The sequence below is a fragment of the Mercenaria mercenaria genome, chromosome 1 (assembly GCF_021730395.1).
Source record: "Mercenaria mercenaria strain notata chromosome 1, MADL_Memer_1, whole genome shotgun sequence".
In the NCBI taxonomy this organism is placed as follows: domain Eukaryota; kingdom Metazoa; phylum Mollusca; class Bivalvia; order Venerida; family Veneridae; genus Mercenaria; species Mercenaria mercenaria.
The window spans coordinates 74,997,368-75,069,456 of record NC_069361.1 but is presented as its reverse complement, the minus strand read 5'-3'; the positions used below and the strand labels follow the sequence as shown (position 1 = coordinate 75,069,456).

The 72,089-nt window shown below is 35.3% G+C and overlaps 1 protein-coding gene and 1 long non-coding RNA gene across 2 annotated transcripts; both read right to left on the bottom strand.

Moving 5' to 3' along the window:
• Positions 1 to 17,594: 17,594 nt before the first annotated feature.
• Positions 17,595 to 24,632, bottom strand: LOC123551931 (uncharacterized). Its single transcript, XR_008372370.1, has 2 exons — positions 23,663 to 24,632; positions 17,595 to 22,044 (listed from the first exon to the last, which is right to left on the bottom strand). It is a non-coding gene; the product is annotated as an uncharacterized LOC123551931 (long non-coding RNA).
• Positions 24,633 to 35,465: 10,833 nt separating this feature from the next.
• On the bottom strand, positions 35,466 to 59,639 carry LOC123533749 (eukaryotic initiation factor 4A-III). Its single transcript, XM_045315581.2, has 11 exons — positions 59,455 to 59,639; positions 55,680 to 55,752; positions 54,960 to 55,089; positions 52,913 to 53,045; positions 49,706 to 49,786; positions 48,061 to 48,202; positions 42,525 to 42,663; positions 41,608 to 41,723; positions 41,263 to 41,370; positions 37,633 to 37,760; positions 35,466 to 37,125 (listed from the first exon to the last, which is right to left on the bottom strand). Exons 1-11 carry the CDS (start codon positions 59,585 to 59,587, stop codon positions 37,109 to 37,111), a joined length of 1,200 nt encoding a protein of 399 aa, XP_045171516.1. The 5' UTR covers positions 59,588 to 59,639; the 3' UTR covers positions 35,466 to 37,108.
• Between the last annotated feature and the right edge of the window lie 12,450 nt (positions 59,640 to 72,089).

The window sequence follows — 72,089 nt, the reverse complement described above, 5'->3', positions numbered from 1 at the left end:
CAGTAGAACAAATTCAGCAATCCAACAATTCCAAGTTTAAAATACATGTACTAAAGAAAGTATAAGTTAAACTTCGTCCCCGAGGGCAATCACAAATGCGAAATTAATGTTGTTACCGCTCTTGTTACCTGTACATGTATTTTTATTTGATGTCAAAAAAAAACTGAACCATTTGACCGAACATGTTATTGATGAGCAGTACTTCAGTCAAAATGTACATTCTTTTTATCGAATTCCATGATAATAAGTTTCAAATAATGTTACTGATTTCCTATGAAAAGTGTAACTAAAATAACTACTTGTCAATTTTATCAGTGTATAATTATATAGATGTTGGAAAGACAGACATTGACAGACTGTGGGAAATGAGCCAACGACCATTCCAGTTCTTCCAATAACAGCTTGGATGAAATGTTCAAGTCATTATACTCCAAAGCGCTTTTGTTATTGATGGATAAACGAAAGTATTATTGAATCGGCAAAAGTGACTGATTCTGTAAAGCAATCTGACTGTCAGTGAAAATGATGTGAATTTAAACAAGAAGTTCCATAAACGCTTTTTACATTCGAAAAAAGGTTCTACATGTATACATGTACAATTATTGTGTTATGTAAAACAACTGCGTTTAACAGCATTTTGGTGGTTTTTATAAGCCAAGATAAAACATTAAAAAGCTAATTATTTTGAAATATTAAACGAGTACTAATACAGATGCTAAGACTCAGGACAAAAAGATGTAATCAATTTATTGGAATGAAGCTTGGACTTGTTGCATTGTCATATGACTGGGCATAATTTGCAGTTCGGCGCTGTCGCAAGTTTCGCAAAGATCTTTTTTTAAGATGAATTTCATTTTCAAACAGATTCTTGATTTTCTTCACAGAAATGCTTATTTATTTATTTAGCAAAGTTGGTCTGGCGCTATTTCTATTTTCTGATGATCGCATCCATTTACGTCAGAGGGATCCGTAGCAGCACATTAACATCTCTGAAGCTGAACTGTTTTGGCTGTTATCAAAGGAATCCGAAAAAAAAACTTTAAAAAAAGGAAACAAAATTATAACTTAAAGTAAAATTATCGCATTTTCACCTGGAACGAATCTCTTTGGGTTCGAATGAAGAGTATCTAAAGGCATGTACTCTGATGACTTCTATCGCTGTTGCATTAAATATAATACTGGCAATGCAGGAAAAGAGTGATTGAATTCAAGTTTTTGAACCCTGAAAATTTCTTGGGAAGTCTGTGAAGTTGAATAAATAAATAAATAAAAAAAAAAATAAATAAATAAATAAATAAATAAATAAAATTAATTTGTATAAACCATTTGCCGCTGAATGTCTTTGCTGCTGTAACATTTTAAGGGAGTAAGATATACACTTCACTGGTCATATTGCACATTGTGTCCTGTAAATAAACTACTTTCATCGTATTTAATCATAATATTTAACAAATAGTCAAGGCCTTCGAGTGGTTTATCGTCTAATTAACCGCGGTTCAGAGGTTTAGAATTGAATTTTAAGTAAAGTGATGCTGATAAATATGATAGTTAAATTGTCACAATTTCATGTTTACACATCGACAAATTATATAATGCTGAAATACTTTGGAGCTGACTTTCTGTAATGAAAATCTTACGAGCTATGTTTCAATATTATGTTCACTAATAATATGAAATGCTTACAGTTGAATTAATTTTGGATAAAGGTATGCCTGAAAGAGGAGTTGTTAAAATTTTATGTTAAACACATAATATCATAATCTAAGCTGAACCTACACTAACTTAATTAAGAATTGAATAACATGGTAAAAACTCCTTTAATACTTGAATTTCTTATCTTTTTTACAAATTATATTTAGTTGAGACATATCTTTTTACAGATATTTAGTTGATACTTGTACTGAAATAATTTGGAGTAAAAACGGTATTTTTGTTAACATTCTTGTTCACAAACATTATAGATTGAATTTTCACAGAAAGCTTACAGCTGAAAAGACTATGATATAACTGAGCCACGCCATGAGAAAACCAACATAATGGGTTTGCGACCAGCATGGATCCAGACCAGCCTGCGCATCCGCGCAGACTGGTCAGGATCCATGCTGTTCGCTAATGGTTTCGCTAATTACAATAGTCTTTGAAAGCGAACAGCATGGATCCTGACCAGATTGCGCGGATGTCACGGCTCATATATTTTTTTTTTTAGTTTTTAGAAATGTGAATGCAGCCTTCTATATCCTATGTACATCAGTTCTCTGAGAAAATCTCTAAAATAGATTGCAATTGTCACTATCACATAGTGACAAAGTAAGGATAGAAAAAAAAAACATGTCCCTTTATATCCATAAATATGATTTAGATACTTTAGTATTTATATGTAATGTGGTATATCATTACTAGTATTGACAATTGTTCATGTTTTTTTGTACGTGCTCTTTGGTTATGTTATACTAATTGTGTGCTAATGATGTTTGTTCGGCTCAGTATATGCCCTTGAAAATACTGTTCTATGTATCAGTTTAGTTCCAATAAACAATTTGTATTTGTACAAAGTAGACAAACTGCTTATTATCAGTCTTGTGGCTAGTCTAACAGTTGATCATTAAGCTGACATACCTGGGGCTTGGATTGCAATAATTATTTTTATTTTAAACATAGATATAGTAACTTTTAGTTGTGTTGTATTTCGAAGAAAATTGTATGGAAAAAACTTAAAAACCTAACCAAAACCTGGTACATTGGATTTGATTTTTGACGCAAGGACAAACATTGATAAAAAATATTCATTTTCAAAATTGAAGTGGTTACTGTCACATTTTGGAGTTGAATTTCCACAAGAAGTTTACAGTTGTGTCATGCTTGAATATTGTTACCTGGGACTTGAATTTTAATGGAAATCTTAACACATCATTACATTATGTAAATAGTGTACACATCAAGTTTTATGTTATATCGCAATGTTCTGAACTTTTTTTTGAGCAAGCTTGCCATGGAAATCTGGATATAACACAATTTGGAGTTTAATTGTCTCAGGAAATGCAGGAATGTCCTTGAAGATATGCATTGCTTAATTCAGATATATTATGTAACATTATTTTTGATACCTGATAGTTTGGTATGTAGTTTATACCAGATGAAGGCTTATTTTTACATTTGTAAATAAACACTAAAAATGACCATTGGAACAAAATGACATAATTGACCATTTTCATTTGATTAAGTACTTTAAGTGCATGTATTTCATTAGGGTCTAGACCTATTTTATATTCAAAGTACGTATAAACTGTTGCAATGGTGTTTTCATTGTTTAGTACAGCCGACTTAACGAAACTTGCAATGGTGTTTTCATTGTTTAGTAAAGCCGACTTAACAAAACTTTCAATGGTGTTTTCTTTATTTAGTACAGCCAACTTTAACGAAGCTGCTGAATGTCTTCCAACAGTGGCAATAGGTAGACAATGTGTCCCAAGTTTCCTAATATTTCTGATTACTGTGAATGATACTTAAACTGAAGATCTAAATGACATTCTGTTTGCTGGCAGCCACCTTTATTGTGCAATGTCCTCAAAAAAATCGAACTTTGGAATTGACAGGTACAAGAGTGTGTTTATTAGGCACAAATAATTATTCTCTGGGCTTTTAAGTTAAAATCTGCTTGCAGATTGGCAAACTCATCATATTCTTGAAGGTGTTTTTAGCTCGACTATATGAAGTATGGAGAGCTGTTCTATTAGACCTGGCGTCGGCGTTCTTCTGCGTAAGCACCTTAGTTAAAGTTTTAGTGCACTTTCTTTTCATCTCCTTAATAACTAGATGGATTTGTTTCAAACTAAAAGTAGTTACTCCTCATCATCACCCACATCATATGGCACAAGGGCTATAACTTTCATACCAATATTTCATGCATTATCCCCCTTTATTTAGAATTTCAGGTTTAAGTTATGATGCACTTTCGCTCTATCTTAATTATTACCAAATGGATGTGATTCAAACTAAAAACAGTTGTTCCACATCATCTCTCACATCATATGACAAAGGTCCATAACTGTAGCAGCAATTTTTCGTGAATTATGCCCTTTTCAGCTAAAATGTAAGGACAATTTTGTTGCATTTTCACTATATCTCTGTTATTACAAAGACGATTTGATTCAAACTTAAAGTAGTTGTTCCACATCATCACTTACATCATATGACACAAGGGTCATAACTCTTGCAGTTGCACCAATGTTTCGTGAATTAGACCGTCTTTTTACATAGAAATTTCAGATTAAAGTTTTGGTGCAGTTTTACTCTATCTCAGTTATTACCAGATGGGTTTGATTCAAACTTAATATACTTGTTCCATCCAATACTTGTTCCAACTTATCACCCACATCATATGACACAAGGTTCATAACTCAGACACCAATTTTTCATGAATTATGTCACACACACATGTATGCATTTGATACATTTTCACTATATCTCTGTTACAACAGAGAGGATTTTATTAAAAATTAAAATAGTTATTCGACGTCATCACTTACATCATATGACACAAGGAACATAACTCTAGCACCAGTATTTCATGAACTATGTCCCCTTTTACTTAGAATTTCAGGTTAAAGTTTTGGTGCAATTTTCACTCTATCTCAGTTATTACGAAATGGATTTGATTCAGACTTAAAGCAGTTGTTCCGTATCATCACTCACATCATATGACACTAAGTGTATTACTTTTGCAGCAATATTTCATGAATTATGTCCCCTTTTTACTTAGACTTTATCTTTCTCAATACTTAATACATTTGACGCAGACTCAAGCTATTGTCCAATATCTTCATCAACATCTGAGTCATTAAACATTCCAGTGACAGCAGCTCCAGCTACCTCAGATGTGCCCAGTTTAACTATCCAGCATCGAAATAGTCTCCTCTGACAGCTCTTGTTAAAAGCATGTGCTGTTAAAAACGATTTCATTATAATAATGGTTAATGGTGTTTTAGCACGTATTACATATGATGGTGTCCAATTCTACATATTTGATAGCCATTCTCGTATTAGACGAGGCATGAGCTGTCCTGGTGGAAAGTGTGTTCTAGGTGTTGTTCCTACTCTACTTAAATTGTACACATTTTTTGAAGCTTGTCATCGTCTATTCTGAAGATATATAGTTTGCATTAATTCATATTTACAAAAAGGTTAAGATGTACTGAATTTGAAGTACAAATTCTTAGTGATAGAGAGGGATTCCTGGTTAACGAAAGTTTGCGTAAGGAAACCCTAGCAAAACCATCAATAAGTCAGCCAGAAGGGAAGGCCTTGAGATTTTTGTTTTGATGCTCTAGTTTTGTTAGCTGTCTTAACGGTCACTGCAAGTGAATTCTGCTATGTTATAAATACAGATGAAATGCCCCGCCCCATCAGTACTCTCAGTGCTTTGGTTATATGATACAAAGAAGGACCTTGAACTTTCGGGTTTACAGGTAGTGGTGCAAAGAGGTCCCTGTGCTATTTTCTGATAATTACACTCGGACTGAAGAATGTCAGTCGGCTTGATTCTATGACCGACGAGCAACTTCTTCGGGCAATTATATCGTGGTGACGCCAAATAACCAATAATTAACTTCTTTTGCGATTTATAAACACGCGAATTTGTTTACTTACAGGTATTTTTGTGTAATTCTACGAGAGTTGAACTTTTCTTTAAATCAGGTTCTTCGAGTTATGTTCTGCAATTTGAACTAATATATATCATTTTGGTTCAAATATGGTAACAGCAGACATAATTCTAGGCTCCTTGCGCGACCTCTCTTGAGAGTATTACCTTTCAATAATGATGTTGTTGTTTTTTTTTTTGTTGTTTTTTTTTTTGTTTTTTTATTTAAAATAAAATGCCTAAGGTGTGTCGCTAAGTCCGATCACACAAACGCTCCCGGCTAACTGTAAGGTCTTTAAGATATTATGTAATATGTGGTGTCAAGAACGTTTCTCCTTATCTGACGTTGGTGAATTTTGACATCTGTATGCATTCCAGCTAAATTTCGATGCAAAGACATACTATATGAACATTATCGCGCAGGCAAATGGTCTTAATGTGTGTGATACTTACATTTACACAGACAAACATTAGTATTAATAAATTCTCCCGTAAAAGAAATGCAGCAGCATTTTAAAAAGTGGTGGCGCTTTTGCTATACAGTAGTGGATGGTTAACGTTACAACGTCTGCCTACAAATAAGTAGTTTTATTCATAACAAATAAGATATAAATACAGGGATCGTCATTTACCTTTTTTAATTTAATGTCTTAAAGTTATTTCGAAGCATGTATGTGAATTATGATTGAACGACTAATTTTTTAATCACATTATAAAACTTTTATATATTCAAGTATCATACATACACTGTTATTCGATGAAAGTGGGAAGCCTCAAGCGAAAAGGGAAGAGTAGACCTCTCCTAAACACTTGAAAGAAGTACAAAATCTTGCCAAGCCTTTTTCTCCAAAGAGATTAATTCAAATGAACACACTTATCTCACTTAAGGCAAGTTCTACAACAAGAACACATACTCCTCCAAAATACTGTTATTCAAAAACTTTGGAAAAAGGACTTAATTTGTTCACCGATCAAAAACATAGGTCATAAAACTGAAATCACATTCCAAATAAAACAAAACTTTTGACAAGTGAGTCACTTTCAAATCAGGAAACGCTTTAAGATATGAAACGATTCTAATCATGACAATGAATATGGAGAGGTTCTTGAAAATACTAGCGAAATGGAGGAATGTGATACTTAATTGTATAAATTTAGTGCATGTGAAGACTCTGTCATTAATTAGGCAGATAAGTCGATTGATTCCTTTCTTTTTTTTTTACAAAGGGAAGCCCATTACAGAAGTATTAATAGATGTTCTGAAAACATTTGAAATCATGTAAACGTTGAGTTTCTGTCATCATTCACGAAAATTCCACATGCTCCGATTGTACATGTATACAGAGTACATCTAGAAACAACCGCCTCGGTAGCCTAGTGGTAGAGAGTCCGCTTCGGGTGCGGAAGGTCGTGGGTTCGATCCCCAGTTGTGTCATACCAAAGACGTAAAAAATGGTACTAGCAGCTTCCTCGCTTGGCGCTCAGCATTAAGGGGATAGTACTAGGACTGGTCAGTCCGGCGTCAGTATAATGTGACTGGGTGAGGTATCATGCCTCGTGTCTACGACGTGATATTCCAGTGAAGCAGCACTATAAAGTTGGGCATTGTGCTCACTGCTACAAGTAGACACCGTCGTTTATATGACTGGAAAATTGTTGAAAAAAGACGTTAAACCCGAACACACACACACATACATCTAGAAACGCAACATTTGGTCTACAATCAATAATTTTAACCTGATAATTGACAAGAAAACTGTACTAACTTGATTTTGTTTTTGACAGGGAACGGCAAATGGAAGCCCGAAGAGAAAAAGGGAAAGGCAGACAAGCCAAGTGAAATCAGTAGTGTCTTAAACTACATGAGCTACAGACAGCTGATAGACCAGATGGAGTCACAAATGAAATGCTGACCCATCTAGGCACTGCAGCAATTTGCAAAATTTACAACTACAGCTGGCCACAAGGACTGCTTCCACAAATATGGAAAGAGGCAGTCATGATCCCCATCCGCAAGAAAGGGATGGATCCAAAAAAGGCTGCAAGCTATTGACAAATCAGCCTAACCAACTGTGTTGGAAAGACCATGGAGAGGATTTTGTTAATGCACGCCTGAAGTGGTACATGGAGACAAACAACGTATTGCAATGAAACAAGCTGACTTCAGACAATTCCGCTCCACTGAGGACCAGATTTAACTTATCTATCGCAAGAGATAGAGGACGCCTTCCAAGAGCAGAAAGTGGTGCTTACAGCATGGATTGATCTGCAGCGAGCGTTTCACAAAGCCTGGACTGATGGACTCCTCGTCAAACTGATGAGGATTGGAGTAGGAGGTCACATGCTGAGGTGGATTAAGTCATACCTCTGCAACAGGAGACCAAGAGTCAGCTTAAAACATGCCAACAGTAGGAAGTTCCTGTTGCGTCATGGTGTCCCACAAGGCGAAGTCTTATCCCCAACTTTTCCTGCTTTTCATCAATGATTTGGTGTCTGAAACACCGAAAGGAGTTAAGGCTGCACTCTACGCTGACGATCTGGTGTTATGGTGTAAGGAAGAACATACCACAACAGCAACATACAGGATGCAAGAAGCCATCAACAAGCTTTCAGCTTGGGCTGAAGATTGGTGTGTCTCGATTAATAGGGAGAAATCGTCCACCACACAATTCACCTTGTCGTCAAAGCAGAGGGAGGGTAAAATCAAGATGGGAAATACTTCGCTCATTGAAGCAGACGAGGCAAAATACCTTGGAGTGACCTTTGACAAACGGCTAATCGGGAAGCCCCACATTAGTCAAGCAGAAGGGAAGGCCCATAGAAAGCTTGCCAGGACGCGAAAACTTGCTGGGACAACTTGGGTAGCCAATGAGCAAATACTCAAGACAGTATATATCAGGGAACAGTGATACCCCATTTAGAGTATAGTTCAACTGCCTGGTCCACTACTGCCAAAACTAAACAACAGGCTCTAGACATGGTTCAAAACCAAGCATTGAAGATCATGACAGGTGCTACAAAGTCTACACGAATCACCTTCAGCCGTTACAAGACAAAGGTCCTGCTTCAAGACCATCCCATGAAAGCCAAGTTGGTTGGATTGCTACACCAAAAATCGGCTCAAACGTAGCAGCTTCGTTCATGAGGCAAAGAAACTCGACCGAGAGTTCAAAACTGAGCTGAACATACAAAGGACTCCCCTAGGTATTGAAGACATTATAAACCCACTAACGAATGATCTGTCCTCAGTGACTGTGAGACATGCTGTTCCTCGTCTTGACCACGGGAAGCAAGAGGATGAAGGTATTTCGAAGAGCCTCACGCTTGCTATGATCAATGAATACTATCCTCCGGAAACATGGACTGGTGTCTATACAGACGGATCAGCCACATCCGCCGTCAAAGATGGAGGAGCAGGCGTTTTAATTCAATACCCATCTGGCAAGATAGAAACACTATAAGTAGCCACAGGAAAACACTGCAGCAATTACAAGGGAGAGACTGAAGCACTCATGAAGGCCGTCTCAATGGTTGAAGACTCGGCAGAAGAAAGCTCCTCAGTCGTCTTTCTCACAGATGCACTGTCTGTCATGGAAGCTGTGATCAACAATAAAGCTCCGTAGCTAGCCGGGAGAATGCAGAGTTTGAGCATAACCTACAAAGAAGCACTTCAGTGGATTCCACCCCATTGTGGACTTGCAGGCAATGAAGAGGAAGACAAACTGGCTAAGCTGGGAGCTTAGTCAGAACAACCAACAAAACCTTGAGTTACAAGGAGAAAGTCACCATCATCAAGGCACTAACGAGACTAACGATAGAGGAAGATGCTTTTCACCTACCTGATCGGTTCTGAACAAGTGATGCTGGTCAGGCTTCGCTCAGGGCACAACAAGCACAATGCTCACATGTACAAGAAATACAGACTGGCACCATCGCCAACTTGTTCATGTGGTGAGAAAGATCAGACTGCGGAGCATATACTTCAGAGATGTAAAAGGCATGACCAGGGGTGAGCTGCAACTTGGCCGATAGATACCTCAATGCACCAGGAACAGTACGGAGGTATTGAGTATCTGCGGCAAACCACAAGTTTCATCAAGGCTACTGGCCTGACAGTGTAGTTGCGAACAAAAAGAAGAAGAAGACTTGGTTATTTTTGTTGATTTTTGTTTTAGTTTTGGATGATGGTCATGTTTCTACACAATTTTACAATACTACTACACAGAATTCAAATATGCATGTACAAGGAAAGTATAAAAAAAATCGGGGGTTAAAATGTTGTATTTCTAGATGTAATGAGCATATGTTGTTTCTAGATGTAATAAAATGATTCAATGCAGATGGAGTTCAGCAGGTAAGATATGTATAACGATACATGTCGCGGGGGAAAATGGCCATAGGAATTGGATATAATTATTATGTGGTGGACACTTTTATTTCGTAAATGTTGTCTTTTCTGTGTGTTTTATTGATTGAAGTTTTGGAGTTTATATGAGAAATAAAATTGTTCAATTTGTTCAGATCTTAAACAAGATAGACGTGTAAGTTGGTAGCCGAAATTGAATAGAACACGCATGCAATAGCCACAGCGCCACCACTACTGTATAGCGCCACCACTTTAAAAACTACCGGCATATTTCTTTTAAGGGAGATCTCATTACTGCTATTGCTTGCCTGTGTAAGTATCGTACAAATTTAGACCATTTGCATGCGCGATAATGTTCTTGTTATGTGTCTATGCATCACATTACAGCTCGACTACAGACAGATATCAAAATATGCAATTGTGCGAATCTGGAGAAAAACTCTTGACACCAAATTTTTTATAATATTTTAATGAGATTACAGTCATCCTGTAGTAAAAGTGTTTTTACACAGCACTACATTCTCCGATTTTTAAAATAAGGTTTATCAATAAAGATAGGATAGAATGTTAACATTTACAGTTTGAAAGTGGTGGTAGCTGCACCACGGTAATGCCGATATCTCTTTTCCTTATCACCAGTTTTTGGTGGTAGCGCTAGGGTTTAGTAGCTGTATACTATATCTGAGTATTATCTAAATGTAACTTGGGCATTTTGGCATACCTTTTGGCATATTGTTTATTAGAATATTAACTGTCCATAAAGTTCTGTTTGGATCTATAAACGACTAAAACGAGAGTAGGTTTAAAGTTTCCTTTTGATAACACTTACGAGGCCGTAACCTACATCGTAGAACCAAAGTTAATGGTGTAGAATAATAATCACGTCCTGAAATACATATACGTATGCCTCATAAATATAATGTATGATAATAAGCACAATATAGCATATTCATTAAGAACTATAAATAAAACATTTAGACAGAAAAAGGAACAAAACAATACTTTACACAATACATAGCAAAAATATACATTATACCTGAAACTTACCATTTATGGAATGAACGTAATGTCTACACTTTCACTCATTCTCTCTGACTGGTGCAGGTTAGAAAACAGTCAAGCAGCTGTTACCACCTAATACCGAAGTTACTGCAAACAATGGTGAAACAGTGTAAAAGATGCTTTATGACAGTCATGAATGATATAGATAATTAAAGCATAATGCTGCCATATTGAACTTTAGCAATTCTTACTCAAAATTCCAGATTTCTAAAGTCGAGCAAATACATGTTTTACGAAGTCAAGTACACAACAGTTTACTGCAAACACAGATCAAGCAATTGCAAAACAAATGCAAATGATACTAACAAGACTTTATTCCAATAAAAACCTTAAATTAAACTTAATTTAAAACACAGAGCACAAAACTTTGCAACAAGCATGATTTCAACAAGCCTTCTGCGCAAAATGACTGAAAACGCCACCTACGGCGAGAGTTATTCCTGAAGTGGTGCCAGTGCTTCTGTATTGGAACAAAACTAAAGGGTACTAAAGACCGCAGTTCTCTAGAAAATATTCGCAGCTACGCTTGCAAGAGATATGTGTGCTCTTTTAGGAGACTATAGCCGTTTCTCATTGTTTCTAAAAAATGCAGCTGGCAAACGCTGCATAAAATATTAGTTGAAAAAGCTAAAAATGCAAAAGAGAGTATCCTTCATACGCATGTGATTTGGTTCAAAATGGTGGAAAAAAGAGCCAATCAACTTCTCTTCCTCTTCTCTTGCCATGATTACAGTCATGAATAAAAGTGCAAGGGCATCTGTACAATTTTGACTATATTATAAAATGCATTTATATACTTGTATACAACTTTATGATTTACAAATATATACACAAATAAGGCAAGTGGTGAATCCCTGGTATATGTTCTACTGGTATTACATTTTTAGTATGTTCTTTTTTTTCTATACAAATACTCACCTAAAATTATATTCTCTGATAACAAAATTTATCGGTATTATAATGTAACCATACGAAAGCCGTTCCTTTGTGCGAATACTTCGCCACGTTTTCAGACATGCCTCATTTTTTCTCCTTATAATTTGATACCTGTCTTGTAATTGTGACTTTCAGGATTAGAACTAATTCCGAGATAAGGACACAACTAATTGAGCATTGTGTTACAAAGAGAGCGAAATTTCACATTTTTCGTGGCCTCGTCACGGAATGAATCAGTGTGCATATTTAGAATTCTGGGCCCCGCATTGCAAGCTTTCATAGCCTAATCGCTGGCTTATCGGTGAAATTGTCTCCCTTGAAAATACGCTATCGGCGTTATCGATTTCTCGATCCGATTGATTTTGCTACTATAGAGATATATAGGAAACGATTGTTTTAAAATGTAATAACTTTTTACCATGTAATAGAAACTAATACAGCAATCAAATACAATTAGAAATATATAATACGGCAAAATGTAAATGAGGTTAGTAAATATAAGACAAACATGTTTTCGAATCCATTGAATACAATTGAGCTTCACTTCACCAAATACAACCTGCTGTCCCATTTTTCCTACCAAAATGTCAAAAATACATCCACAATGAAATTAAAGCAGAAACTAGCTTTAATTTAGACCTCTGTTGCCATGCCAAGTGAAAAATTAGTGTTCAAAAACCAGTCCGCAATTACGCGACTAAACCAGATGGCTTCCACGCTGGTTTCTTTCCTATAGTTAGGCCAGTAAACACCTACTTCCGGTTTCAATCTGCTAAACTCGTTCCACACGAATTTGCTCAAAAATGGGAAAATCAGGATCTATTTATTATGGACTTCTTTCGAGGGTGTAGCACATTTTCGACCGAATTACTGACCTTATTCCTGTATAAACAATGGAGCGTGACAACCTATCATTTGACGCCATACATGCGCGAAGAAACAGCGAGTGAGATACAGAATGTCTCACGGATAATTTACGGCATTTCACAAATAAGCATAAAATGAACTATTATCTCGGTGATTTTATCTTCAAAAATCACTGTTTATCGTTCAAATACGTGATACTAGTAATATATCATTCAGTGTGCGCCCTTTTGATATAATTAATTCGTATCTGAATTCCAAACGAAGATTTATTCAACGATAAGTCGACGTTTGGGATATATTCTTTATTTCTTAAGAATTTATAGCTCAATTTAAAATTACTGCGATTTTATACCAAAGAGTAAAATGAAATTTAGATACCATATTTATGGGTGGATTAAAAGGGGGAGACTGAAGCGGCGTACACCACCATCCCTATAATCGACCAAGGTAAGTTCATTTTAATACGTTAATCCACATATTAACCTTATATGTGACAATTAGAGTCAATTTGATCAAATATCAACTGCAGTTCGCTTATTAGTTCAACATTTCCTCTTTAAATAGTTTCATTTTCGCTAGTTTAGCACCTTCCCTCTATTTACCTTAGATATTTAGTTTTTAAGCGCTCATATATTTCTATCCCTACATTTTATTCTTGTACAGCAAGGCTACCAACGTCACGTCTGATATTCCAGATGTTACAGAAAGAGAAAATGGCGGTTTGAGTTGGTTTTATCAATATTCTGTGTAGGAACTTTTAGTTTCTATCCAAACCGTCACATATAGTTAATCCAAACCGTTAACTGTTCTTCGATGATTTGTACGCAAACCATTATACACTTGACTTAAGATTTAAGATTGTATAAAAACAAACTTTAGGTAAGAGATCAGTGGCAATGTGTGGGAAAATGGTTTGTTTTTTCTTTACCTTTTTTTCTGATGATAAAATTGCATGAATTTCTTTTACATCTTTTAAAAATTTCTTTTTCATTAATTTTCTTGATTGCCATAAACTTTACGTTTCATCATTTAATAATTTAAAGCGGAATGATCTTCAAATGGTTTAGAATGAAAACTAAAAACGTAATATTTTTATGTCAGAAGTATGCGTTGAATGCTAGAAAAGAGCAATACTTACGAGAAATGTTAGTCTTTTGCTCTGGAGAGGCGATATTGGACAGATCCAAGTACACAGCTTCCGGTGTTCTTGCTAAACAGCGCAAATGGACGAAGTTGTATTTCTTATCAAATGAATTATTTTACGTACTCGTTTTTATTCTCCGTTTAGGTACAATGGAACCGTAAACGTCATTTTTTTTTCTTCTTTGACGTCTCAATTTCATATCGGATGCATGACGTCATCTTTATGTATGTTCCTCAGGGTTCCCACTCTTTTCCATGGAAATAATTCAAGGACTTTTCCAGGACATTTTCACAAAATTCAAGGATTAATAGAGCGCCTCGTGGTTCAAAGGTAGAGCGCCCAAACCTGATCCAGACATTGTAGGTTCAAGTCCAGTCAGAAGTGAAATTCTTTCACTGCCTCTAAGATCTTTAATAAGTGCTAGAAATTTAAGAAAATAATCTAGAGCTATCCCTAAAGGGCATGAATACTTCAGCCTCCCTCACTGTCACTTTGTTAAAGTAGTACTGTTTAAGAGACATAATGTAAAATATCTAGGTCCGAGTTATCTCCCCTTTGCTAGATTATCTTGTAATATGAACATCCTCATGTCATATACTACCAGTCTGTAAAGTTTCATCAAAACCCTTCAAATAGTTTAGTTAGGTTCACAAGAATCATGGACAGACATAAATGGACAGATGGACAGACTCCAATATATACCCCCTTTGAACTTCATCGGTGGGGGTATAATACATGTAAATTTAATTAAACTAAAAAACAGGACTCAATTTCAGTTATTTCACCAAGCGTTTAAGACTTTTCAAAGTTGTCAGTAGGTTGCTTTTTAGATTGACTTCTTGTGCTTATAAGCATCTCTTCACCTTGTGATTCAATTTTAATGTTATTCTGCAATTTGTCAGATGTATTTCAGTCAGATTATAAGCATGGACAACGCAGTCATCTGGCAATACCGATTTATTGTCAATTTTCAGACTTTTGAGGTCGTATTTTACACTAGCTTTGCCAAGGACATCGGACATTATATTAGGGATTTTGCCCTAAGTTCAATGCTGTTTCTTGACTTCAATAGCTGAAAGTTTTATATAATGGCTTCAAATACTGATAAATAAGTTATATTCCTATCAAACTGTCACAAAAAATAATAATATTTCACATTCGTTTTCTTGAAATTCGAACAGTTTGTAACTAAGGGTCATATTTTTTGAAAAATTTAAAACGTGTATTTTAAGTTAAGATAAGCATTGGCTTTTAACACAATAAATAAACTTATACCGGGCAGATTATCAGTTTTATTGACATTTTTAAAAATAAACTAAAAGGAAAAAATAAAAGTGGAACAAAACTTTTTGCCCCATAACTGTACTTCAGTTATTTCCACCCCAGTGCCCATGATAACTGATGCATTGATCATAGCCTATTGTTTGTTTTCTATACATCTATTGCTATACTATATTTACACATGTACAATACTGACCGGGCATTATGCGGAGGATTGTATATTGAATACATGCAGTGGTGTAGCTGGCCATACATTGGCGTAGTTGGCCTTTTTACAGTTGAAGCGGAGGGCTGCAGGACACTGTCTATTCCACTGTTGGTTCAGGAGTGCCTTACTTTTAGCATTTTATATCAGTGGAACAGAACTTCACTAGCTAGTATCAACATTTATGTAGATAGTTTTGGGTGTCTGTGTTAGTTCTTTGAGGTCTAGTATTTCGGTTGGCTTCGAAATATGTTTCAGACGTGTGAGCGAATTGGTGTTAATTCTGGAAGTGTCAGTGTTAGTTCTTGGCGAGTTTGTATTAGATCTATGGGCGTCAGTGTTAGTTCTGAAAGCAACTGGGTCAGTGAAGGAGTCTGGTGCAGTTCTGTTAGAGTTCAGGATGCTTGATCGAATTAAAGCAAATGTTGTTCTTAAAATGCATCCTAGGTTCGCTTTAACTGTGTCCTACAAAAGGTAAAAAATTTGCACCAAAGCGGCACTATTCCCATAGAAGTTTGTCTATATCTCCTTGTCATGTTTACTTTGAAGACACATATATATGTATATGTCTAAGCCACTTGCTTGGTTCACAACAGACGCAGTTAGTTGTCTCAGTCCTGATGACACTCAATCGGCCGACTTAGACTGTTAAGAGGCAACAGATCTGATTGAAAAATTCACAAGATATTCTTATAAAGATCAGTCTGCTTTCTAGCTTGACTTTCTATGCCCGCTACTTATTAAGTTTAGTGTTTTCCTTGCTTGAAATATTTTCAAAAATGAATGAAGCTGTAGGTATGTAAAGTTTAGGAAACACATGCAATAAGTGTCAAATATTTATGTAAAATTCTTTTGCTGACACGCTGTACGTAGCTTTTTTAAATTTTAAACACTTTCCCCCCTGTGACCAAGCACCATTTTTGCAGCATACGTAGTCTGTATAATAATTATTTATAAAGGCATGTGAAATATTTTGTTGCGTCACTGGGGGAAAGATGTTTAAAACGTAAAAATGATTTATGTTCATATTTTAATAGAAATGAGAATGCAAAATGTTTACAAAGTCTTCTTTTTTGTTCATGAACTGGTCTTCAACCATCGTTACTATGTAATTTCATAAGTCTAGCCCTAGGTCAGTTTTTCCTTAATTGGATAGGCAATCTGAATAGGAAAATTCCGATGTCCTTTCTCTTCTTTGTAGGAAAGAAATCATTTTTCAAAGTGTGCCACGTTTTTCTTTCATCTTAATCACCAGACGCTTTACAAAGAAAGACAACTCTGTATAGACTAAGTAGATGTAACACCACTCAAATCTCAACTGATGTGAAGAGTTGAAGACGCAAGAACAGGGATAGCAATGCCGGTGTTTCTCTATTTAAATATGTTTGCTTTTTATGTACACTGGCAATATTGTGAGCATACAGAAAGAACAAAATTCCCGACTTTTTTCCAGTTTTTTTGCTCTTTTTTTTAAAATTCAAGTACTTTCAAGGCCTTGAAAATGAAATGAAAAATTCAAGGACTTTTCCAGTTTTCCAGGAAGCGTGGGAACCCTGGTTCCTGTTTTAATTGTTCTATTTATTGAACTATTGTCGATTTTATGTAGGCTATTGAACAAACTCGTAATATTTACATAATATTCAAATATGAGTAAAAGTTTGTGATAAAATTATTATTAACTTCGCATCGAGAAATGTGCTTCCGTTCAACAGCGGAATAATATTGTGCTCCTAAAGTCGCGCAATATTTCCAAGAACTCGTGCACCTTTCTTATATTATAGCTGTCAAGGAGGAGAATGTTACTTCAAATAATATTAGACCAAGCAGGTAATATTTGCAATTTGAAGAAATAAAATTGACTAATTACTACAGCAACGGTTATATAAATTTCGTAATTGCCTGGAAAACACTTTAATTACATAAATAAGGATAAGTAGAGTAATTCACGCGCTAATAGATACATTGTCACATAAAGACACCTTAAAATAAGGATATAATTATGATTTTATGTAATAGAAAAATTAAAGACAAGTACAATAGCCGAGAGATGTCAAAACTATTGCCCGAGTTCCGAGGTGTTTTATTACAATACACATTGATTTTCACAGTTTTATTTTTAGATGTTAACTAATTACCGGGGGTATCTCAGTAAACATATTTATGCAAGCTCCGTAGCATTAGCTCCATATAACCAAGGTATATATCTTACACTCACTTTATGAGCTCTGTTTGATGATGTAGTAAATCAAATCAAAAACCAACACGTATCTTTGATTGAAATATGTCATTTAATATCTAAATGACGAATTTGAAAACACAATTAACAATAAATGGTTCTGTTACAGCATCATACATAATATGTGATAGGTGACTAATTTTATCAAGAAAAGACAAATATTAACAGTTGATATGCATCATCAAAGGTGGGGATCTAACCTTTATGCCAATAAGCAATGAATGATAGTCTTACATCTAAGAAAATACTGAAATACATATTCATTAATTAACAATGATCAGTATAATATTATGTTGAATGTCAGTCTTATAGTCAAGAAGTAATGGCACAATGACTAGCATTATAATAATAGTACGATGAATGTCAGCCTTATAGTTAAAAGTAATGATATCAATATATATATATAATTACATGTGAAGTATCAATACAGCATTTATAAATGTATGTTGAATGTCATTCTAACAATTAATAAGTATGAGAAATATCTATTATAACAATGACTAGCATATGTTGAACATCATTTTTACAATGAAACTGTAATGACATATCTATGAAGACAACAAAAATGACTGGCACATGTTGAACTATCTACAACTATTGGTATACTGAGCATACTAGGGATGGGAGGGAGGGTTTGAAGTTCTTGATAATTTGCGCGTAAGCTTTTCGTGCTCCGCAATTGAATAATATTAAAACCAGTACCGTCCCGTACTTGCATAAATATATTTATTTTTCAATAAATCTGCATTTATGCAAGCTCCGTAGCATTAGCTCCATATAACCAAGGTATATATCTTACACTCACTTTATGAGCTCTGTTTGATGATGTAGTAAATCAAATCAAAAACCAACACGTATCTTTGATTGAAATATGTCATTTAATATCTAAATGACGAATTTGAAAACACAATTAACAATAAATGGTTCTGTTACAGCATCATACATAATATGTGATAGGTGACTAATTTTATCAAGAAAAGACAAATATTAACAGTTGATATGCATCATCAAAGGTGGGGATCTAACCTTTATGCCACATATTGCAAAAACATAATAAATGGATTTCATTTATTAAGTTATTAGCAATAACCCCATCCGAAGAAAGTGAGTGTATCATTTATTTATCAACAGCTTACTCATGTGTTGTGTTACACCCTCTAACATGCAGAATTGTAGAAAAAGGTATATTTAACATGACAAAATAGAGGTGAGCAACCTTTGGCACCATCACTCAAGCAAAATATCAGTAACTCATAAAAACATGCAAAACTGACTACTATTAAACTTCATGTACATGTAACATGATAAAATAAGTGCGAGAGACCCATGACCCCATCGCACCATTAGCAATAAGAATTATAAACATAAGAAAACTAAATATTTACTTGATAAAAATCATCCACACCAAACAAAGGTGTATGATTTCTAAAATCCAATACTGATATTTGTCTTAAGAGGATAACAGATAAGTGCGAGAGACCCATGACCCCATCGCACCATTAGCAATAAGAATTATAAACATAAGAAAACTAAATATTTACTTGATAAAAATCATCCACACCAAACAAAGGTGTATGATTTCTAAAATCCAATACTGATGTTTGTCTTAAGAGGATAACAGATAAGTGCGAGAGACCCATGACCCCATCGCACCATTAGCAATAAGAATTATAAACATAAGAAAACTAAATATTTACTTGATAAAAATCATCCACACCAAACAAAGGTGTATGATTTCTAAAATCCAATACTGATATTTGTCTTAAGAGGATAACAGAAGAATACTTGTTAAAGTGATGCACCCTCTAACATGCAGAAATTGTAGAAAATGGTACATGTATATTTGACATGACAAAATAGAGGTAAGCATCCCTTGGCACTATCACACAAGCAAAATATCAGAAACTCAAAAATACATGCAAAATTGCCTACTAATATACTTTATGTACATGTAACATGATAACTTAAGTGCGAGAGACCCATGACCCCATCGCACCATTAGCAATAAGAATTACAAACATAAGAACACTAGATATTAACTTGATAAAATCATCCACCCCAAACAAAGGTGTATGATTTCTAAAATCCAATACTGATATATTTTGTCTTAAGAGGATAATAGAAGAATACTTGTTAACATGATAATCACAAGGTGAGAGACCCTTGACCCCATCACATTTGTGATCATGATGTACCTATATTGTTGGAGCTTTGACCCCATCTGATTCTTCTCCCTTAGGAATGCTAATATACTTTTTATAAGCGTTTGAAAACCACCTGCCCAAAGGTCGATTTTTTTTTTGAAACTCCCCATAAACCTCTTTGCAATGCCGCACCAATGCGGAAACTATGACCTTTGTAAAAGTCAGTACTATAACCTAACCGTGTGAGTGACATTTGCAGCTTGGTACAAAAGAAAGATCTTGTCACTGGATTATTTTCAAAAACGAAAATAGTGGGCCAGGTGGAGCGTTACTTAATGTATAATACGAGTACAATGCATGCAATGGGCGCATACTTAATTCATGGTGACAACATGATATATGCAGTTTATGAGTCTTGCCTCGACTATATTTATAGCTTTTCAAAACCAAGTCAAAGCGATTTAGTTCGATTGAATGTTATATATACATGTTCTACTACTATAATATACGAGTCAGGAGAGGAAGAAATAAATTCTCCAACTCGAAGGAAACATGAAAGGTCAATAAATAAATGGCTGTTAGCAGTATACGTAAGAATTGCGAACTGCAAACTACGTCCATTGACCGTATTAAGTTATGCAACTGGCAAACTTGTGTCTGTTTTAGGAACTAAATTATGATAACCTTGCAATGCTTTTAAAATGCGTGTCTTAAAACAAAAAGTTATATTTCAAACATTGTAGAACTAATCTTCTGACTATGCATATAATACTTAGGTCATGAGATGTTTATTTACCAAGCCTACAACTGCATTGGAATGATTTTAAATGCACTTTGGACATAAATTTTGACAGAAGCGCACCAGGTCCAATAGTTTTCACAAATTCTACTGCATCATCAATATTTTGATATTGAACAAAACGCATTTCTGGTGGGATTCCAGCCTTAACAGATTGACCTTCTGGAAAAGATAAATGATGTATTCCACGAAATTCACTGGGTTCCTGATTTGGTACTAAACCCAGAGTTGAGGTCAGGTGGTTCATTGAAAGGAACCGGAACACGATCCGCATCAATTTCAACAGTGATTTATGTCCTCTAAATTTTCAGTCGCAGATTTGAAATTCCCAGGAAATTTATTAGAATGAGTACCTGTAAAAGGTATTTTAAAGCCCTTTGTGAAACCGTTCATCAAATATTCAGTAAACTTCAAGTCGTACCTTGGAGTCAGTATCATAGGTTCTCAGAATTCTCTGAAATTTGATTGCACCTTTTTAAAACATACAATTCGTCCAGGACCGGGACACTTTTGACATCTGTGCTGAAAGGTGCACGATTTTCTTACACAAGACCCGTTGTTGAAATCAAAGCACGGTTTGTTTTGGTGGGATCTTGCGCCAAGAAAGGACTGTTTTTGTTTTGGGTTAATTAACCCCATGGCCAGTGCCTGCGTTTATAAATGGGTATCGACTTCCCCATATGAAATCAAAGCAAATCTTGCTTCTTTTAAGAGACGAAATTGTCTATCGTAAAAATGGCAGCGGAATCCCCCGATTGCTTTGCAAGTTTATGAACTGTGTCGCAATGTTTCATTAAAGTAGCAGCAGATGTTGGGTGTCTGTCTGTGTAAACACTTGTAGAAATATGAAATGTATTAAACCCTTGATCCGTTTTTATACTGGTCGGGGATTTAAAACTTTTTTGAACGAGGGTTCCCCACTGCCATTTTCGACTAAGCGATATTTATAATCACCTTAAAGTTTATTTTATATGGAATCTAAATCCACAAATTGATCTGATACAATCTTAGCTTTGACTTTTTCATCAATACCAAGAAAAAGTGGACGCGAAAATGTGGCAGAATTTAGATTCATAACTGAAACTGCCAAAGTTGGTGTTGGAGCAGATATTGAAGTGTTTTGTGTGGATTCCAAAAGTATCTGTTGTTTTCCAAAGTTTTGGTTCTGAATAATGTCAGGCGGTAGTATCTTCAAGTCTTTTAAAACCTACAACATACCTTGTGTGACAGCAGGAACAACATTTGATATAATTGTGTTCAAGTCTTTTTCTGATAAATTGGATGTGTTAGCTCCTGAAACCTGCTCAATTTAGTTTGTTCTTCGTTTGGTTTTAGCAGCTTCCTCAGCTGCAGCAGCCTTCGCTGTCTTGGTGGCATATGAAATAGAAAACCATATACGAGAGCATGTAAACATCAACTTCCACGAGAAATACTGTATTTACAACAAACTCTTCTTGTAACATTTTACAAGTGTATGGCAGTAATCCTGTGTTTAACCATACATTAAAAATAATCCATCGACTAACTAAAATAGTCCATATGACTACATATAGTCCATTTGACTATACGAAGAAGTCCATCTGACTTTACAAAGTAGTCCATCTGACTACACTGTAGTCCATTTGACTACATAAATACGGACATAATATCTGAGTAACATAGACTTAGTAGCACGTTTGGCTCCATGCAGTCCATTTGACTACATAAATGTAGACAGCTGTCAAGTACAATAATTTTGTTGTTGTTGTTGTTGTTGTCCATTTGACAACTTGCGGTGTATTTGACTGTAGATTATTTGTCTATAACCATTATTTATATAGTGGAACAGAATATAAGAAAATAAAGACAATGTGTCTAGATTTTATAATTCTAGCAGACCATTTAACTACATTTAAACTAATCGGCCACAAACGTATAAACAAATACAGACAATCTGTTTAGACTTTATAATACTATTAGTCCATTTACTTACATTAAGTCTTTTACCACAAACGGGCAGAAAATTTGTGATAGACAAGATCTGCCATGTTCAGAAAGACTTGTTTATCTAAATGAAATGGACCCCATATGGGTTTGGTTCTATCATATATGACAGGCCAATACACTTACTATGTCTATACTTACTAAAAGAGCATGTAAAGATCAACTTCCACGAGATAATACTGTATTTACAACAATCTCTTCTTGTAACATTTTACAAATGTATGGCAGTCATCCTGTGTTTAGCCATACAGTAAAAATAATCCATCGACTAAATAAAGTAGTCCATATGACTACATATAGTCCATTTGACTATACGAAGAAGTCCATCTGACTATACAAAGTAGTCCATCTGACTACACTGTAGTCCATTTGACTACATCAATACGGACAAAATATCTGAGTAACACAGACTTAGTAACCCAATTGACTCCATGCAGCTCATTTGACTACATAAATGTAGACAGCGGTCAAAAGCGATCATTTTTTGTTGTCCATTTGACAACTTGCGGTGTATTTGACTGCAGATTACTTGTCTGTAACCATTATTTATATAGTGGAACAGAATATAAACAAATACAGACAATGTGTCTTAGACTAGCTCCCAGACTATGATATATATATATATATATATTTATTTTTTTTTTTTTACATTTTTATGATTTCATGTAAGGAGCTGAGCCAGTCTATATCCTATGTCCAATAACATCAGCTCTAGAATAGGCTGGCTTTTGTCTCTATGAACATAAAAAGAAAAAGAAAATCATAGAAATATCTTAATTATCAGTCTAGTGGCTAGTCTAAATGTGTCTAGACTTTATAATTCTATTAGTCCATTTAACTACATTCAGTCTTTTACCACAAACGGACAGAAAATTTGTGATATACAAGATCTGCCACATTCATAAGCCTGCAGAGTCTTGTTTCTCTAACTGAAATGGGCCCCATAAGGGTTTGGTTCTATCATATATGACAACTAATACACTTACTATGTCTATACTTACTGTTATATGATAATATAGATACAAATGTGCCATCAATTAGAATACAGTATCTTCCAGTACATGTGTGAATTACATATCTGCTATGCACTTCAAAATTATTCCTCTCACATTGCGGAAAAATTTCAAATCCCAGGTTGTTGAAATGAACACCATCTATCTGTAAAATGTTAGCATTAGAATGTTTCAGTCTTTTCAAATTTCATTACGTTCAATATTCCAAGTTCTTGCTTAAACACCCTGTCTGCTTCTCTCAGTAATAATAAAATCATTGTATATGTACGCTGGGATGTGGCGGGTGTGTTGCCTTAGAATAAATTGGCAAATAAAGATATGTTTCGGATTGTAGCAAGTAAGAAAAGTTTAGCAATTGTAACAATTCGTAATACTATGGTCTCTGCATTTACTGCAGAAGAGCCTGGTTAATCAATGTCGTTACCACCAATGAACATGACACCATAGTCAGGATGGTGCTTCACTAATCAATCTTGAAAGAACAGGACATGGTTCGAGTTTGTTAAACAACCGCCACTAATTCCACAGAACTTCACGTCAATTGCTGAATCAATATTAAATAGATCATATCTTTGCAGTTTATAAATATACCCCACAACCTGAGCTCTATGAGAATCTCTCATGAACAGCAAAGACATCTCTAGCTCCAAGTAAACTATATTACTGGGTCGAAAATGACCGAGTACGAATAAAGAAAATTAAAACCATACAAATACGATTGTCCCGAGTTGTACACTACGGCGATGTCTGCAGCATGACATTACATTGCGTTGGACATCAAAATGTAGTAAGACATCAGAACTGTACGCGCTAGAACCTCTTCTATTGACAATTTTGAAGTTCTTGATAATTTGCGCGTAAGCTTTTCGTGCTCCGCAATTGAATAATATTAAAACCAGTACCGTCCCGTACTTGCATAAATATATTTATTTTTCAATAAATCTGCATTTATTTTAGTCTTTATTATAGTCTCAATTACATAAAATAATTAACATATTTAAAACATCAGTACACAGTCATTCAATACATTAGAATTATAAGAGACTTTTGTTATTGTATACCACACTTTATGTATCACCCTACAGTATATTTAACGTTTACTTTTGCCAACAGTATACCGGTACTACACTTTGTCTATCTCTCACATGTACGAGTACATATAATTACAGTGATACAAAACAAGATGTTGTTGCTAACGTTAATTTAAAAAAAAACTAATAATACTATCACAACTACGACCTAAAATTACATTGATGCTCAATAAAAAAAAAACTGTCCATAAGACAGCACACCCGACTTTTCTCAGTGCTTGGCTCTGAATTATAAGAGCAATTGCCATTAAAAGGGGCTTAACTCACTCTAACATATATTCAGAACGATGGGGATTGTCTCTCCTGGTGTACACTTTGATAGTAAATTACTATTTAAAAGTTTCAAGTCAATAGCTTTGATAGTAACAGAGACATTTGACTTTATCAAAAACTTTAACCAATGCATGTAAACATGAGAGACCGGTCATGTAACAAACACTATGGACTGGCGATTTATGCAAGGAGTGATGTAATATACAAATGCCTACATTTTAAGTGGTTATCAAAACAAAAATGACTATGGACCTTCATCAGAAAACTATTGAACGAGTCGGAGCTGAGGTTATTAGTTCACTTTTGAGAGTCATTTTAAGAGGCCGAATAATTTTAATCCGTGTACCACTTTTAAGGAGGTAGTATTATTCAATTCATTGTTATATGTCTGAGGTATGCTTTCATATTTAAACTCTAATTGTACTTTACAAAAGCACTTTTTGGTTTATTGAAATGTGCCATCTTTCCATGTATTTCATATAATACTGTATTAACTGGTAAATAATTGTGCCATGAAAAAAAAACATGTAATTTTATGTAATAAGGAGAGGTCAACTGTAAGCTAATATAGGGGAGACCGGGGATAGTTGTTACATTTTTCATATTTTGTATTGTATGGGATGAATTATTTAACCGATTTTGTCCAGCTTATAATCTTTGTAAAGCTCATTCATTGCAATTTTCAAATTTGCGCTATTAATTCTAAAACGAAGAATATTTCTATCCGATAAAGATAGTTGTATCATGTTGGGGTAAATTGTTACAGCGTCTGGGGCAAATTGTTACAATAAGCAATTTTACAATTTTACAAAGAATTTACATTTTTACAACACAACAGTAAACACAACACAACAGTAAACATACAATGCTTTCCAATCTGTTTATAACATGTATAACACAGCATTTTCATTTCACAAATGAATCATTTCATAGAGCCTTGGAAGTTAAACAAAACCTTGCGAATTTCAAACCGTCAAGTCCATACTCTATTTTTTTTCAGCATTAATGCAAGCCTGAATAATGCTATAGGCCCCTACTATTTAGCCTACTGAAACTGCTTCTTGTACTTTTTTGTATCTATTTGCATGTATATAGGCAATACAATATGGTTAAATCAAAACATCTCTTCCATTTCTCCATCATATCCACAATGATGACAAATAGGACGTTTACATCTGTTTACATTTTTTTTGTTTTGTTGCTTTCTGTTCTTTAGTTTTGAGCACTTGTTTTGTTCATTTTTAGCAAATTTTCCACAGTTTCATGGTGAATTCTTATTTTACTATGTTAGCACTCTTTTCGGGCGTATCTGTCAGAACAGCTCTTTTACATTCTTTCGCCATCCAGCAGTCATTCTAAATTGGCATTTCTTATCTGGAGAAAACGCAGGCCTGTTGTAGTTGTTCGCTGCTCTTAGTGCACTATTAGATTTTACTGACGCCACTGTAATGTTCATTTCTATTCACACCAATCAGGACAAGATATATATATATATCTCCACTGAATACGACATCTTCATAGACAAATTGCAATAATGTTTGTATCGCCAGAGGAGCTCTTATGGTTTAAGATGGCAGAGGTGCCAAGGCAGCTACACAAAGTCGACACTATAAGGTATACAGCGCTTAATATCGTCAGTTACATTTTGGCCATTTGAAAAATCTATATAGTAACTGGCATGGTCATTTCACTTCATTTTCAGTAGTATGCGCATGGGGTAGTTGTCATCTCTGCTATTCAATGTAACTACAGCATAGAGCCAACAATGTCCATCCCCATATGCAGCTTCCTGGTTCAATCGGGCATTTACTATAACAAAAGTAGTGTTCTGGTTTCCCTCGTCTCAAACAGGAAGGTCTAATACGGTTGCTCCAGTCTCAAATAAAGATTCTCTTGTGAATCTTCTCATTGGGGTCAACTTGTAGTATGTACCAACGTGCCCCGCACTAATTGTAACAACATGCCCCGACCCCACAACACGTGACAATATCTAAGGTAGACAACTCAGAGAAAGCATGTAACCTCTTGAGATTTTACAATATTTAGCACAATTCCTTGCTTAGTCCAACAACATTTTTAAAGTTTTATATATATTTCAAGTGTGCACATGAACCAAAAATATATGAAAAACTCGAAAATTTACTTACGTGGCCCAAAATCTAGCTTTTTGTTCTATTTTTCAAATAACTGTCACAAAGTTAAATAACGCATCCGTAAAAGATGGCGACTTTTAAAACTAACAAACACGCATAATCTGTGACTTTATATGATGCGTCATCACTTCAGTATTTGCAATGTAACAACCTACCCAATGTAACAACTATCCCCGGTCTCCCCTAGCTTTCTGTCCAATTCCTGAAATGTTGTACTGTAAATTTTTCATGCTTTTCGGAATAAAAATATGTTTAAACTAAGAAATGAAACGATTTTTCGGTGTTCTTTCCATACACCGTTACCCTATGGAATCAGCTGCCACCCCTGATCGTTAATCAGCCTGATCCTGAACATTTCAGACATGCTGTTAACGCATCCCACTACTTATAAGTGACTACACCCTGTTTTATCCTGATTTTACTCTTGTTAATACAGTTTTATCTTGCACTATTTTCCTTTTGACATCTTACTGTCATTCTTTTAACTTTTATTCTGGCACAGACGCGCACCTACTAGTTATACCCGAAAGGGGCGTCAAGCAGTATACATACATACATACATACATGCATACATACAGAATAGGAGCGGCAAATTAAACATGAATCGCACATTCTCCCTATTATTTTCCATTGAAAAATTTGACGTTCATTTCGCATGAACAGCAAAAGGAAATACGCGAATGTTACGTCAACGTTGCTTAGTGATAATCGACCGCTGTTTTGACGACGTCCGCATATAGTCAGGGAGAACGTTCCTTAGATGACGTCGCAGGTGTTCCGTCTGGTGAACAGAATAGCCGGGAAGCTGTTTTTAATGTTAAATGCAACAAAATGTGTGCAGTTTATAATATTATCTTGTTTAAAAATGGAAAGGAAAATATATAATGTAAATATAAGAAATGAAATGTATTTTTTCCGGTGTTCATGCGAAATGAACGACAGAATAGGATCGGCAAATTAAACATGAATCGCTAGCGGGATTCATGGATTCGTAACGTCGTGACGTCGATGACATCATTTTAGCGCAACAATGTTTTGTAGCGTTTCTGAAGTAACTAATTAATCATTTAGCTTCCGATTGGGCATGCGCACATACAAAAATTAAGGTAGTTGGGTAGTTGTTTTATTACGCTGAACAGCAGTATACGTTGTTCAGCGCCGCAGTGCTTTTTGTGCGTTTACGTTACCTCATTTCCGTAATTGTTTTGTGTACCAGGCAAAATGTTTGCGAAATTATAAGTAGAATTATCATAAATACGCGCTTGACTGTAGCTTTTTACAACAAAGAATATAATTATCAAACATTTTATATAAGTTCTTAGACGCTTTCATATGCTCAGTCTGCATTTCTTCTCGCAACTGACTAGTTGGCAGGACAACGGGAGAATGAACTATACACTCGCCGGATTCAACTGGATAAGTTGTCATTAGTTCATATTTCAAAAGTCAATAGTCACTTGTGCGAAAAAAGGAGTCAATTACACATTCTGTTTAATTTCTTCCTTTCAGTTTTCATCCTGTTATTACGGCACTGATATATGGTTTTCTGGTCAGTAGTATAATTTTTAACCAGTGTAATTGCTTACATGTACTACGCAGTTTTTTTCAAATATACATAGTTATGCCATACAGCTTTGAAGTTTATTTATTTTATGTGTACGAGATACTACACTTTTGAAGGCCACATTGCAAATAAACTGTACGATTCACGTCTTTTTAATGTGTTTCTTTCTGAAGACAAATATTGCTATTATTACTGTTTTATGATAGTTACAGTAATAATTATAATAATAATAACAATTATTATTATTATTATTATTATTGTAACGTTATTTAAAAGAGGATAATACATTTGGCTATAGCCGGTCTAACATATGGTCCTCTAACATAATAATATAAAAAAAATTCCAAAGCACGAATCATTTGAAGAGAAATAATACATGAATCAAAATAACGTAATTATAATGAACAAATTAATTCTTAGTGGCATAAACTGGGTGTAGTACAATGAACAGAGACTAAAATAAGATAAAATTATGTACCAGCGCTGAAAGAATAAATGTTATTTGTAATCCGCGCACCAAAACCTTAAAAAAACTCTTATGTAAGAAAAGTAAGGGAAAACGTTTGATTACATAAAAAGAAAAAATACTGCTATTATGTCACACATATAACAGCAGAAATACACTAAAGAAAAATAATAACACATGATATAAAAAAGTGAACATTGCAAGGTCACCCAACAGTCACTTAAAATTATTATAACTATTATTATTATTATTATTATTACTTCTACTACTAGTACTTCTGTTAAATTTCGCGCCATCAATGTTGTCAGTAGTATGCGAATTTGACGTCACTTACGTTTGTTTTTACCGGAAGTTGATAAAGAATCATGGCGGATCTAAATCAATGCACGTCGAGGACGTTAGCTTCAAAAGCAGGTATTTCAAGTAAGCTTGCTGGCGAGATCGTATATTTTCGTAAACAAAAAGGTAGTGTGCGATCGTTTTCCGAACTTTGGTATGTTGATGGCATGACAAGACCGATAATGAAAAATCTCACGTCAAAATTCATTATCAGAGATGTACCGTTTTCAGTACCGGTAAATATTAACAACAATAGTAATCGTAAATCAGATAAAAACAAGAAACAGAAAAGCAAGAGTAATGCCAAACGAAATCCTGTTATAAATAAAGAAAAAATTGCGAAGATGAACTCTCGTTTTTTGGAAAGTTTACCATTACTTTCTGATGTGAATACGTCCGCCACCACGAAAGAAGAAAGCTTGCTGACAATTTATACACCATTGGCGGTTCAGGCAACTCCATCTAGAGATAAGATTGTTACGGTTTATCAGACAGCCCCGCCTGACACAATGCGATCTCCGGCAGTTGCAACTGGAATACTACCCCAGCGAAACAGAAAAAGTACATTAAGAAATGAAAGTAACAACAACGCCGAGATTTCAACGCAGACAAAAGGGCAAATATTTAGACCATCTCGCCAGTCTCATAAATATGAAAATGACAAGTTGTCTCCAACTAAACAAAAGTCAATTAGGAATTGGCTACAGAACACAAATTCAGAGCGTTCAAGAGACATGTTAACACCGTCTAGGAGACGGAGACATAGCAGAAGTCATAGAAGGAAACGCAATGACAGCAGTAACCGATATCAGAAACGAGCAGAAAGCAGCAGCCAATCAAGAAGCTGCAGCAGATCGCCACTCTTAAGACGCACGCCGGGTTATAAGGAAGATAATACAATCCCGGCGTCACAATCTGACATTAAACATAAATCAGAAATTGCAGAGTCAAGCGAAGATTTGGACAGACGTAGCGTTACACGCCGCTCACTTTGGAAAGAAACAGACCGCGAGCTACATTCTCGGAGTTCTTACCGTCATCATCGTCATAATCGTCATCATCATCATCATCATCATCGTCACAGCAAGTCACAGGACAGACACAGATCACGTGACAAGAAACACAGACATGCTGATTCGAACAACAGAAATGGGAACTGTATCATTTTGTAACAGTGATACCTAATGACAATTAGCTGTTTAGATTATCGAGATCATATATAAAACCAACATTTATTGACTACTATATAGATATTGTTTGCTAATGATATATTTTGAAGGCGCGTCATGGACTTTTAATACATGGTTGATTTAAAGGTTGTTCTATAAATAATATAACGAAAGATTCTATACACACTGGCATTTTCAAGTTAGTGTAAATAAGTCGTTACAATTTATTCAAAACTAATTTTACTGCAGTAAATTCTTAAGACCTGTAAACTCTGAATTCAGGAGAAGTCGCAATAAATTTTATATTATACAAAGATTGTCGCTTTTTCTGCTTATTTTGAATAGAGAAATAATGGCGAGCTAGCATATCTCAGCTACAATGTAGGGATAATGCATGTTTTTTTTTTCGTGTTATAACGTCTGCAGAATCCCGAGGGATTGGTTGGTGCCCGAGCCTGGTAGAGCGAGGGTTCCAACGTATCCCGAGGGATTCCGAAGATGTTATCGCATGCACTAACGCTATTCTAGCATAAAACGCATAAAAACCAAGTAAATGAATTTCATCCATAGCAGACTGAGTTTTCCGGTGATTTCACCGGTGCTGGAAAACTCCTTCATCTTTTATTGCCCTCAACGTCATTAAATTACCATGAAATGCGCGGAAATGTCCCGGAGTTGTTTTTTCACCTTGACGTCATTTTCTTTTGAATTATCCATTTTGGTGCCGTAATATGTTTACGGTTTGCACATTTTAACAATCAACCTATCGCCTGAGAAAATTGCGCCTGCCTTAAACATATATCCTTTCCTAGCGCTTACCAGTTTCTACCGCGACATACACACCATTCCAACTAGAAATTATTACACAGTCGCAAACGCTACAACACTGGCAATGCAAATATGTCATGGTCAAGTTCGTACAGCAACAAATGTAATATTTGCATGGGTGAAAGTTAAAAATTCAGAAAAACCTGAAAATTTCCACTGGAGGTCAGGGTGCCGCTAAGGCCTCCGGTGGATCCAGGGGGTCGGAGGCCCCCGGAAGCTCCCAGAAATAAGCGAATTACCAGGCCTGAAAAATGCATTTTTCCAGACACCACAATTTCATTTTCATATAACAGAAATATCCATCTGTTGTGGTCTGAAAATACTGAAAACTATGTTTTTTTCTTTCTGTCGTTTCCTTCAACACTGTCTTATCTTTCATTTATACATGTATGGAGAAAGTAACCTTGGATATCAAGGTCAGTGAAGGACACAAAATATATGAATACTAAATCTAACGTAAGTGTCATCTCATGATAGCAAGGACATCTTTTGACCTTCTGAGAAGCCTGTTTATTCAAAATTTTAAGTCTAACTAACAGGAGCTGTCAAATGACAGCGAAGCTCTTAAACTTAATATTAGCTTACATACAAAAACTTCTAAATTGAACTTGAAAACGGGTCATAATTTTGCAAATATGTAAGCTAGGTTATGATGACGTAGACATGTGTGAAGTAAGAAAGCATTTGGCCTTGTAGTTTTTGAGAAACCTGCTAAAATGAAAGCAACATATCTAAGTTATAAAGGGGTATAATTTTGACAAAATAAGAACTAGAGTTATGTAAATTGTCCTTGGAGGGCATCTCATGATGTCAAAGACATGTGTGAAGTTTGAAAGTATTTGGCCTGCTAGTTGTTGAGAAACCTGCATACATGCAAAAAGGCTTTTGCAACATGGACACCGACACCGATAAAAGGAGAATACAAAACCGCTGTTATTTGAAAATGTTTAAACAGTCAAGCGAAAAATAATTATCTCCCCTTTTGCTCATAATCCATCTCAAAATTCTGAAGGAGGGGGTTGGGGGTAATATATTTCGCATTTCTATAGATTAAACAGCTATTGTAATATATGAATTGTATTATATGTCTCCTAATCCTGTTGTTCCAAGCAAACTGTGATGTACTTCTCATAGAACTTCTTTTACATGTTTGAGCCGCACCATGAGAAAACCAACATATTGCGTTTGCGACCAGCATAAATCCAGACCAGCCTTCACATCCACGCAGTCCGGTCAGCATCCATGCTGTTCGGTAACGGTTTCTCTAATGGTAAAGGCTTTGAACGGGGTGTCAAGTGACATGAGGCGATGCTTAATAAAGCATGGGCACATAACTCTGGACCTAGTATTCAGATCTGGCATATGAACAAGATCTTACACGTATAAATCCGTTTACGCTTTGAATTCAACTTTCCAAAGCCTGAAATGTCTTTTTCTAATAGAGAAATTCTGGCATATCGAAAACCCTGGTCTTTTTTTCAATACAGATGTATAAAAAAAGCTTGAAATCAGGACCAGTCCTTAAACAAGAGGACCATGATGGTCCTGAATCGCTCACCTCTTCCCACATGACCCAGTTTTGAGTATGACGTTGTTTTTTCTATTATTTGACATAGTGACCTAGTTTTTGAGCTCATGTGATCCAGTTTTGAACTTGACCTAGATATTATCAAGATAAAAATTCTGACCAATTTTCATGAAGATCCATTGAAAAATATGGCCTCTAGAGAGGTCACAAGGTTTTTCTATTATTTGACCTATTGACCTAGTTTTCGAAGGTACGTGACCCTGTTTTGAACTTTACCTAGATATTATCAAGGTAAACAGTCTCACTAATTTTCATGAAGATCTCATGAAAAATATGGCCTCTAGAGAGGTCACAAGGTTTTTCTATTTTTATATCTACTGGCCTAGTTTTTGACCGCATGTGACCCAGTTTCGAAACTGACCTAGATATCATCAAGGTGAACATTCAGATCAATTTTCATGAAGATCCATTGAAAAATATGGCCTCTAGAGAGGTCAAAATATTTTAATAATTTTAGACCTACTGACCTAGTTTTTGACCGCAGTTGACCCAGTTTCAAACTTGTCCTAGATATCATCAAGATGAACATTCAGACCAACTTTCATACAGATCCCATGAAAAATATGGCCTCTAGGGAGGTCGCAAGGTTTTTTTTATTATTTGACCTTCTGACCTAGTTTTTAAGGCACGAGACCCAGTTTCAAACTTGACCTAGATATCATCAAGGTGAACATTCTGACCAATTTTCATGAAGATCCATTCAAGGGTATGGCCTCTAGAGAGGTCACAACGTTTTTTCATTATTTGACCTACTGACCTACTTTTTGATGGCAGCTGACCCACTTTCGAACTTGACCTAGATATCATCAAGATGAACATTCTGACCAATTTTTATGGAGATCCATTCACAAGTATGGCCTCTAGAGAGGTCACAAGGTTTTTTTATTTTTAGACCTACTGACCTAGTTTTTGACTGCACATGACCCTGTTTCGAACTTGACCTAGATATCATCAAGATGAACATTCAGACCAACTTTCATATAGATCCCATGAAAAATATGACCTTTAGAGAGGTCACAAGGTTTTTCTATTATTTGACCTACTGACCTAGTTTTTGAAGGCACGTGACCCACTTTCGAACTTGACCTAGATATCATCAAGATGAACATTCAGACCAACTTTCATACAGATCCCATGAAAAATATGGCCTCTAATGAGGTCAAAAGGTTTTTCTATTTTTAGACCTACTGACCTAGTTTTTGACCGCACATGACCCTGTTCGAACTTGACCTAGATATCATCAAGATGAACATTCAGACTAACTTTCATGAAGATCTCATGAAATATATGGCCTCTAGAGAGGTCACAAGGTTTTTCTATTTTTAGACCTACTGACCTAGTTTTTGACCGCACATGACCCAGTTTCGAACTTGACCTAGATATCATCAAGATGAACATTCAGACCAACTTTCATACAGATCCCATGAAAAATATGGCCTTTAGAGAGGTCACAAGGTTTTTCTATTATTTGACCTACTGACCTAGTTTTTGATGGCACGTGACCCAGTTTCGAACATGACCTAGATATCATCAATATGAACGTTCTGACCAATTTTCATGAAGAAATTTTGAAATATATGGCCTCTAGAGAGGTCACAAGGTTTTTCTATTTTTAGACCTACTGACCCAGTTTTTGACCGCACGTGACCCAGTTTCGAACTTGACTAAATATCATCAAGGTGAACATTCTGACCAATTTTCATGAAGATCTTGTGAAATAAATGGCCTCTAGAGAGGTCACAAGGTTTTCCTATTTTTAGACCTACTGACCTAGTTTTTGAAGGCACGTGACCCAGTTTCGAACTTGACCTAGATATCATCAAGGTGAACATTCTAACCAATTTTCATAAAGATCCCACAAAAGATGTGATCTCTAGAGTGGTCACAAGCAAAAGTTTACGGATGGACAGACGGACGGACGCTGCGTGATCACAAAAGCTCACCTTGTCACTATGTGACAGGTGAGCTAAAAACAGGCCCGAGTGTAAACAATGTGAAATACGACATTTTTGATAAATCACGAGCGTATCACTGGTGGCATCTGCTGGTTCAGTGTTACACAAAATCAAACCCAACTGCGAATTAAAGGTAAGATATTCTGCATCAAAATGAATATTACTGGTAAAACATGGTTAAATATGGCATTTTTATAAATAAAGGGCCATAACTCTTGATGTAACAGCTCATTTTAACTCATAATCAAACTTGACCAAGATCATTTGGCCATTAAAACTGTTTCAAAGCTTAAGAATTGTGTAAATAAAATTACTGCGGAGGGACTAAAGTTAAGGCCTAGGGGACAAGTGATCCAAGACAAGTGATCATTTACAATGCATATACTGAACAAATACAGAGTTTAAAGTCAGTACAATTTTATTGACACATTTAAATACCAAAATACAGAATGAATCATGTACATATATTTTCTTCTATTAATGGCAATGATTCTAGGTGACATGAAATGATGTGCATGAACATATAATATTCAAACATAAGCAAATGTATCAATCAAGTAATCAGATATTTTCGATAAGAAATCATGATTACATAAAACGTTCGATTGTTTGACTGCAAGAACAATTTAAACCAAATACACCCTTTTCATTATTATTTAAATTTTGGTGCTTAATCAGGCAGTCTGTTAAACACCTATATTCTATACAAACAGAAGTTTTTTTCTTACAAATATTACGGGATACAGTCAATTTTCATGTCATGAAAAGCAATTTTGGGTTGCATATTTTATTTCTTGGTCACATCATGAAAAAGCATGATTAAGGTATCTGTGGGGCTACTCTGAACTTCCATGCTTTACAAAGTCTACCTATCCAGTTTTGGCTCTCTTCAGCCATGAATGTTTCTCATACTAGTATAAGCATAGGGTTTTCCTACCTGCCAGGAAATGCCAAAATCTTATACTATAAACACATAATACAGAAATTGCTAAATGTCATTATGGGTCCAATACCTTAACAACTGAGCTGCACCATGAGATAACCAACATAGTGTGTTGCGACCTGCATGGATCCAGACCTGCCTGAGCATCTGCGCAGTCTGGTCAGGATCCATCCTGATAGCTTTAAAAGCATATTACAATTCGAGGAACCGTTAAGCGAACAGCATGTATCAAGACTGCGTGGATGCGTAGGCTGGTCTGGATCCATGCTGGTCGCAAATGCACAATGTTAGTTTTCTCATGGTGCGGCTCAAATGAATTTCATATAAGTTCAATGTTTTGAGTCCTATAGTATACCCTCCTCTCTTGTCATCAGCTGAGCTACATAGGTTTGTAACAGATTAATTTGTGAACTTTGGGCAGTATACTCTTTATCATTTTTTAACCTTTTTTTTTTTTAAAGTAAAAACATATAACATGTAGAAACGTATTCCACATACTTTTACAAAAACAAATACAATGTCCTTAACCCTACAGGAAAATTTCTCAAGATGTTTTGTTTTTTTTTTAAAAAGGGGGAAAAAAAAAAACCTTTCATTTTTAGTTCTTGTAAGTGATTTCATTTTTCGGAATGTTAAGAATACCTGACCTCAGTTAGGTAGTTTATTTTTTATAGTGAAATGATACTTTGTATTACATGCTTTATAATTCGAAAATTTCATTTCCTTAATTCAAAAAAAAAAAAGAAAGATTTAGTACAGCATGCTAGACCAGCAAATGTCATATTATAAACCATTCAAGTTAATTTTCAAACTTCATCTAAATGATGAGGAAGAAGTTTTATTATAACCAATAAATTGATATCTATTTCTATCTTTTCATTTGCCGAAAGGCAACCTAATAAAAATCCTTTTTTTCTATACAACACATAGAAAAAGCTATCATAAAGTAACTTCTGTTCGCGATTATCTCTACATTAAAATGTCAAATTACACAATGAATTTCAATGTCTACACATCCTTTTATTCTGAATGACAACAGCTGCTATTTCTGGTGAACAAGACTTTTTATATCAAATCAGCGACTGAAATGGAAATTGAAAATAGAACAAGTATTATTTAATAGGACAAAACTCACTTGAAACTGATACAGTTAAAATTTCTGAGAAACGTAAATAAAACTTCTAAGTTTGAGGACAGCATTTCATTTCTCAAGTCAGACATGGTGTTCTAACCATCAACCCTACAGCAAGCAGTGTTTCACCAAATATCTATACACTACAAAACTTTATTAAATTAATCATACAAACTTATCAGATACTCTGGTTATTTGAAACTTTCTTAAGATTTACCTGACAACACTTTAAATGAATCCCTACCCACCTGTGGCAACTGCTGGCTACTATTGTTGATGACCTCTTTGCATATTTTTCTTCTTTTTTTTTTTTAAAGTACTAAATGAACACCCTTGTTAAAAAGCTGAAACTGGAATTCTGTGTTTGCAGAGAGAGTTGAGTTTTAAGGTGAACAGACACAAAAAGGTCATACATTGCCAAGTGTTTGCAGAGAGAAAAAGATAGCATATTTCTTACCATTCATAGGCATTTCATCAATCTGCGTTGAGTAGTACTGTTCAATATCTCTCAAGATTCTGATATCATCATTCTTGACAAAGTTGATGGCTACACCCTTACGTCCAAATCTTCCAGATCGACCAATTCTGCAGTCAAATTTTAATATTAATACAAAGTATTGTAATTGATACAACTACACCTTTTAATCCAAACCTTTAAGATCGACAAATTCTGCAGTCAAATTTCAACTTCAATACAAACTTAAGGTTACCGATATTAAAAGCCTTTGCTAAAATCTTTCTTAGAGAAAACTAGAGTTGTCACAGGAGTGACAAATTATACCCCCACAATATGGCCTTGTCACAGAAATAAGCCAATGTCAAAGCTGCACTTGCTTGACCTTTGACCTACTGACCTCAAAATCAATAGAGGTCATCTGCTGGTCATGATCAACTTCCCTATGAAGTTTCATGATCCTCGGCCAAAGCGTTCTCAAGTTATTGTCCGGAAAAGGTTAAAATGACCTTTGACCTTTGGAACCAAAAATAATTACGAGTCATCTGCTAGTCATGACCAACCTCCCTATTAAATTTTGTGATCCTAGTCCCAAGCGTTGTGAAGTTATTGTCTGAAAACCATTTAAGTGTTCCGGGTCACTGTGACCTTGACCTGCTGACCTCAAAATCATTCAGGGCCATCTGCTGGTCATAACCAACCTCGTGTCAATTTTCATGATCCTAGGCCCAAACGTTCTCAAGTTATCATCGTGTTATTGTGACCTTGACCTTTGACCTACCTACTTCAAAGTCAAGACCTGTATTTAATCATGTTACAACAGTGTACAAAATTTTAGGATCCTAGACCCAAGCGTTCTCAAGTTCTCATCCGGAAACCATTTAATTGTTCCGAGTCACTGTGACCTTGACCTTTGACCTACAGACCCCAAAGTAGAACTTGACCTGTATTTCATGATGTTACACCCGTGTACCTAAATATATGATCATCGGCCCAAACGTTCTCAAGTTATCATCCGGAAACTGTTTAACTGTTCAGGGTCACTGTGACCTTGACCTTTGACCTTTTGAGCCCAAATTCAAACTTGACCTGTATTTTCTGATGTTTCACCTGTGTACCAAAAATTATTCAAATCGGTCAAGCCTTTCATGAGTTATCATCCGGAAACCACAAAAACCAACGGACCAACCGACCGCCAAGCTCACTCCTATATACCCCTGCAAACTATGTTTTGTGGGGGTATAACAAGAGGAGAAGAAAACAAAATCTATATTTGTAAATTTTGATATAAAATATACTCTTATAGGGACATGTTTCCATGGATTTCGTGGTGGCTACAATCCAAGAAACTGAATCACATTGTCTCATTGGAAAAATAGAGCTTGAGTATACTTCCTTTAAAATTCAGAAATCTCTGTATTTTTTTCAGAGAAAGGATTTGGGGGGCCTGTTACAGTCACACCAGCATGAATGTCAAATAGTGACATTTCTAGCTTTGATAGTGGAGGAAGACCTCAGGTGCCATTCCAGGCATTATCATCATACGCCGGTACCTGGGTAGAAACCACAGATCATCTATAAGCCAGCTGGACATTAAGAATTTTACACCCAAAGTCAGGTTCATACAAGTTCAGATACATTGGCTAAGTTAACTAGCCACCTCACATAGCAGAAAGACTAGTAAAAAAATGTTATAACAAGAGCTGTCCGTAAGACAGCGCGCTTGACTTTTCTCAGTGCTTGACTGTAAATTAAAGCTTTGCCAGTAAACAAATTCCAAGTTAACAAGAGCTGTCTCCATAGGATGACACATGCCCCCGATGGCACTTTGAATGAATAGTTATGGCCGATGTTAGAGTTTAGGACCTTTGACCTACAGAGCTGGTTCTTGCGCGCAACACGTCGTCTTACTGTTTCACACATTCATGCGTAGTTATTTTAAAATCCATGCATGAATGACAAAGATATGGACCGGACACGCCCATCAATGCACTATCATGAAAAATGACCTTTAACGTCTAAGTGTGACCTTGACCTTTGAGCTACGGACCTGGGTCTTGTGCATGACACGTCGTCTTACTGTGGTAAACATTCAAGCCAAGTTATTTGAAAATCCATCCATGGATGACAAAGATATGGACCGGACACGCCCATCAATGCACTATCCTTTAACGTCTAAGTGTGACCTTGACCTTTGAGCTACGGACCTGGGTCTTGCGCGCGACATGTCGTCTTACTGTGGTACACATTCATGCCAAGTTATTTGAAAATCCATCCATGGATGACAAAGATATGGACCGGACACGCCCATCAATGCACTATCCTTTAAAGTCTAAGTGTGACCTTGACCTTTGAGCTACGGACCTGGGTCTTGCGCGCGACATGTCGTCTTACTGTGGTACACATTCATGCCAAGTTATTTGAAAATCCATCCATCGATGACGAAGATATGGACCGGACATGCCCATCAATGCACTATCCTTTAATGTCTAAGTGTGACCTTGACCTTCGAGCTACGGACCTGGGTCTTGCGCGCGACACGTCGTCTTACTGTGGTACACATTCATGCCAAGTTATTTGAAAATCCATCCATCAATGACAAAGATATGGACCGAACACGAAAATTGCGGACAGACTGACAGACCGACAGAGTGACAGACTAACAGACCGACGGACCGACAGACGGTTCAAAAACTATATGCCTCCCTTCGGGGGCATAAAAAGAGATATTAAACTCTGTAAAAATTCAAATCAGAGTTGTGGGCATTGTGTCTCCTGGTGTAGACTTTGATAGTAAATAACTATTTTGAGTTTCAAGTCAAAAGCTTTAATATTAATAGAGATATTTGACTTTATCAAAAATTTTAACAAAAAATTCTAAGTTAAAAAGGGCATAATTCTGTCCAAATACAAATCAGAGTTATGAGAATTGTTTCTCCTGGTGTAGACTTTGATGGTAAATATGTATTTTAAGTTTCAAGTCAAAAGCTTTGATATAACAGACATATTTGATTTTATCAAAAACTTTAACTAAAAATTCTAGGTTAAAAAGGGCATAATTCTGTCAAAATTCAAAAATCAGAATTATGGGAATTGTTTCTCCTGGTTGATAGTATATAACTATTTTGAGTTTCAAGTCAAAAGCTTTAATAGTGACAGAGATATTTGACTTTATCAAAAATTTTAACAAAAAAATCTAAGTTAAAAAGGGGCATAAATCTATCAAAATTCAAATCAGAGTTATGAGGATTGTTTCTCCTGGTGTAGAATTTGATAGTGAAAAAGTATTTTAAGTTTCAAGACAAAAGCTTTAATAGTAACAGAGATATTTGACTTTAACAAAAACTTTAACCAAAAATTCTATGTTAAAAAGGGGCATAATTCTGTCAAAATTCAATCAGAGTTATGGGGATGGTTTCTCCTGGTGTAGACTTTGATACTAAATAACTATTTTAAGTTTCAAGTCAATAGCTTTGATAGTAACAGAGATATTTGGCTTTATAAAAAACATTAACCAACGGCGAGGCCGACACCGACACCGAGGCGAGTGCAATAGCTCTACTTTTTCTTCGAAAAGTCGAGCTAAAAACTAAGAAAATATTTCCTATAACTATACTATTATGAAAACAGTACCTGTGAATGTACAATTCTCTGTTGTTTGGCAGATCATAGTTGATGACCAAGGATACTTGTTGTACGTCCAGACCTCTTGCCCACACATCAGTGGTTATCAATACTCGACTGAAATGTACATTTAATTTCAAACAAATACCGTAAAGTATCAAAGAAATTTTATATCAAACAAAAGAAAAAAATCAAACTGTGTAACAGAGATTCAAAATGTGGAAGCCAACCCATGGGTGACAACAAAAATACTTGCAAACAGTCAAGCTTTAAATACGACTTAAATATTTCAAAACTGTTGTAAAGAATATCTTCGACATTAATGTTAACAGCTGTTTTAATGGTATAATTTACCTAGCCCCTGATCTGAACTCTTTCATGATTGTCTCCCTTTCTTTCTGGACCATCTCTCCGTGCATTGAAGACACTGTGAAATTGGCATCTCTCATCTTCTCTGTTAGCCAGTCAACCTGAAAGTCATATCATAACCTTTCAAGCTAAGTTTACACGTAAGTAAGAATAAAACTATGTTCCAAAATAACTAAATATCTTATCATTTTTTACAAACAGAGATCTAGTTTAGAAGTTATGTTATGGATAAATTGTAATATCACAAAGTATAGTATATTCTGTAGTATTTTCTTTTGTTTTGCTGGACTTAAAATCACTTCAGAAGAAATTCTAGATGTAACACGTCAGCTTTTTTGTGACCACTTATGTTTCTTTAACCCTTACCCTTCAGAAATTTTATTATGAATTTGTCTGTCGTTCAATTTAAACAGTACCATTAACTGCTAAAAGAGGTGCTTACCAAAAAGATACTGACTGAATGACGAACAGTGCAGATCATGATCAGACTGCTGTCACTGCACGGATGTGCAGGCTAATCATGATCTACACTGGTCGCAAAGGCAGAATCAATCGTGTCCAGCATTATAAGGGTTAACATGAGTTTAACAAAGCTTTTCAACACCAAGATTATCATGGTCTGCACTGGTCGCTGTTCAGTCAGTAAATTTTCAGTGAACACCCCTTCGAATTAAACGATGGACCAGTTCATTATAGAAATTTAGCAGGGTAAGGGTTAAGATGGTTTTGTACTCAACCTCCTGACACTACTGGTGTTTTTGAAAGCTGAGATGCCATTTTCTCAAGAAAGTAACAAAAAATTGCACTGTCTGGTAAACGATATATTTGCCTAACTTTCTGCAGAAGAAGCATACAAATTGAACAAAAAGAGCTGCATTTCTTGACAGACTTCTGCTATGTACCTTTCTCTTTGTGTTACAGAAAATAACAGCCTGCGTTATTGTGAGTGTATCGTAGAGATCACACAATGTATCAAACTTCCATTCCTCTCTCTCCACGGCAACAAAGAACTGCTTGATACCTTCTAGAGTCAGTTCATCACTGAAATATACATCATAGTGAAATATACAACAATGTATACCAAATTTCATTTGAATCAGATGGAAACAATAGCAGTTAACAGAATAAAGAAGGTTCAGATGCACTTGTACATGTAATATATCTAAGTCCAAAAGGATACTGATTCAGAAGGACAATCAACTAAGAAACAAAAATATGCAATAAAAAACATAGGTCACCGGTATTGAAAGTTATCTGCCCTTGAAAATGGCATTTTTGGGGAAGATGACGTTATCAAGGGCAGATAATTCTTTTTCAATACCCGTGACCTATAATTTTTATTGCATTTTTTTGTTACTTAGATGATTGTCTTTCAATATCAAAAGTTTGAAGAAATTCTATTATTGGGAAAATTTTCCCCCTGAATTCTAGCGTACGCCTTTAAGCAGTCAGTTAGCCCAACCAGTGATCCTGTACTTCAGACCAGTACTGACTTGTTCCCTGTGTCATTGACAGTTTCTCCACATGAATCAGTGGAAAGGGGTGAATGACTTTCTTCTATAAAATAATTACAGAACCTTGCCCAGGGATAAAAATCGCAATGTCAGAACTGACAACCTTATGCTTTACCCCTATTCTAGCCAGGCAGGAATGAACAAAATATTAGAAAATTTTTCTCAGAAATAAAGCAAATTATATGTCCGCCCCATCTGTAAGTAGAAAATTTATTACAGTATAAATAAAACTGCAATTTTATTACACCTCCCCCCCCCCCCCCCACCCCCGAAATTTCACTTAGAACCAATTACATCCCAAGATTTAATTTCTGATTCACATTAATTACCTCCCTAGAGGGGTTCATCAATAATTCATTCCTGAATCTTCCAAATGGAAGGACATAATCAGACATCCTCAACACATCATACTGTATATTAGAAACTATCTTTTGATTTACAAAGTCTAATTATTTACCAGATAAAATTATAATTACATAATATATCCAGTGAGGTTTTCATTCCTACTGTTTGATACAGAAAAACAGTGACAGAATTTTTCATGATTTTTTTGTGGAATACATGTACTTTCTTCCTAAAAATGCAAAAGCTATATACACTGTTACTCCTCTTTATTTCTAATAGTAAATCCCACGAACTTTTTAAATTTTGACTACATCTTGACTTATTTTCTCCATACACAAATGTGAATTTCTCATAGACGATTTTTTTTTTAATTTTGCAATTTTTTGGGGGCAACCTTGCCCCCTCCCCCACCCCCCTACACACACACACACACACACACATTTTCAACTTTAATATGTTGCTTTTATGTTAAATATTATATTCTGAGATTTTTGCAAGAATCAATAAAATATGGAGAAAAAATTGTTATTTTTCAAATTTGTGAGGCCAAAAATGGTTGAAATGACCCATCAAAAATGTTTTTGATGTTAAAATGGAAACTACTAGAAATGTAGGATGTGTTTTTCTAATGTATACTCCATCTGTAAGGTCTTCTAATATTATTTTACATTTACCCTGCTTAATTTCTATAATGAACTTGTCCATCTTTCAGCTTAGACAGTACCATTTTTTCAAAATTTTGAAAGACAATTTATATAAGAAAGAAATAATCAAGCTTTCCCTTGAAATTTCAAGAAACTGAAGCTAATAATGTTTTTGAAACTTTTTTTTTTGCTGAATAAATAATTCAACAGTGTGAAAACTAAGTCATAAACACTAAAATGGCTGCCTAAATGGTTAGTCATTTTCTTTTATTTCAAACTGCTATATCTTTTTCAACAGTAGTCTGATTAAAATTATTTTTTCAGTTTTACAAATTTCATATACAAAATGTATCTATTTCATATAAAATTTAATTAAAGTTAGGCATTTCTTCCGGTAACCACCCTTTAGTTCTTTAAAAATATATATATGTAAAACCAGATTTATTATCAGATATTTTCAAAAGAGTTCATTGAAAAACGCTGTTATAAAATATATGAATCAAACTATGAGTTGTAGGTGGGTAATCATTATGTGCAATGACACTATTCTTAGATAACTGACAATGTTTAGTATATCGTCCTCTGGAATTGTTTGGTCATTTGAATATTTATTGATAATATCGCTATTTCAAGCCATTTCAATCTAGTACAAAAATGAGATATTTATTATTTTCTAGTTACCTATTATGTAATTTTCTACTCTTAAGTGGGTTTCCTTTTCAAAAGACTTGTGGGTGTCTGGTCATCATATGGCTTATTAAAAACATAAATCACATCACAAGATCTTTTCGGAAACAGTGCAAAAAGTTCCTCTATCTCTAAGAAAACTGCAATGGCAGACAGTTTTTTTTTTATAAATAAATAAATAACGTGGATTAATATCCGCAGATGCCCCTATCATATAGGGAAAGTAAAATTTGTGTTTATGACATTTTACCTTCAAATAAGGCCTTGACCTTGGACCCAGTGACCCCAATTTGTACATTCTGCAAATTGTATTGATAAGATAAATAACTGGTGCTAGTTTTATGGAATTCTTCCCAGAGGGCCTGAGGGTAAAAAGATATGGAGCGGTCATGAAGTCAAGTTATCTGACAATTAATCTCCAAGTATTGGAGCTTGACCCTGGACCTAGAGACCTAGGTTGTGTGCTTCGTCTTGGTGAGGTTTACAATTCATGTTAGCTTTATGGAAAAAAGTTTAAACAATAATGGAGTGGACACAAAATGAAGCTATTTGACTTTTGACCTCCAAGACGTATGACCTTGACCTTGGACCTAGTGATCTGAGTTATAAGCTCTGCATGTCACCTTGATGAGGTTAACAACTGATACAAGTTTTATGAAAATCTTCTCAGCCACTATGAAGATATGGAGCTGAAATGGTGGACGAACAGACGGATGGACATACAGCTTCCATATCCCTTGTATCTGAGGATAAAATGATTTTATAGTAACTGAATGTATGTAAGGTCTGTTTAGTTGGGCTTTAAAGGTCGTCAGTCTCATAAAAGCAACATTTACTGACATTTTTCACTTTCCATATATTGTGATAGAGATGTATCTAGGGAACAAAATAACCAATTACATAACATCAGACCCCTATTACAAATGTATTATGTTTTATTGCATTTTGTAAAATTATGTAATTACAAACCTTTAAAAGTGGAAGTATTTAAAATGTGGAATACATCTTTTAACTTCAACAGAACTCCCAGATTAACATTTCCATTTGTGGACCAAAAGCCGAGTTTAAAAACAAGAAGGTCACTGAACCTAAAGCGCTCACCTGTTTAAAGTAAGAGCTAAAAAAAACTTGCTTTGAAATTAACAAGCAAGTTCGACGAATTGGTATCCCCCTCCTAATGTGGTGAGGAATGGCAAAAAAATATATCCATCAAAAAGTTAAGGATCTTACTAAGAAGCAAATAATTTCATTAGTCACGATCAATTTAACAGAAAAACGAATGTTTTAAGTGTACATAATAAATGTATGTTAAGTTAATCAGTAAGAAATCTGGAACGCATGGGGCGGGAGTTACAACTTCACATGTAGCCTGCCCTCTTAGCTCAATAGGGAGAGCGCTGATCTAAGGATCGCAAGTTCAATCCGTGGGCGGGTCATATGTTCTCCCTGACAATTTGATAAAAGACATTGTGTCTGAAATCCTTCGTCCTCCAACTCTGATTCATGTGGGGAAGTTGGCAGTTACTTGCAGAAAACAGGTTTGTACTGGTACAGAATCCAGAAACACTGGATAGGTTAACTGCCCACCATTACATTACTGAAATACTGTTGAAAAATGGTGTTAAACCCAAAACAAACAAACAAACAACTTCACATGTTGATGAAGAAGGTTTGAAAATTTTTTAAAAAAGGAATGAACAAAAAAAGTTTTGTGGGGTGGGGGTGGGGAGGGGCAGGGGGTGTGACCAGGGTGGTGGGGGTGACCGGGTGTGGGTACACAACTCCACATGTTCCTTAAATCCTGAAATACACACAAATTGTTACAATATCATCTTCAAAGGGAGATAAATGCAGACTGTATTTCTATTTTTCAGCTCTTGCTGCCCCTTTAATTAGTCAAGCCAAAATAACTGAACAAATCTGAGAGAGTACCTTACAAAGATGTTACAGACCAAGTTTGGTGATGACCCATCAATCAGATTATGAGAAGACATCATTTAAAGGATTTTCTATTTTTAGCTCTGGCAGCCCCTAAAATCATTCAAGCAGAACCATTTGAATAAAACAACAAATTTGAAAATTGTCCATCCAGAGGTTCATGAGAAGAGGTTGTTTAAAGGTTTTTTTTCTATTTTTAGTTGTGGCAGCCCTTAAAATCAGTCAACTGAACCATATGAAAAGAAATTGAGAGGCAACTATATATAGGATGCTACAGACCAAGTTTGGTGATGATCCTTCAAGTATTTCATGAGAATAAGTTGCTTAAAGGTAAAAAGTTTACAACAGACTATGACTGTCGACTAAACACAGCACCATCACAAGAACTCACCATTAACCTTTGGTTCAGGTGAGTAAATTAACAATATGAAGGTACTAATTACGTTGCAAATGAATTGCTGCTCAACTTAAGTTCGTCAACGCAAATTTTTGATAATTTAGCAATAAATGCACCGACAATTGTCTGCCTTTCAGCAGACTAAATAATATCCCTGTAACACTGCCGTCCTGTACATAATAAAGACCTGCTTCACAGCTGTAAGTGTGAAGAACCTGATTTTAAAATTAAATGACTAAAAGAATGAGCAACCACATTTTAAGCAAAAGAGGTCGAAACTCTTTCAAAAATAGGTGAATTGTAATGAATTGACCTTATCTTATGATATCCTGCCTGTGTACAAAAATGACTTCAATCTCCATCCTTTCATGACGCGAGTTATCACTTGTGCATGGATGCACAAACCTACTGGCAGATCCGCATGGTGATTCCAGTATATACCCTTTTAAACTTCACTTTCAGAAGTATACTAAAACTGCTGTTGTAGTTTTATCATTCCTTACGCAAATTATGTTTATCAACTTTATACTTATTCCTTTAAAGTTTGTCCTCGTTGGGCAACTATGGTAGAAAAAATGAATTCAAAAACATTCATGTACCAATTGTGAAAACCTAACATATATTAAGGACTCAGAAAATTTAACATGTATTAGGGGCCCATGGAAGTTAAGTGTTAATGGTCAGTCATAACTGTTTGGAAGAAATCCATTACATGACCAAGATCAGTGATCATCTTTAGGTTACCTAACATAATGTAGGTCATATGGTGACTTTCCAGTTTTAAAATGGTGGAGGAGGACTCCCATTGTCCAACTAGACATCAGTTAGGGCATAAAGCTGGCAAAAATTGCACAGCATGTAAATTAAACAGTCAGTGCCAACTTTTGCTGAATTTGAGGTGTGAAAGATTTACCGTTTTACAAGGATCCTTATTGGGTCTGTCATAAACTTGCTGGTCATTTCTAGGATCTCGTGTGGGAGTGTAGCTGAAATCAATATGACCTGTGTTGCTGGCGGCAGGTATCTGTACACATCATAAATCTGTTCCTTAAATCCTGAAATACACACAAATTGTTACAATATCATCTTCAAAGGGAGATAAATGCAGATAATGTAGATCTGAAACACAAAGTAAATATCTAAAAGAAAACTGTAGATATAAATGTATTCCTCACAGCCTAAACAAGAGGGCAGTAATGGCCATAGATCACTTTCCTAAGTTTTAAGAAATTTTGTAAGTTGACCCAAGGAACAGTGCTGTAAAATAATTTCAATTTTGAAATCTGGCCAGTGGCCTGAGAGGATTTCTAATCTTCCAAAAAGTCATACAAGAAAAAAAACTACACTCCCCCTCCCGACACTATGCTTTTTCAGCAAATCAAAATGGCTGGGAGGAATATGGCAGAAGGTCATCCAAGAAACATTTCAAGAAAATTATTTTAAAACTGGGTCTGCGATTTCAGAGAAGACTTATCCAAGTTTTTCAACAAGTACATCAAAATAGGGAAAGTATGCCAAATTGTAACGTCATTTAACTTGACCTTGTTACTATTCTTGTAAATGACAATAAAATCACCTGATGAAGGGTTGTGACTGGTAGCTTGTCATTCTTTTTTAACCCAACTAGATGTCATCTTCAAGACAGAAAGAAACCCCAAGTTTCATTTTTAGACCTTATTCCATAATAAAAACACAAAACATTGAATATGACAAATATTTAATAAGAAATGCAACCGTTTTGACTAAAAGAAACTATATATAGAAAAAAGTATAATTCAGATTGTGCTGACACCACAGTGTATCTAAGTTTATTTATAGTTGCCTATGGTTAACCACAGAGAACTCAAAAAATGATGTTAGCTGAAGGATTGCACAAGGTACAAAAGATTCCACTGGATGATTTACCAGAAGTCCCAGTGTGGTTTATACTCGTATAAACTGACACAAAGTAACATATATATTTTTACATTATCTTGCTACAAAAATAAAATATTTTTTCAGGAGTATCAGAAAACCTGATATTCAAGATAAATGCTAGACTAATGATATTCAAATGAGTAGAAAAGCCAAAATCACCAACTTACATATAGTAATTTGCCTTCCAATAAAAGTAGTTCCCGATTTCAGTTTGAAATATCCTTAAAACCAACAAAAAATAAAATGGTCATGTTGACTGAATATTTACATTTACATCAAGGAATTTAACTTTTACTTATAACTGAATATTCTTTTTGAATTTCTGGTGGCTGATTTTGATTTTTTTTTCTTCCATTAATACCACGTTCTTGTGAATAATGTCAAAACAAGTGTGCAATATCGTAGGAACGATTGCCCTTGATCAAGTGCACCAATTTTGTTAATAACAAAATCAACATTTTTTCCTTTCTATACAAAATACATAGTGCATGTACACATTTGTAGTTAGAAAAATGTGGAATATATCTTGCAACACCGTATTTTAAGTCCACAGTCTATCAACTGCATCTCCTTGTCTGCTCTGAATGAGTCTACATGACTACAAAAATGGGGTGGGGGATTATGTTGGGGGTTTATATTACCTTTGTTCAACATTTCGTCAGCTTCGTCCAGTATTAACATCTTGATGGATCTTGTTCTCAAGTTTCTTCTTTTAATCATGTCTAAAATTAACAAAATATTTGGAATTAAATAAAGAACATTTATTTTTGTTATCATTTCACATTATCAAGATGTGATCAAGTGTTTCTCTGAACTGCCAAACTTTCCCACTTCATGGCTAGAATAAGATCTTTCTTCATAAAATGTGTATTCACAGAAACCAAGACTGAGTCACTTGTTAATCTCACTATGAGATGTCACGTCTGTAAAGAAAGATCACTATCAGGCCCCCAAAAAGTGGTCTTTATTAGTAAGTGATCTCAATTCATAACTACATTGGGAACGTGAAATTCAAAATCAAGAATGAAACTAGAGATGCTTTTGAGAAAAGCGCATGTCTCCCACAACTGTCACTATGAAAAATGGCTAGTTTCTCTAGATGGTTTAGACGAGTGGATCCAATTAGATGGTCTGGACGAGTGGATCCAATCAGTAATTCAAGGGCCATAAATCAAAAGTGCCTGGGTGGATTTGGCTAGTTATCAAACTTTGCTAAGGTCTTATGGCCATACACATTTTGTTCAAGTTTGGTGAAGATCGGATGAGAATTCCGACTTAGAGAGCGGACAAGAGTAAAAAGGCAGATTTTTCGTTAATTGAAGGGCCGTAACTCCAAAATGCTTGGACCGATTTGGCTAGTTATCGAACTTGGCCGAGTTGTTATGGTCAAACACATTTTGTTTAAGTTTGGTGAAAATCGGATGAGAAATGTTCGACTTAGAGTGCGGACAAGCTTTGTGACAGACACACACACACACAGACTGGAGTAAATCAATATGTCTCCCATACCACTGTGTGGTGGGAGACATAATAAGTGCTGGTCTCTGTAATCAAGTCAAAATTATTAAAAATCACCAGGTCCTGTGAACCGAGATAACTTGCCAAAGACCTGGCATTTTTTTCATATTCACTTTATACAGCAAGTATTTAATGGTGGTGTTTTCCATGACTTACGTCTGTTATTTTCTATACAATGTGCCAGCAATGCAACATAAAATACCGAATATGGATATACTACTGTCATTATTAAAAGTACATGTATAATACATGTACATGCATTAAACACTACATTCAACAAACTGTTCTTTCTAACTTAAATCCTCAACATTTCTAGCCATGTTCAAATTCATAGCCTTAAAATCAACAAAAAATGTCAGGAATAAATGAATGTTGCAATCTAAAGAGGAAAGAATAAGCTACGCAGTTATTAACATCTGCACATTTATAAAGACAATCTATTGTATTGTAGTTATAAACTTCCTTATTTACTGAAATGGGTCAATTATCTACAAAACAAAATTATAGTATTATTCATTTTTTGTATCATTACAAGGAATATACCCTAAACCAATTTTGTCATGTTTCTATATAAAATGCTTCCAAGAAAAAACAAACATTACTAAGTAACATCTTTTATCATCATGTTTCTAAAAATATTATTCTAAATATAAACATGGGAAAACCAAACTTTAAGTAGGAATACATGTACTTAATTAAGAGACTGACTTCAATTTTGTTTACCATTTATCTGTTAGGTAAATTTAGATTTTTAAAAAAATTAACAACCTTTTCTCTTAGAAAAAGCTTACATTGGGATAAAAACAGTATTAATTTTAAATGTACTTAGACTATTATTTCCTTAAACAAGACGACCATGACGACCCTAAATCGCTCTCCCCACTGCCATGGCTGGATTGAACAATCTGGATTTTTTTAAATCTGGTCAGCAGTTCTGAGGAGATGTTCAAAGTTTTCTATATAACAATATATATGTAGCCATGTTTGTCTTTTTTTTAAAAAGAAAACAGCATGATTTGGAGGAATCTGGCAGATGGTCATCCAAGCATTGACATTATTATGAAACTGGGCCAGTCGTTCCAGAGAAGATTTTCCAAATTTGCCATCCAGGAAAACTAGCCACACCTACTGGCTACCATATTTTTTTAACAGAAGGAATTCAGGCATGGACCACCAGAGGAACAGTTAGAACTGTAAATTTACTTAACATCAGGCCAGCAGTTTCAGGAGAAGATTTTTAAATTTCTTTACTTCAGAATGTCGTGGCAACCAGTATTCTTCATGGATGGCCTTACTGACCTAGATCTGAAGAAATTTTAAAGGGGACAACCAAAGAATCACTCATGTGGAGTTTGGTAAAACTGACTCTATATTTTAGGAGGAGATGTTCTTTAAATTATGAATGACAGTCAGATGGATCACGGACCGCCATCGAACAATCCTACAAACTGACCACGAGCATTAAGTTCTCAGACAAGCTATAAATTTCTTGTACTAAGAGTCTTTTTTCATTTAACATAACGTCCACTTTTTGTTATATTTTTTTTATTATTTGTTGCCATAGCAACCACATCTCTTGCCATAGCAACAAAATAAGGACAAGCATACTCTCCATATTGCCATCCATCCATTCACCAAGTTTCATGAAAATATATCTTTAAGGCTGTCATCGATAGAAACAATATCAATGTATCAACGATATTTTTTTGTCGATCGATTATCGATTCCCATTTTCAAAAATCGATATTTTACAGAGAGAAAAAACTATCCAGATAAACACTCAGACCCTCAAAAACAATTAAGCTTACAAAGTTGTAAATTTAGATAAATGCAAAAGAGAAGTGAAGGCAAAATAAAAATGAAAGATTTTATTAATTTTTATTTGTTTCTTTTATTTTCATTTATACAAATACAACACAATCAAACAGTAATATGAAAAGTAGGCAATAAAACTAAAAATAGCATTTACAGGAAGGTATATAGTATGTATGAACAAATAGGTTGTTAATCTAACTTAATAATCGATATATCGATGTATCATTGATATTTGTCTTCTGATATATCGGTATCGTCGATATGCCTAAGACCCAATCAATGACAGCCCTATATATCTTGTATGTTTAAAGTTATTGTAAGATCCCACTTTGTGTTACTGACAGACTGATGAACCGAGAGAAGAACAGACAAGACTCTCATTGAAGCACCAGTAAGGAACTAATAAAGGTTTCTAAAAATCTCTCAACTATATAGGAATAGTGGAAAAGGTTTACAGCCTGCAAAAGTATAATATAGACTTTTAATTGTATGATTTCTAACAACAAAAATATTACCAAATACTCTGCCAGGTGTTCCTGAGACTACATGCTGCCCATAGTCCAGTTTTCGGATGTCTTCCCCGATATTTGTACCTCCAATACACGAGTGACATTGTACATTCATGTAGTCACCAAGTGCAAGGATGACCTACAAATCAGGAAAAAATGTTGTTAATACAATGTATAATGTAACAAGGTGGATTATTCTAAGGTGGATCTTAAGTCATTCAGAAGTTGCTTCCCTTTGACCAATTCTTGTAATTAGTAACCAGTCAAGCATTGCAATAAGTTCCCGCTGTTTTATGATTGTAGTCACATGACCCCGGTTTTCCTCAGTTGTCCGACATGTTTTCAAGGGGAAAGGTTGATTTGTTCTATAAAATTATTCATGGAGGAATTGAGGATTCTTTTAAGCCTAATAGTAACACATGGTGGCAGTGTCAGTTACCAGCTCACTGAGGAAGTGTATTTTTGGTGTGTGTGTGTCTGTGTGTTCAGTCAAGAGCCCAATCCACAACTGAGCTTGAGACCTGAGAGATCCGAGAGATCAGTGAGACCCGAATACACGTTCATTTGGATTACGAGTGAGAAACTGTGTGAGATTAAGTACATGATTAGACTGATTTTGACAGAACTTTACCATATGTGTTATTTACAAAGTGTAGAAGCACTGAGATCAATTAATAATGGACATTAAATTGAATAGTCGAACCCATTTCATCTTACTTTTTTCCTTAGTGTTATATTTATAAAAGGGCATAAAGAAGGCCAGGTAACAATAACAAAAAAATTCAAAACTTGGTATCAATCAAATAAACTGTTATAATCATTACATGATCATTTATAATGTATTCAGGTTATTATCCTTGTATGTTTATTTTAACATTTTGATAGTAAAATACTTCTTCCATGTATAAAGAATTTTTGCATAATTCTTGCCTCTCACAAATTTCCCGCATTCTATTATTGGTCAGAGACACTGGGTTATTAAATATCTAATATGGATAAAATTTAACAAAATAGTGGTAGCACAATCTGATTTAGACGGATTAATACAGAAAAACTGAAGTAAAGAGCTGACGAAATGTTGATTTCCTTGACAGCCTAGGCTACTGTTGGCAATCCTTTTAATTTCACCAATATTTTCAAATAATGCCAGTCAGGAATTCAACATAATATATCTTCAATATTAGTGTGCATCATGTCCTAAAACATAAACTCAAACATTCCGCGAATTCGTAACATTGCAAAAAAGGCTGCTGACCATGAAATACATTCTCGCATACCAGATGTTTACCCTGGTTCCCTGGTAGAAGTTTTCCTGGGAACCATGTCGAACATCTGATGAATGAGAATGAGGAAATAAAGCCAACATGAACATTTCCCAATCTAAGGTACCCTGTACCTGATGTAACTTAAATGCCCATCACATTTTTGAGATATATCAAGATTGCTTTCAGATCAATAATAATTTGCTTAGAGTTTTAAAAGATAAATTTTAGGAAAAGTTAGTTTAATAATGGAACAAACAAGAGCTGTCCCTAAGACAGCACACTCGACTTTTCTCAGTGCTTGGCTCTAGATTACACCTTTGCCAGTAAAAGGGGCATAAATCTGTACAAATTCTAATCAGAGTTATGGTGATTGTTTCTTATGGTGTAGCCTTTGATGGTAAATAACTTATATTAAGTTTCAAGTCAATAGCTTTGACAGTAACAAGAGATATTGGATGTTATATAAAACTTTAACCAAAAAAATCTAAGTTAAAAAGGGGCATAAATCTGTCAAAATTCAAATCAGAGTTATGGGAATTGTTTCTCCTGGTGTAGACTGTGATAGTAAATAACTATTTCAAGTTTCAAGTCAAAAGCTTTGATAGTAACAGATATATTTGACTTTATCAAAAACTTCAACCAATGGCGACGCCAACGCTGGGGTGAGTGCAACAGCTCTACATTTTCTTCGAAAAGTCGAGCTAAAAATAACATCTACAACTAGAGATGAAACTTATACATTAATCATACAGTAGACTATAATTAAGATTTAGAAACTTTTTTTTTACTTTCTGTATCTGTGTTGCCAATTCACGTGTTGGTGATAATATCAGTGCCTGGGTTTCTCTGACCTGTGTGTCAAGGCACTGTAGAACTGAAATAGAGAATGTTGCCGTCTTTCCTGTACCAGACTGTGCCCTGTGGAAGAAAAATAGTTTGCCATTAAAAGTAATTAGTGGTGACTATTGAGGCTTATATTGTATTTAGAATATTGCAACACAAGTTGCAATAAGTTACTATAATGCCACTTTCATCATCTGACATCAATGCACTTATAATCGCAATCCACTGATTGTTACACTTCTAACACAAATTAATGGCATTTATTTAAAGTTTAAAACATATTTAGTCATAAATCTTACCTTTTTATCCATTAAAGAGCAAAACCTTCACTCAAATATGAACAATATGATAAATCCCCTCCGTGACTGTTCTGTAGTGTTACTATTACTTATGGGAGGGTTTTGATCAACCTGTTAAAAAATCTGGAGTTCTGTCCCCTTTGAATGTTTAATGGCAAAGGTTTTGTCAGTCATTAAGGGAAAGAGTTTTGTCCTACTTTTGAAAACAGCGCGAGGACTTTTTTGTCCACTTAGATAAGAACCAGTAGGAGCGGGTTTGTCCGAGAGGTGTTTGTCTGGCTCCCATATACATATAAGTAACAGTGAAATACACAGACTCGGATGTTGAATTTTGAAGGAGACTTTCAATATTTTTATTATACTCACTGTGCAATAACATCTCTGCCTTTGACAATTGGTTTGATGGATCTCTGTTGAATGGCTGACGGCTTCTCAAAACCTGCAAAGGAAATGCTTCATTTTAAGGTAGTGGATCCATAATGACAAGTGGTTATTTCAGTCTGATTAATTTTCTCTGTATGTTATGGAAATCCTTGATGGTATTAGCTACATTAATGGCAGAGAATGCAAAAACAAGAGCTGTCTGTAAGACAGCCAATGTTCAACTATTCCAACTGTTGTCCCAGAAGCAGAAATATTACCCTAAATGTTATAATTCCTATAGAGTTTCAATCCAGTATCTGCATTAGTTTTAGAGATAGTGACTTGCATGCAAAACTTTAACCAGAAGTTTTTTTAAAGTTCAAAAGGGGACATAATTTGACCAAAATGCATGTCAGAGTTATGGGACTTGATGCTATCACCTAGTTTTATAACCCTGAAGATAAGTGTGAAGTTTCAATTCAATATCTGCATTTGTTTGGAGATAGTAACCTGCATGCAAAACTTTAACCAGGATTTTCTACGACCGTCATTAGCATCTGCTTCTTGCGATATAATTTACTTTTTTTATTTTTCAATCATTCTTTCGACTGCATTCTCCACCACTGAACAAAATTCCTTTGATATTTTGGAACATAATTTCTGACTGGCCAATAGCGACAAACTTTCGACAAAACTGGTTTCGCACAAAATTACTCAGATATTATCATAGCGCTTTCAATGACGGATAATGCAATCAAAAAAACGACTGAAAAATAAACAAGAGCTGTCCAAAACGCTCTAGCTCCACTTAGAATTAGAGCTTTGCCATTAAAAACTATATGAATTCTAACCAAAAAATTCTAAGTTAAAAAGAGGCATAACTCTGTCAAAATTCAAATCAGAGTTATGGGGACTGTTTCTCATGGTGTAGACTTTGATAGCAAATCAAGTTATTTTTAAGTTTCAAGTCAAAAGCTTTGAAAGTGACAGAGATATTTGACTCTATCAAAAACTTTAACCAAAAAATTCCAAGTTAAATCAAAAAGGGGCAAAACTCTGTCAAAATTCAAATCAGTGATAATAATAAATGGGGACTGTTTCTCCTGGTGTAGACTTTGATAGTAAATTACTATTTCAAGTTTCAAGTTAATAGCTTTCATAGTAAGAGATATTTGACTTTATCAAAAACTTAAACCAACGGTGACGCTGACGCTGGGGCAAGTGCACCAGCTCTTCTTTTTCTTTGAAAAGTCAAGCTAAAAAGTAAATATTGCGTGTAGCAGATGCTACCGACTGTCGTGTGTAGCCTTAATTAACATATTTAGTTATACTTGTTTGTAATGGCTAGTTAATTTGACCCATGTTCGGCTGACAACCATATTTTAGTCCATCCTGGGAAGTGAACCCACTGCTCGCAGGCTTGAATCTCTGGATTCCGGCTAGTTCTATAAATAACGCCGGACTTCCAATATTTTATGATTTTGACATTTCATATAGTCCGACGTTTTAGCGCAGTTATGAATTTCCAGGTAGAGGATTCCACAAAAATTCTTGCGGAAGGTTTTACACGTTCACGGTCGAAATGACTAAAAAGCGATAGCTAAATACCAACAACGGACAAAGAAACCTATTTTACACATCCATTGAACATACTGTCTTACTGAAAATATTGAGGATCTGTTCGCACATTGAAAGTTAAATTTACATCCATTCACTTTCGCAACACAACATAAAATTGTCAAAGTCTTCTTTATTATAAAGAATGATTTTAGACGAAAAAATATTCTCACGTTCGGATTTGAAAAAACAAATGCGGCCCGCTACTAACGTATTGTCTATGTAGTGTGCATATGTTTATAATCAATGGGTGTTACCAGCATTTATTGGTTGTAATTTAATCAAAAGTAATTTAAATATGTTATAAGTTCATATCAAAGCAGTTTTAATAAAAGACTAGTCCACAATCATGCTTTCGGCAGTACCCATGCTTTAAAAAAAAGGCTGCAGATTTTTTACTAATGCCGTATTTGTTTTCGTCTAAGCATGTATAATTGATTCTGTATATTTATTCAGTGTTGTATTGTTCATGATTTCATTAAATTACAGCATTCCCACTGACTTTTTGAAAAGTGGGTACATGTACCCACATACTTTAGAAAATGTGGGTACATGATAAAAAAGTTGGGTACAAACCATACAAACTGAAAAAAATGTTCCAACTGAAACAAAATTATAAAGAAGTATATGGGAAGTGACACTTTTATTCAGCCTGTGTTAATGACAGTGGTTTGTTTTACACATGCACCACAGGGATACAGCTAAAAGTCACTTCTCCTTATAGAAAAGTGGAGAGACCTAGCTGAAAAAGAAATTTATGAACATCATTTCTAACTCAGTATACACCCCCCCCCCCCCCCCCCCCCCCCCCCCCGCGACACACACACACCACACCCGGTAAGCTTGTGAAGCAATTTGAAAAGATGGCTATAAATTTCTTGTTTCGATATGGATAAAAACTATTGATGTGACCATTCATTTTCTTAGATAATCATTTTCCATGCAAAGAGTTTTTCTTTATTCCATAGTTCTGAAAAAAAAGAAATGTTTTCAAAAATTCAAGCAGACGCTGATAAGTGATTCACCCGCCGAGTTTTTATAACATTTTTTTGCTGCTATATCTTGCTGCAACATTATAGCAACAAAAAAAAATGTTATAAAATAAAAACTCGGCGGGTAATACTTATTTAGCATGAACAGTATACTCAAATAAAAATGAAAAAATGCCCGATGAAAGTCAGTCCACAACCGATTGTTTTGTAAATATTAATAAACAAGCAGCTTACGAGTCTTTCTTTTACAATGGAGACTAAATAATTGTGTAGTGGACGCCAGCTGACCACTTAATTATTCAACAACTTGTTGAAAAAACGTCCAAAATCGTTGTTTTTGCACTCGCACATGTTGACAATTATCGGAAAGTGTCAAAGATGCAACTGCGTCGTTGATTGGCTGAATACTATCACGTCTAGTTTTACAAATTATTTGATTCGCTGTCACAGTTCTCGCGAAAATCTCACAAGTACCTGGAGTAGGCGGAGCTTAAATTATGCTATCGGCATGTAAATTCAACTCGTCTTGACATGTAGCAAATTGTCAACAGTGTGTATTGCGGTAATTTGCGTGTACGGATCAAAAATAATGTCTGGTTACTTGAATTTCGACTCTTTATCGACGAACAATGTATTTTCTGTAAGATTTTTTACGCGTGCATTGTACCCGTGGAATTTTAAAACTTGCATGCAAGTGACCTTTTATGTGTGAATTACGCAGATTTTTGCGTGAATGGGAATGCTGAAATTACGCTAGAAGCGTCTGTGCGTCGGGGAAGTGATCATTTGGTGGTGCAGTTTTAGTTACGGTAAACCGATGTATCACGTTTGAGTTTTCCTACATTACACTTCAATATAATAAGGTCGAAATTCATGCTATATAAGCATATGGCTGTCATTCGATTAAACTTGACACAGAGTCATGTTGAACATCCAAATATTAAAAGGCGCCCTGTGCAAGTTTAATGTTATTGAACTAGATTCCGGCCTTCAGTAGACCGTAAATATCTCATGAAGAGGGCTCATGTTTTGCTAAATACTTTTCATTTCGGACACATTTAGGATATAAACAAGTGTTTTTATCAGTCTGGTCTTATTTTTTTCTTCCCAGGGCCGATACTCTTGCCTGTGATTTGGACGCGACAGTCACCGTATCCTATACAACTAACCATATGCATAAATTCCTCTCAACAGCTCTTCTCTAAGACCCATGCTGTCGAACGTTGGTGTAACATCAACATCCTCACTTGTCTCAAACTCTAATGTTTTTAAATCATCTGTAAGAACACGCCGAGAGGACATTTTTGTTTTTTCAATTTCTTTTTTCTTCAAAATAATCCGAGATCATAAACGTTTGCTGCCTATATTAAACTAATAAGCGTCCCTTCAACAAAGATCAAACGCTCTCCGACGTTTTGATGAAGTTTACTTTACGGACATCCCACACATTTTCTCATGACTCTGCGTGTATGCTACTGTCGGCTCGCCTTAGTGACCTTACAGGGAAAACGGGAAAAATATAGAAACTACTGGTTTATGGGTGATGGTCCTATATTAATGCTCTCCGAAATGTATAAACTGTAAAAAAAATTATAAAAGATTTTGCTGGTATGCTTTCACGGCAGTGGTAATTGAGGCATATACTGCTTGCTACCTAGTCTAATAATAAGTTTATTTCTGTTGAATAGCTGGCTGTTTTATCATTTGGCAACAGCAGAAATTAACCATGTTATAACAAGGTAAAAGAAGACACTATGATTGGCAAATTTAAGGTCTGTGACCAGACTATCGAGGTGCTTGCCTTGGTCAAAGAAGTATAAAATACTATTTCATAGCTCTTTGCCTTTGTCAATTTTCTGTCCCAATGGCCTCATTTTTTATGTCTTAAAAACAATTTTAAGGGTACTGTTATTCAAAAATAATGTACAAGAATTATTATTATTTATTTATTATCCTCCAATAATAAGAAGTGTGACATCCCAAGTGCGTCTATTTGCCATGTTGAACAATTCTCCTCTTAGGCGATCTTATCAGTACATCTACGGCACATATTCTGATAAGCCATCAGACAGCGCAACTGATAAATCCTATTCCTATACTTACATTGATTTATATAGGAAAATGATACAGTTACCATAGAAAATGTCATAAATTACACATTTCTATTTATTTTATTATATCATCCCGGATATTTCCTTAAAAAACAATTCAATACCTTTACGATGGTATATTTTCCTTCAAAATAAGTCAATATTTGGTTGCTTCAAAATTCGTTTGAAAAACGTCTCTCGAATTCAATATATTCTCTATACATATTTGGCAGAATTACACGATAACCCTGTTTTTACTAAGTATTTTTGAAGGAAAGGTTAAAGTTAAAATACCATCCCGGATATATTTGGAAAGTTCTCGTCGTGCACATTCTAGATATATATTTTATTATAAAATATGTTATTTTTTTCTTGCTTCAAATTTCCTTTAAAAACAGGGTTTCAACGCTTTCTGTATATTGACAAAAACGTGCTAAGTTTTACGATAAGATAGAGCCGTATCGGAATAGGAATACATGTATAATTATATAACATAGTTTAACATGATTTTTGGGTGCGTTCCCTCTGACAAATGTTCTTTTAAAAGGTTTTAAAGTTTTTCATGGCATTTTCCTTTGAAAATACTGAGATATGTTTTTAAAAAAATCGAAAATAAAAGTGTAAGCAGTTCTGTTGTTACATTATAGTAATAACCAAAATAATAATACACAATATTTATTATGACTTATTTTGACATAATGATTGGGTGTTTCAGTAAATTAGTTGAATTTGAATTTTAAATTTTTAAAAGTGTCATTTTGGTCAAGTAGCATCCTGTTTCTTGTATACATGTATATCCTCGTGGCAAGGGACAGCGTATTGTATTGACAAGATATTAGCATTATAAAGTTTATGGTCATATGCCTTAAATCAGTGTACGCAGAATTTAAATTGTGTTGATTAAATTTTAAAGTGACACGTATGTTGCCAACCTAATCACGGCATGTACGAATAAAAGGTATAACATCGTGACACGTGCCGATGTTTTATATATTAAGCTCTGAATTTAAACGCGTGATTTACGTCAAAGTAGCGTATTGTATCAGTGAATTAGAATAAAAATGAAATTAAGAAAATTTACAAGATATTGGCTATGATTTTGATGCTCTGTGAAATCAGCAGCAAAATCATTATTTCGAAATTGCCTAAAATTTTCTTACATTAAATCTAAATGGCTTTAAATATATTATTATGTAGTACTAAACTTAAATGCCGTTTAAAGAATTAATTTGATAACAGTTTTCTAGTGTGTGCCGTTTTACGCCAAAAAGATGTTTATCTCTTAATTAGATTATTAATTAACAGTGAACAGATGCACATGTGTTTTCATAATGAAGGAGGAATCGACACCTAATAATTACCACATGTGTCATTTGGGCCAACATTTTAGGTTTTATTTTTTTTTTCATGTTTTACCCTTTTATTAAAAATAACAAGTAACAAGGAAAGAAAATAATTCTCAAATATGTTAAACTGCAAATATTATGTTAAACTGCAAATATAATTACGTATATAGGTTTTATTGTTTGTTAAAGTCTCATCAAAGTACACAAATAATTATTAAAGACATGATAAAATTCTATATATACAGCGAAGTATATATCAAGCAAAAAACGAAGATTTGAGTTTTACATTCAGAGTGCACATAAGAAATTTGAAAAAGAAAATGAAAAAAAAAATCCGCCAGTGAAATGACCAAGGAAGAACTAAAAACAAAACTGAAATCGCTAGGAATCGTCACAAAAATTAGAAAACACAATATAAGCTGATAGAGTTATAACGCAAAGCTACACTGATGCGTATTGATAAGGATGTGTTAAGACGAAGCAGAGATAAGGACTCTGAAAATAAGGGGAATAGTGTTAGAGGTAATATATTATAAACAGATGTGTTGATATTGTATATAATGTACCTGATTTAATATTATCAAGTTTCATAAGAACTCTATGTTTTATCATAGCTGCATACATTTACAGCTGAGTATGGCCATTCATCCATATATCATATACAGATATGCTTTGATTTGTTTGAATAGCAATACTTGATATTATTAAAAGATGTGCAATTAAAATTATTGAATAAATTTGGTGAACTTGATAGATCTATCCTTGTTATTCAGTCTGAAGAATACATCAATTATTCAAGTTAATTTGGTTTCTGATCTGATAATAAATACTTTCACAAAACATAAAATATAACACTATATCGTATTGAAATGTTTTCCTCTGGTACAGTTTAGATACTTTCGTTGGATTAAAATTTCAGATCAGAAATCAATACAATGTATAACGAATAAATTTCTAACGGAACACTTGTGTATTAATAGGTGCGAAAAAGTATCCATTGTCCCGTGCAAAGAACAGAAAATTGCTAAATTTTTTGTTTAAAAAAAAACGTCAGTCACAACATTCACATTCTGAATAAAAAATGCTATTTATTTATATTCATTGAAGGTACTAGTAAAGACAATCAAGCCTGTAAAAGATGAGGTCTGGTTACATGGTCACTGTTTGAGATAACAGATATCAAAGCGCTATCGCTTTTGCTCACCAGGGGAGAAAACGCTAATAGCGAAAATGACTTAATCGTAGTACTTGCACACTTCCTTCCCCTGATAAGTGAGGAAAATTTCTCAGTATGCGGATCTATCTATCTATCTTCCGTGGACGTCAAACCCCTTGCGGGAACGTAGACGTTTTGTGCGTCAAAATCATAAAGAGAAGGAATATAGTGATAAAAATTTAGAGTGGAAGCAACTAAAAAAATAACTTTGGTGATATAAAAAGGTTAAAATTTGCATGAGTTTGCAGGATAACTAGGGCGAGGCGTGTTGAAGGCTGCAAACTGCGGCACTGAACTGCTCTAGGGTAGGGAGGTGTGCGACACTGGGGGGGAAGTTGGTTCAAATGGTACACAGTTCTCGGAAAATAAGAAAACTTGTAATAGTCAGTGGTTGCAGTAATTAACCTATAACCTAGGGAATGGCCATAGCGGACACATCGGGTCATTGGTGTAAGGTAATCTACGATTGGGATAGCAACCAGATCATGATGAATCTTATAGAAGAGTGATAACCTAGAATCTATACGCCTTAAATCCAGTCGACGAAGGTTTAGAGAGTGTAGCATATCTGTTACACTAGAAGTACGGCCGTAGTCAGTCTTGATCCAATTTGGTCGATCTGGGTTTGGGTGTGGGGCGACCATACCTCGGAGGCATATTCGAGCTGGGGTCGGACTAGAGTCTGGTAAGCAATGGTCTTAATGGGTTGGGATTTGACCTTAATGTTTCTTCGTAAGAACCCTAGGGTTTGGTTAGCTTTTTTGGTTGACCTATTTATGTGATTGTCCATGATAGGTCATTTGAGATATCCACGCCTAGGTATTTAGCTGAGCTGACCGATTCAAGTTGGACTCCATGTAGGTAATACTGGGTAGGAATAGGATGTTTCCTTCTAGTGGCGTGGATCACTTGACACTTGGAGGGGTTGAACTCCATATCCCACTCAACTCCCACTTTTCTAGAAGTTTTAGGCCATTTTAGAGAGTGACAGATTGGTCTGCTGATGAAAATGTTAGATATATTGCCGTGTCATCTGCAAACAGACGGACTTTGGAACTGATGTTTTGTGGGAGGTCATTTATGTAAGCTAGGAAGAGCAGGGGACCAAGTACAGACCCCTGCGGGACACCTGATGATACTGGGATGGCATCAGAGGTAGTACCATTTAGGACTACTGATTGGATCCTATCATCTAAGAAGCCTTTGACCCATCTTAGTGTGTTACCTCTGACTCCATATTCATGCATTTTTAATAGGACTTTCTCATGGCTAACCTTGTCGAAAGCCTTACTAAAATCTAGAAGTATAAGATCTACTTGTTTCTTATTGTAGACTGAAGTGACCAGATCATTTACTAACATAACTAACCGAGTAACGCATGACCTTTTTTCCCTAAATCCATGCTGTAGGTCATACAGAATACCATGGTTGGTGAAGTGCTTAACAATTGATGAGGAAACAATGTGTTCAAGAACTTTGCATAGGACACATGTTAATGAAATTGGTCTATAATTTACTGGATTTGACCTATCACCTTTTTTAAACATGGGGGCAACATATGCAGATTTCCACTGGGATGGAAGAGATCCTTCCTCCAGGGATTTCTGGAATATGACCTCAAGGATGGGGGATAGTTCTACAGAGAGTGTTTTAAGTATTATAGGCTTGATTTTGTCAGGACCACTAGCCTTATGGGGGTTCAGGTTGCTGAGAAGTTTCTCAATACCATTTGTACCTATCCTAATATCTGGCATAGTTGGGACTGAATTACCATCTGGGGTTAGTTTCATTTTACTGAGCGAGGCGAGGTTTAGTGGTGATTTGGGGCTAAAAACAGACTGAAACTGTTTGTTCAGTACTGTTGCCTTAGCTTGATTATCCAGATGGAGTTTATTTTCATACTTAAGGGGAGGGATAGAGGAAGATTCCTGTCTCGAGTGTTTAATGAGCGAGTACAGTTTCTTAGCATTTGGTTTATTTGGGAGTGAGGCATCAGTGTTGTTCAGGTTTAGGATGTGCTCAAGATACTGGCTATAAGCCTCTTTGACCTTTTTCCGCACTAGATGCTTTAAGTCTAGAAATTTCTTTCGAACAGAAGATGAGCTAGTTTTCTTAACCTTTTTAAAAGCTCTGTTCCTCCTTCTGATTAGTTTCTTAATGTCCTGATTGACCCATGGAAGGTAATCTCTTATAGTTGACTGTTTGGAAGGAATCCATTTTTCTGTAAGGTTGTTTAGGGTATTTGAGAAATTTTCCCATAACTCTTCTGTGTTTAGTGCGGAGTATTTACCTTCATTGGTCATAACCTGGTGGTAGTCAATTAATGACTGTTTTATTTCCTGCCAGCGTATGACTATCTACTTTCGTGACCGGCAAATCTCGTCATATCAAGACCACATAACTCGACAGAAAGATTTATTATCGCTCCAAGATTGGGCAGACAACTGGGGAATGAGATTCAATGCAACAAAGTGTTACCTTATGTCAATTCATCGTAGCAAAGTGCCATCAACTTACAACTATACATTGAACAATAATTTTTTACAACAAGTACAAGACAATCCATACTTGGGGGTTCAAATAAGTGACAATCTGGAATGGTCAACACATACATTGTATTAACAAAATTTGTAACCGTTCAAGCAGTTTACTCGGATTTATAAGAAGAAACTTACGACATAGTAATAAAGCCTTCAAAGAACAAGCATACATTTCCCTAGTTCGATCTGTGTTAGATTACGCAAGTGTTGTCTGGGACCCCCACCTCCAGAAAGACATAGACAAGCTTGAGGGTGTACAAAGGCGCGCAGCGCGTTTTGTTTCTAAGGATTATAGGCGCAAAAGTAGTGTTTCTAACATGATGCGTGACCTGAAGTGGAAACCCTTAAAGGAGCGGCGACGAGACCAGCGCCTGGCATTCCTACATAAGCTCGTCTACGACCTGGTAGCCGTCCCCGCTGATGATTTCCTGGAATACAACCCACGGCAACAACGAAGATCAAATTCTAAATCAATCAAACAAGTGACATGTAGAAAAGTTTCTGACTTCAACTGGGACAACTGCTTCGATAGAAACATTGACACCTACACTACTAACTTTACCAGATCACTCCTCTCCCTCTGTGAATCTTGCATTCCTATGAATACAATTGTCACAATAAGAACATCAGAACCAGCATGGATTCACAATGACATTCGCAAAACAATACGACACCGAAAAACAGCATACGACAGAGCAAAAAGAACAAACTCACAAGAACACTGGACACTGTACAAGCAAGCACGAAACAAAAAATCAACCCTTATACGGCATGCAAAGCAGACACACATAAACAAGCTAGCCCAAAAACTAAAGGATCCAAACACAACATCGTCAGACTTTTGGACAATTATCAAGCAATTCATCAAACCTAACAACTCATCAAAAGGACTTCCAACTCTCAGACATAACAACCAAGAATATGATTCAAACAGTGACAAAGCAAATGCGCTAAATCATTTCTTTCAGGCACAGACTCAGCTTAATGACACTAACAATCAACTTCCTGACTCATGCATCAATCCACAAGCTCCAAAACTACATACAATTACAATCACTCCAAATGAAGTCACCGACGCTCTTCGCCTTCTGAAACCGGGGAAAGCAACAGGACCTGATCAGATTAACAACATTGTATTAAAGAAACTTTCGGTTGAACTATCTTCTCCGCTTTGTGATCTCTTCAACTTCTCTCTGCGTTCTGGAAAGGTACCTTCACAGTGAAAATTGCTCAAGTCTGCGCCATTCACAAGAAAAACGATCCACAAGAAATTAGCAATTACCGACCCATTTCTCTACTCAGTGCCCTTAATAATGTTCTCGAACGAATTATGCACAAACACATCTTTAATTTCTATCGTGACCATCAATTTTTCTCACCCCTCCAGTCTGGTTTCATGTCCAAGGATTCAACTGTTAACCAACTTACTTCAATGAACCACTCTTTCTGTCAGGCTCTAAACGAACGGAAAGAGGTCCGTGCAGTCTTTTGCGATATCTCCAAGGCTTTCGACCGGGTGTGGCATCGCGGCCTGTTGTACAAACTTCGCCAAAGTGGCATTTCCGGTCAGGGTCTCTCGTGGCTTGAAAACTACCTCTCTGATAGAAAACAATTTGTTGTCTTGTCTCGTACCCGTTCTGATACAGTTACTATTTCTGCTGGAGTTCCCCAGTGTTCAATCATTGGGCCACTTCTTTTTCTTGTGTACATTAACGACATTGTTACTACCATCTCCTCTCCAATACATCTTTTTGCTGACGATACAACTCTATACATTATTGTTGACAATCCTGCAACTGCTGCAAACCAACTAAACTCTGATCTTCTCATAATTAACTCTTGGGCAACCAAATGGCTCGTGTCTTTCACTCCTTCCAAAACTGAGTCATTAATAATCACACGCAAAAGAAACAAACTAGTTCATCCACCAATCATTTTCAACAATACACACATAGCAAACGTTATTGTTCACAAACACCTAGGTGTTACTTTCTCAGAAAACGGTACCTGGACAAACCACATTCACGAAATCAAAAACAAAGCCTGGCAACGTATACACATACTCAGATCTCTTAAGGAGGTAGGTTACCTTTATATTTGTATGTGCGCATGTCCAACCGGAAGCTAACGTGACGATTTACGACGACGTTTACGACAAACTAAATGTGTTTGTATATTCATTCTTCTGAAAACAAATCATAGACCTGTCTTCGATCTGACGCTTTATGGTTTAATAATGCAGAAATAATGAATAAATTGCCGCAGAAACGCTTCAAAACAATGTTGCCTTAAAATGAGTCCATTGACGTCATGACGTTACGTGGCAGTTACCGCGCAAATTAATAGCTTTTATCTTGAAAGTACGTAATTCGTGATTTTCTTATTCAAATAAATTTCAAATAACCATTATTTGCTGAAAATATTTTTTATGCTCTTTTGGCTCTGAATAATAATCAAATTTTGCTTCTTTTATGAGTTATATTGAACTGTTAATGCGGAATTTAAGATAATGGATGATGGGTTACCAATGTTTTTTGGAAATAATAGATGGGGAGAGGTTACTTGTTACGGTCATTTTCAAAAAAAAACTAGCAGTTTGATTGGAATACATATTTTCAGGTTCCGTTGATAATTAGTTACTTAAACTAAAACTAAGATCTAAAACATTGTTCAATTTCAGTAGAAAATTGTGGATTCTGAAACTGAAATTCGATGGTTACCCAGGAAACGAAGCCGTACTATGTATCTAAATGTAAATATCAAAAGCGTAGACACTTAGTCTATTTAAGAAACACAGCTTCGCTTTTTATTTTCATTTCAAGCAATACCCATCAAATATAGTAGCATGCTGAACGATGATTTTCCATGAAAAAAGGCCAGACGAGGTAACTGCTTAGTATTCAAAAGCTTAGAAATTTGTTTGAATCCAATGCTGATAACACGAAATAAATTACTAAGTTAGAAATTAATATGTTAAAGCTACACAACTAGAAAGATAATCTTATTCATTTATAATTTTATAAGAATTAGCAAAAAAGCAAGATATCAGCCACTTTTAAACTCTCTGTTGCCAAATGGTTAACTTTAAACTTTAAGAAAACAGGTACCTATGTATAGTGCTTGGCATTTTGCTAAGATATTACCAATATTCATGTTAGTCATTTAACAAAATGGGCACTGAGCCCGTCGAAAACCCTATTTTTATACATTGTTGTTTAAAAATGATAGAAAATGCGCTACCCTGGAAACATGAGGCCGCGACTTACATTTTAAGCTAAATTAAAAGTATGTGATACTATAAAATTTAGTTATGCTGACTTCTACGGATACAATGAAACTAAATACACTGAAAAGTGTTAAATTCCGATTTTTCTTCTTCTTTCAATAGAAAACTTGGAGGGTTTTGCTCTTCAAACCTGGATAAAAATTGAACTTGAAACAGAGACAAACGAAACTGAGATTTTAACAGTTAAAACGTCATATTACACGAAATACAAAACGTTTCCGGTCAAACTAATTTGAATTTACCCTGTAACAAGGTAACCTACCTCCTTAAATTCACCCTAGATAGAAAATCCCTTGAAACTTTATACATTTCTTTCATCCGACCTGTTCTTGAGTACGCTGACATTGTATGGGATAATATCCCTCAAGGCGAACAAGACGACCTTGAACGCATACAACTGGAAGCTGCTCGAATCATATCTGGTGCTACTCAACTTGTCTCCTTCGCAAATCTCTATCGAGAAACTGGACTCGAACCTCTAAAGGATCGTAGAAGAAAACACAAGCTTATTCTTTCCTACAAAATGGTAAATTCACTTACGCCCTCATATCTCGCAGACATGATTCCAACTACTGTAGGACACATCGCCCCGTATGGTCTACGTAACTCTGAAGATATAAGAAACGTCCCCTGTAACAGTCAACTCTTCGCAAACTCCTTCTTATCATCTACAATTACCTCTTGGAATTCCCTATCTGACAATATAAAAAACTCACCATCAATATCAGCCTTCAAACTAGCTATTAATAAACACAATCCAAATGTTCCAAACTTCTAATAGTCTGGAAATAGAGACGCTTCAATACAACATGCAATATTACGCATGCACTGTAGCTCTCTTAAACAACACCTCTTCTCTAAAAACATTATTGATAGCCCTTTATGTGATTGTGGAGTCATCGAGGATACAAACCACTTTCTTCTGTCCTGTCCTCTATATACAAATCAAAGAACTGCCCTCTTAAACAAACTAGCAAACATAACACCAATCACTACAAATATTCTACTCTTTGGAAATGACACTCTTGACAACAACACAAACACGATTATATATCAACATGTACATGACTATACATCACTCAAACCCAACGATTTAAGCACTGAACCCACACTTGCTTCTACCTGGAACTTGACCCTCCTTTCCCTTTCTCTACGTCTTTCATCTTCCACTCTTTCCTATTTAACTAACATTATATATGCGATACCTGCTATCATTGCAACTATTATCATTGTACGTATGCTGCTCATGCTTGCTAAGCTATTCATTCCAAGTTTTCATTTATTTCTTATTATCAACCTTTACTTTACATATTTATATTTTGTTTCACGTAGGTTTAAACCCATATAACTGAAATGTTTGAACACCGCAAGTGCAGCATTATACGACCTTTAGAAGCGAAGCATTAGTATAAACTTCAAGCTTTCTCCTCAATTCTGTGAGCAATCATTAACACCTTTTGAAATTCGTTTTGTTACATTGTACAGCTATAACTTTGTAGTTTGTAGTGTGTATATTGTATCAATTGCATGTAATTCATTTGGAAAAATAAATATTGTTTAAACCAAGTGACATGTAATACAGACATATACAAAAACTCATTTGTGCCTCAAACCATCCGCGATTGGAACTCATTACCAGACTCAGTTGTTACTTGTACCAAAAGCGATATATTCAAACGTGCTCTCTTGGACTATAGAACATTGGATTAACATCTTACATCAAGCGCACACACACCCCCGATAATTTTTGCTCATTAGTGAAATAATTTCGAGTATCAATACAGCAACAGATACAGATAATGAAGATTATACAAAAAATCACAGCACATACGTATATAAAGAAACATATTTAAAAAGAAATACACAAATATTTACATATTTTTACTGAGCCATTAGACATTATATATCAATGATAACAAAGTTTTTTTTTGTTTCTTTCGCACATAGGTACATTTATATCAACAACAACAGCAACAACAATAATTTATTGCAATCACCATCCACATGGTTTTGGCAATGAACAGAACAAAATGTAATTTAAACATAGCATGCGCAAATATATATCAACCTGTTGACGAAACAACACATCTATCAAAGAATGCCTACAAAAAAGTACTATTATACGATTTGTAGCTTAATACAACACCATCTATAAGCCGCTTAGCCATTTATAAACCATTTATTCAAAATTGTTCTCGTGAACACACTCGAATAGGAAGGTTAAGCCCCGCCCTACATGCTTTAGTCTGCCTTTGGTGCAAAGCGGCGAAATTAAAGATCTTGATGTTAAGTAACCGGAATATGATGCCCCTTTTCATCTGCCTCTGTCATTTTAAGCCTCTGGCTACTGCTCTGGTTCATGTAAGCAGCAACGTTTATTGCTAGTAGCCTACCAAAACTTTGGTGACTTGTAATTCCGCGACCTGCTGTTATTCTTTTCCGAACAATGCATGTATATATAGGTGTGGTAACAACAAATGTTAACGAGCGTAAACGAATGTTTAAAAATGTTACAAATGAAGAATTGGATTATTTCTGCAAAGTTTGTGAAAAAGTTTTCGGTAGGCCGGTCTGTATATCTATCTCAGCAACTTCAAAAAAAAAAGTATGCATTCTCTAACTTTAACTAGGGCATACTTCTTGGTCAGCAAATACCAAAGATAATAAAGCTAAGATTACATTGCGGACAAACATATCTTTTTATTTCTTACTTTTAAGTTGACACACTATAACAGCTAAAAAATTGCAAGTAAAAACTTTTAAAAACTAAAGTTTTAAACATTTTTACTTGTTTTTTTTCGATACTATTTTACTCAGATTTTAGCTATAAAACACGAAAAAAAGATCCAGTTATACCAGGGACCATTCCCTTCCCCCCCCCCCCCCCACACACACCACAAACCATAGTAAAAGCGTATAAAAGAACTTAGGCTATTTATTATCAATAAAATGTGTTTGATGCCTGCAACACAGTACTTTAATACAGCTGAACTTCTAATGCTGCAAATATGTTTGAAAAGTGATGTCGCACCTTGGAAGTGTAGTCTGGCTACCGACTAGATAATCTTTTTTTTTTTTTTGGTTTCTCTTAAATATTCTGACCAGTCGATGATCTTTCACGGCTCTGACTATCTAGTGTTTTGAGAAGAATGAAACAAAATTTGAATAGCCTGAGGAGTAATGCCCAGGGTCTGAATATACTTGATCACTACTTGGAAGTGCTGCGACCGAGTAGTTTATGTTACTTGCCTTAACACATCAAAAGATTCTACCTGTACCTGCTGGAGCTGCTGCATGTGGTGTGTTTCTGGGTAATGCCTAGTTGA

What these genes read in the sequence shown, in the direction of transcription:
- LOC123533749 (XM_045315581.2), bottom strand. Translation starts at nt 59,587, where the DNA reads ATGTCCTCTCGGCGTGTTCTTACAGATGATTTAAAAACATTAGAGTTT. An exon ending in AACACCTGGCAGAGTATTTG is followed by an intron (nt 49,787 to 52,912) that starts GTAATATTTTTG and finishes TGTTAATTTTAG; the next exon opens with ACATGATTAAAAGAAGAAAC. An exon ending in TCTGTAACACAAAGAGAAAG is followed by an intron (nt 41,724 to 42,524) that starts GTACATAGCAGA and finishes TATGACTTTCAG; the next exon opens with GTTGACTGGCTAACAGAGAA.